This window comes from Lonchura striata, chromosome Z (assembly GCF_050655825.1).
Source record: "Lonchura striata isolate lonStrDom1 chromosome Z, ASM5065582v1, whole genome shotgun sequence".
In the NCBI taxonomy this organism is placed as follows: Eukaryota; Metazoa; Chordata; class Aves; order Passeriformes; family Estrildidae; genus Lonchura; species Lonchura striata.
The window spans coordinates 75,710,844-75,772,557 of record NC_140740.1 but is presented as its reverse complement, the minus strand read 5'-3'; the positions used below and the strand labels follow the sequence as shown (position 1 = coordinate 75,772,557).

The 61,714-nt window shown below is 40.5% G+C and overlaps 4 protein-coding genes across 5 annotated transcripts in view; all 4 read left to right on the top strand.

The window, feature by feature from the left end:
• SLC30A5 (solute carrier family 30 member 5) overlaps window positions 1–8,770 on the top strand; it is a 19,388-nt gene extending 10,618 nt beyond the window's left edge. For both annotated transcript variants that reach the window (XM_021531132.4, XM_085567331.1), the window contains exons 10-16: window positions 214–422; window positions 1,402–1,559; window positions 2,174–2,303; window positions 2,694–2,913; window positions 4,248–4,474; window positions 6,779–6,907; window positions 7,499–8,770. In XM_021531132.4, coding sequence (XP_021386807.1) covers window positions 214–422; window positions 1,402–1,559; window positions 2,174–2,303; window positions 2,694–2,913; window positions 4,248–4,474; window positions 6,779–6,907; window positions 7,499–7,669 — 1,244 coding nt within the window. In that variant the 3' untranslated portion in view covers window positions 7,670–8,770. The remainder of the gene's footprint in view (window positions 1–213; window positions 423–1,401; window positions 1,560–2,173; window positions 2,304–2,693; window positions 2,914–4,247; window positions 4,475–6,778; window positions 6,908–7,498) is intronic.
• An 11,485-nt stretch (window positions 8,771–20,255) lies between these two features.
• Window positions 20,256–27,752, top strand: CENPH (centromere protein H). The gene is made up of 9 exons (XM_021531154.3): window positions 20,256–20,616; window positions 20,704–20,759; window positions 21,975–22,023; window positions 22,394–22,468; window positions 23,146–23,202; window positions 24,078–24,141; window positions 24,423–24,474; window positions 25,579–25,739; window positions 26,922–27,752. The coding sequence occupies exons 1-9, from the start codon at window positions 20,279–20,281 to the stop codon at window positions 27,009–27,011; spliced, it is 942 nt and encodes a 313-aa protein (XP_021386829.2). The 5' UTR covers window positions 20,256–20,278; the 3' UTR covers window positions 27,012–27,752.
• A 112-nt stretch (window positions 27,753–27,864) lies between these two features.
• KGD4 (alpha-ketoglutarate dehydrogenase subunit 4) lies at window positions 27,865–34,188 on the top strand. The gene is made up of 4 exons (XM_021531153.3): window positions 27,865–27,913; window positions 28,986–29,049; window positions 32,487–32,689; window positions 33,910–34,188. The coding sequence occupies exons 1-4, from the start codon at window positions 27,875–27,877 to the stop codon at window positions 33,925–33,927; spliced, it is 324 nt and encodes a 107-aa protein (XP_021386828.3). The 5' UTR covers window positions 27,865–27,874; the 3' UTR covers window positions 33,928–34,188.
• Window positions 34,189–35,839: 1,651 nt separating this feature from the next.
• CDK7 (cyclin dependent kinase 7) lies at window positions 35,840–55,802 on the top strand. The gene is made up of 12 exons (XM_077790237.2): window positions 35,840–35,957; window positions 36,461–36,520; window positions 39,861–39,894; window positions 41,654–41,721; window positions 43,321–43,389; window positions 44,703–44,813; window positions 45,993–46,111; window positions 47,124–47,223; window positions 48,968–49,054; window positions 50,753–50,902; window positions 52,525–52,672; window positions 55,588–55,802. Exons 1-12 carry the CDS (start codon window positions 35,898–35,900, stop codon window positions 55,611–55,613), a joined length of 1,032 nt encoding a protein of 343 aa, XP_077646363.1. The 5' UTR covers window positions 35,840–35,897; the 3' UTR covers window positions 55,614–55,802.
• The last annotated feature ends 5,912 nt before the right edge of the window (window positions 55,803–61,714 follow it).

Genomic DNA, 61,714 nt, shown 5'->3' with positions numbered 1-61,714 from the left:
TTCCATTGTCTGTCTACAGAAAAAAAATGAATGCGATATGTTGTGAAAGTGATTATCTAATTTCATATAGTAATGAAATCCAATAATAAACCTCAAGACAAAGTTGTCAATTTGCTGCCTGAAAATTTCATGTAAACTTTGCTGATTAAACACATTATAAAATAGCTGTGAAGCTTAGAAACAGCAACAAAAACTTCAATACTTTCCTTGCAGCTGCCAATATCCTGTCCTCCCCCTCCAGGAAAGGGCAGAAGGGTACCCTTATAGGCTATTCCCCTGAAGGCACTCCTCTCTATAACTTCATGGGTGATGCATTACAGCAAAGCTCCCAGTCATTGCCCCGGTTTATTAAGGAGTCACTGAAACAAATCCTTGAGGAGTATGATTCTCGGCAGATCTTCTACTTCTTGTGCCTAAATCTGGTAAGTGCATGGTTTTTTTCTTCAAACCCAATCACAATTGTGCATATATAATAAAGAGAGTTACTCTTTAGAAGATTCCTATAACTGATTTGTTTGAAGGTGACCTTTGACAGGGCAATTTAAGTAGTGGTCACTGATTTGTTGTTACAGTGCAGCACTGGTTCTATGTGTAAGGGTTACACTAGTAACTGAATACTTCTATGGTAGTATGTTTATGGTTGAGATGCCTCCATGTTGCCAGCAGATAAGGTGAAACTGATAAGGCCTCAGTGAAACTGATAAGGATGGGGACAAGAAGGTGTGGGATTGATTAGTGTTATACTGGAGCAGGCTAGTTTTATTTTAGCTTCTCTCTTTCTTGAATAGGAAAAGATGATGCAGTAAGCAAAACTGATATAACCTCCTTTGCAAAGATCTTCAGGAAGATAAGGGGAGAAACTTGAAGTATCTGTGTTAACTGTAAGGAATTCCACTGTGGAATATGAAAGATTGGAAAAAACGTTTTAAGCAGATGGATTAATAATAGTAAAATGTACAGGGTAAATGTATGTATTAAAAATGTTTCCTTGTGCACCTTTCTCAGAAACAATTCTTGAGATTTAAACAGTCAACTTACTAGTGAAGAAAATGTTGGCATTAACAGATTTATAGACAGCATTACTTTTTACACTAATAATGTATCAGATCAGAGCTCTTGCATTTTTCAAGATAAAATGCTTAGAATTTTGTCTGCAGAATGTCAGTTTAAAATTGTTTTTTATGTGTGAGTCTGAAAGGAGAGTAGATTCAAAAAAGTCTCTTTATAGACTTGTGGTGCATTATGTATTTCATTGGAGGGGAGATAAAATGGTCTAGAAATACTTAGAACAATATATTATAAAAATATTGAGTGTTCTAGGAAAGAATATCCTTCTGTCTACCAAAACATTAATACACAAGTTAATATTTAAGGAAAAATCCAAACTCTGCTTTGTTTTAGGCTTTCACTTTCGTGGAGCTTTTTTATGGAGTATGGACCAATAGCCTTGGTCTTATTTCTGATGGATTTCACATGCTTTTTGATTGCTCCGCGTTAGTGATGGGGCTTTTTGCAGCTCTGATGACAAGGTGGAAAGCAACTCGCATATTTTCATATGGGTATGTATCTTGGGTTCTTTAAGATCTATTTGAAACTTAACTCTCCTTGCTCATTTTCAAAATGTCCTGGTATGTATGGGATATTTTAATAATGCTTGCTTCTCTGTGTTTTTTGCTGTGTCTCTTCTCTTCCATTTATGCTCATGTTATTCTCTTCTTATCTGTGCAAAAAATGCAACTTTCATTTATGTCTATGAGTAAAACTTTTTATCACTGTGAATATTTTTTAGAAATTGCCTCATGCTAGGCATTTATGGCATACAGAAATCTGTGTTAAAAATCAGTATTCATAGGAAGATTTAGATGTGGCTGATATAATTAAACTTCATGTGTTTGCATAGAAATTTAGCAGTTTGAAGCCCTGAATGGGTAGTATATATAAGAGAATACTTCTACATTGTTTTATTATAATGGAGTTTGGACAGTTGGAAACTCGACTCCTCTTGATCAGAAGAAAACAACTTAGAAACTGAGGCATGATTATGTAACATTGAGAAAAAAACACAGCAATCTTAATGTTGTATTGAAAGAATTACAACTTTATTTATTATAACTTTGACATTGGTTCAGAGTACCCATTCTTCACTGTCAAATGTATATATGTTTACTTTCAGGTATGGACGTGTAGAAATTCTCTCTGGATTTATTAATGGCCTCTTTCTGATGGTGATTGCTTTCTTTGTCTTCATGGAATCAGTGGCGAGACTGGTAGATCCTCCAGATATAGATACAAACATGCTAACTGTAAGTTTTGTCCTTCTGTTTCCGTGTAGTTTTGCAGTTAATGGTTAATTTATGTTTATCTCCAGGGTAGTAGTCCTTCCAGTACCTGAAGGGAGTCTTCAGGAGAGCTGGAGAGGAATTTTTTGCCAGGGCATTTAGTGGACAAGGGGAAATGGCTTCAAACTGAAGCAGGGCAGGTATAGATCAGATATTAGGAATGAATTCGATATTAGGAAGGAATTCTTTACTGTGAAGGTGGTAAAGCACTGGAACAGGTTGCCCAGAGAAGTTGTAAGCTTCCATGCTTTTCCTTAATTAAATGCATGGTGGTTTTGGTTACCACGTTCTAGAAAACAAGTTTGAATAACTGTGAGGATGCAGTGAAGTTAAAGACTTTTCTCCCTCTCACAGCCGGTCTCTGTTGGAGGGCTGATTGTAAACCTTGTTGGTATCTGTGCCTTCAGCCACGCGCACTCCCACGGGGCTTCTCGGGGAGGCTGTCCCACACATGATCACAGCCATTCTCACCATGGCCACAGCCACGGCCACGGCCATTCCCACAGTGACCATGGCCACAGCCATGGACATTCCCATGGATCTTCTGGAGGAGGCATGAACACCAACATGAGAGGCAAGTACAGATTGTTGAATCATAAGTGATGTACGCGATTTCTAGGAGACTGAAGATTTTCAGGACCAGACATACAGTATTATGCCTCAATCTAAAAATGCTCTTGAGGAGTGATCTGACAGGCATTAAATGCACTATACAGGAATTGCTCAAACCGTTTATGAATTTAATTTGAAGAAATGTGAGATATTTCTGTGCCTATGTATGTAATACATAAGGAACAATAAAAAGCAGTAATCTATAGTACTCTCTAATATTAAAAAAGGTCACTGTAAACAATCCTCAAAATGCTTTAAGTCCATGTTTCTAAGTTAAAACTGGAAGTGAAGGTACAAGGTCTCTGCCTATAAAGACATTACCATGCTTCTAGGAATCATGTTAGCGGGTTATAAAAACACTGGGAAGGGGATAAGAAGCAAGAGAACAAATACAGAGCAGCATAGAATATGCTTTTATTTCTGATTCAGAAGATAAAGTGATAAAGAAAAGCTTTCAAATATGAAATCATGAAGCTATCTGAGAAGGACATTGTATATGAAAGTTCAGCCTAGAATTTTTTCCCTAGTAGTTAGGGAATTTTTTCTAGTAGTTAGAAAGTAGTTACCAACTGGTGTACAAAAAACCCTTTTAACATGGTGTTTTCTGTGTAAACTTGTCAGAATATGGTGAACAGTCTCATGTTTCATATGTTATGTCTTAACTCAGGTGGTTATCCTGGTTATTCATATTCATCATGTCTGTAATTTATTAAAGTCTGCCTAAGTCATGTTTCGATATTCTTTAAAATCCTGACTCCCAGCTAGCACTAATGTTACCAATGGTTGGAGAGTATTTTTCTATGCCCATTGACTATGCATTGAGAATGAACTCAGAATTAAAGCAATAGAATGTATAAGATTCATAGCAGTAGCACAAAGACAATTCTTCTGTAAAACGAGTAGAATTGGCATACAAAAAAAAAAAACAGTACATTCATGTGTGTCCACATTAGCAAGCAATGTACACTGATCATCTAACTCTCTGTTATATACAGTCCTTATATACAGAGTCAAATTATTATGTTGTACAAATCTCACTAACAACTGTAAGACTATTCACGTATACTTTAGTCTGTGGATGCCTACCGAGATCATTGGCCCATAGATTAAAAATTGTTTCTACAATAATTTGCAATTAAACATTAGAAGAGCTAAATATTTTCTGTATTTTGTCCCAGGTTAGGTAAAGACTGTTTAGCTTGAGGATACTTAGTAAGCCTTACTAAGTTTCTGCTATTGAATATATACATACATTTTAGACAGAACTGTTAATCACTTTGTTTGTTTTGGTTTTAGGTGTGTTTCTGCATGTGTTAGCAGACACTCTTGGCAGTGTTGGTGTTATCGTATCTACAATATTTATTCAGCAATTTGGATGGCTCATAGCTGATCCGCTCTGCTCTCTCTTTATTGCTACATTGATTTTTCTTAGTGTTATCCCACTATTGAAAGATGCCTGTCAAGTGCTTTTGTTGAGGATACCTCCAGAACAGGAGAAAGATCTGCATGCTGCTTTAGAAAAGGTACAATTATAAATGGTTTTGTATACAAACATAAAAAGCTGTAACTGTTTTTAATGATTATTAAACTCAAGCTGATCAGTCGGACAGCTTCTGTTTTCTTAGACACCTTCACGTCTCAAGTTGTTTAAAATCGATTTTGCAGGGAAGTGACAAGATGACTAGTTCTAACTATAAAAGTTGGTTTGCAGCTAAAAAGACTTCCACTGTTTTTTGGTTTTATGGGTAGCCCATAATTTCAGACAAGTATGGTAACAGTTTGGTAAATGTACCACATTGTAGTACTGAGAAAGTAATACCCAGTTCCCCAGACCTGCAGCATTTTAAACTTGTTACAAACATTCAGGGTACAGGATTGTATCACGAGCTTGTAATTTCAAGTTTTCTGATTTACCCATATCATGAAGGGTATACTGGTTCACAGTAGGTGGGATGACAAAACTTTAGCTGTTATTTCTAATTATTTTCTCATTCTAGACTGTTCTCTTCCTGTCTGGTGCAGTACGGCATCTGCCTTGAGGCTAGTCTTTGCTGTTGCCTCATTTTAAGTTCCTGCCCAGAATCTAATGTGGACCTCAGTGTGGAGAATTCCTCTTTGTAAAAGAATGAACTAAAAATTCTTTGAGGATGCCATTACTAGAGGTTTCAAGGTGTCCTGTCCTTATGGTGTCCTGTCAGTTACTAGATGGGAAAACGTGTTCTTGTCTGCATGAGAAAGAGATGAACAAATGGAAATTGTCTGGGAGATAGTCACATAGTAAAAGGAAAGTGACATGCAAAGTGTGGTTTCACTTTTTGATGAGGGAAGACAGTAATTCTGAGAGACTGGAGAAAAAGGAAGTACTTTTTGAGAACAATTGATTAAAATATCATAGGAAAAGCATTTTAAAAATTACATCACAATAAAACAGTGTGTTTGCTCTAGGTTGACCCTGTCCAGCAGCCAGACAGACATCCATACAGCCACTTGCTCACTCCCCTCCTTTTATCACCACCACCGCCAGTGGGATGGGAGCATAAGCAGAAAAACCCTGGGAGCAATATGAGAGGTGAAGGAAGACCAGTTTTAAAAAGAAAAAAAAGCAGTCCCCAAACAGCAGTCACCTTGGAAGCCAAAATCCCGCCTTCATCCTCTACCCCAGTTTTTACTGCTGAGCAAGGTGCTACATGGTGTGCAGTGTCCCTCTGGACAGCTTGGGTCAGCTGCCCTGGCTGTGTCACCTCCCTGCTTCTTGCCCATCCCCAGCCCATCCCCACCAGGGCAAGGGCAAAGGGGGTGATAGTAAAAGGGTTTTATAATCTTGGTGATTTGGGGGTTAGAAGGAAAATTAAGGTTAGTAGGCCCTGGGAAAATACCCTGGGAAACTGTAGGCCTTGTACTTGCTAGAACTGCATCTGTGTAGCTAGTATATGATAAATTATATAATTGTTAGATGTGATGATTGTTTAGTAATTAAATATAATTACAGTTTAATCATAAGAATAATCATGAGAAACTCTGGTCAGGGACTTGAGAAAGATTATAAGAAATTCATGCTTGAATAAAGTCAATGTATACAATAGAACAATATCAGCTTAATGATTAATATGTAAGTTATATAACAATAAAATATATAATACGTTCAGCTCGAAAGGCATGTCGGAGTCAGATTTGGGTCGGTACCCCTGATTCACAGAGCTCTTCAATAAAAGCACCTGCATATAATCATATCCCGTGATTATGTGTGTTGCTGAACGCTAACAGGGGAAAAATAGAAAGCCTTGAAACTGCCTGATGGAAAAGAAATAGCCTGAACAGTTCAGTAATAGCCAAATCATTGGTGTGTTACCAAAACGGTTTTAAGCAGAAATCCAAAATACAGTGCCTTATCAGCTGCTTTGAAAAACCATGACAGCCAATCCAGAACAAAGGTCAATTTGAAAAAATTATGTATTATGGAAAATAAATTATGTCTCTTAATAGTTCAACAGTAGTAACTAAATATAGCTGCTAAACAGTGCCCTGGTAGATGCTGGACCAGTATTCTGATTAGTTTATCCATTTATGTTCCTGTGATCTGTTCATTAAATCAGGGATTTTTCCCTCATCCTATTTAGCATTGCTCTTCTGGGGTTTTTATTTGGTTTGACTTTTACCTTCTAGAATTCTACAGTAGTAGCAAGGTAATCTTTCAGTTCAAGATATTTCTGAACATAGCTTTGTTGGAAAGCTGTACTATAGTTTTGTTTCCTTGTGAAATATTACCCACCAATAGCCATGTACAAGTTTAAAATTACTTAACTTTTGTTAATGAAATTTCTTTACAGATTCAAAAAATAGAGGGAGTTATATCCTACAGAGATCCTCATTTTTGGTGTCACTCTGCAACTGTTGTGGCAGGCACAATACATGTGCAAGTGGTATCAGATGTGATGGAACAGAGAATTGTACAGCAGGTACAGTGCAAGGTTTTTACACTCTTAATTCCTTCATTTCCTACTCGGCATCTCCCTTTTGGTCACAGACTGAAGTTTCAAGCTGACGTGTATGATGTTTTTTGTAGCTCTCCATTATTGTTTCAGAGCTGGTCTCTAATGCTGTACTGCCCCTTGCCTGCTAGCTTGAAATTAGTCGTTTAAAGAGTTATTTGCTAGAACATCTGCCAAAACATTGACTCACAGTGGCACTACATCTGTCTGAGGAAAGAAAGGGAAGTGTAAAAACTGGTCTGCAAAACAGGGAATAAACAGTAGGGATATCTAGTTGCTAATCACGTGTCTAAAACCAGATTACCACTACCTATGTGCCATGGGTTTTTCTTTTCCTTAAAAAGATGTATATTTCCTTATGCAAGACCCTGACAGTCACCAAGTTTGTAGAAGTTGCAAAGGTATACCCTCTAAACCAATTCCTTGCTTTCCAGAGAATTGAATTCTTCACAATGATACATGGGGGTTTTTTACAGCATTGCAGAGCCAGCATACTGCAAGTTGCTGTGAGATACATGTGAAGTGCAGTACTAATGTTGACTGTACCATTCTGTTCAGGTCACAGCAATTCTGAAAGATGCTGGTGTAAACAACTTAACTGTCCAAGTGGAGAAAGAAGCTTATTTTCAACACATGTCTGGACTCAGTACAGGATTTCAGGATGTCCTTGCAATGACTCAGCAGCTAGAATCCATGAAATACTACAAAGATGGTACTTACATCATGTGATACAAATTAGTATTAGCCAAAGGAGATGTAAATGGTCAAGCTGATGGATTCCATATTTGTATTTTTGCTGGGTGATCTTGCACATACATGTACAGAAACAAATGTACTATATATTTGAATTTTTGTAAGTGTACTATCTTTATTAATTGGATTGAGATGCTTTTATAAAGGAAATGAGAAGGACTTGAGTACTTGCTGTAAATGTGAAAATAATTGAAATCTTATATACTATACTTGGTGTTTATTAAACAGAAGTCTTGAAGCTTGCAGATGAGCACAGATATATTCCATACTTTCTCTAAAGTGTGGAAGATCGGTATTTTAATTTCTTATTAGCAGTGGGAAATAGAAGTAGTTTATACTGGAATGCAATCAACTAGGCACTGCTTTTCTTTCTTTCAAGGCTAGCTTGAAGACTCTTGGAATGAAAAAAACACTTTATTATGGGGATTAAAAAACATCAAGTCGTGTGTTTTGCATACTTTGTTAGAGAACAGAAATACACAGTTTTTATATTATGTCTCAGCATACAAATCTGATTTCTACACTTAATGCACCAGAGCAAATATGTGTTACCACTTTACATTTGTATTGAACTATTTTTTTTTTAAAGCAAAATCTACAGATTTAACAGTGAGAAATAGGGAAGGAAAGAAAAATTAAAACACCTTTTCCTGGGAAGACTCAGAATCATAACTCAAACCACTTAAAAATTTTTTTTGTACTTTTTATATTAATAAATGCAAATGCAATATTTGAAGTCTAGAAGTAATAAATCAGTGAGCATCCTAGCACTCAGCTAAACTTCATCTCTTCAAGATACTGTACGTTACACAATTTTTTTTATTAATACTATGACAGCTGCAGGTGTACTGTAGCCAACTGTATTACCATGTATTACCTAGGGAAGAAGTTCAGGTTTAGAATGTTAAACTACGAAAGTAGTCTTGGTCTTGACAAGTTGCTAAAATGAACAGTAAATTGAGACTTCTTGACTGGAAAGTGAAAGAATTATGGATGTTGAGGACTTAATACTGCAAAAAAACAAATCCATGTGTTTAGTGAAAACCTGTCAGTGGGGTAATAAAATACATCTTCAGAGGTGGTTGTGCTTACATCTGTTCACAGGCTTCTTGTGCCCCCTCTTCTTGTCTGTAGTACATTAATATTTTCCTTAACATTTAAGAAATTAATTCAGTGGTTTACAAGAACGAATACATCTTTCACTATCCCATGTATCATGGTAGCATTGTTTTGTTGTACTGTTTCCTTGTTTCTGGTATTCAATGGTTCTTAAATACCATAATAATAAGAATAGACTTGATGCTAGTGAAATTGAAGGACAGAACAAAGTGAAAAAGGAATGATGTAATTAGAGATTTACCAGGAATGCAGTTAGGGATGTCCTTGAGCCATTCTACTTGTCTTGTCAGATTGTTTATACAACTTCTTCTTTTCTTACTCTTGAAGGAGTTCCTCCCGAGGTATGTTAAAACATTCTCTGCAGTACAAGACTGACTAAGAAAACTGTGGTCAGAAAACTTCTAGAAGTTTCATTGCATTTGTGTAGTGATGAAGACAAAGTACATATATTGCAGTCCCTCATGTCTTGGGACAGTGCTGGAAAGTCAGACACCTCCTCAAAGCTGAATCCTGTTTTCTGCCCATTTACACATTTAGCAGTGGTTTTCTTATCTTGCCTCCTCCAGAAGGTTCATCACTTGACAAGCTACAATTATGCTCAGTCTAAAACTAGGGTGGTATTTTGGTTTTGAAGCCAATCTCAAACAAAAAGCTTCACTTAATGTTTACATATACCACTCCTGTTTTGAGGTGATTGTACTAGACTTGATGGTATTTCAGCAAACCCCATTGTGACATGAAATGATGATGAAAGGGGGGGTGATTATGTGTTTTAAATCCTTACCTTAACATAATTTTAAAGCTTTGTGCTTGCCATAGCTTCTTCTGAGCAAATGGCCATTTCCTACTTCAGCTGCAGCAGCAGAACCCAAAACAAATCAAGGTGGCTGGTGATAGGGTCAGGCTTACAACAAAACTTTAAAGTAACAAAAAAGGAGGACAGTTAATTAAAAACAATTAAGCCTCTTTAATAAAAACTGAACAACTGGAATCAAAAGCCTCCGGCTAGTCCACAGTCTGTTTCAACAACTCAGTAATTGTAACCTAAGGATGTTTCTAAGGAAACCGGCTCAGAGGAAAGACCCGGGTGTCAGACACCCCAGGCCTTTTAAAGTCTCTCATGTCTCCTGATTGGGGTGCTCAGGATCTGTGCTGTGATCTATTTCTCTATTGCTAATTGGCCAATAAGTTGATTGCTAATAATTTTGGAATTCTCATCTCGTATTGGTTGGTCTCTCTTCGAAGCTTGAGTCAAGCTGTGGCTGTGCTCCAAGGTGCAATACTTCTGGAAGCTTCCCTGCCCTTCCACTAAGATTGGCATCTCCTCCCAGGTTCCACTCCCCTTTTATACATGCACAACAGTACTGAGGTTTAATAAAACTAATCACCATTTGTTACTCGTACCCACAACACCTAACCCTGTACATACATTGTTACCTACATCCCAATCACAACTTGTTACTTGTACCAAAAACATTTAACCTTGTATATACATTGCAAACCACATCTCCACAAAAGTTTAAATCTTATTGTTCATAACAGCTGGTACCGTGATCATGGCAGTGAAGATGAGCCCATACCTGTATACTTGACAGGCAAGTGCAAACCTACCTCTTAGCTTGCATTTGGCAGGTTTTTGTATGTTACCTAGCACATGCACCGTGTTCTTCCTGGCTCTCCTGGCAGGAAGATTATGGCAATAAGCATTGTCTATCATTCAACATCCATCTTAAACTTGTTGAGTCTGGCAATAATCTACCAAAGATTATTGGATTCCCCACAAGATGTATTGGAACTGTGCTGTGTGGGCAGGTTTTCAAACCACAGGTGGAGGCCAGCTGATTAATGTCTTAGTACTGGGACGGCATGGGGAGGTTCTATCGAGTCACCTGATCTGTATGCAGAGTTGTAACAAAACACTTCAAACATACTTAGAATGAACGCCAAGCAAGCAGTACGTGTGTATATAAAGAAGAAAATTCGTGTTTTCCGGTAACGTTTTATTCCTTGGTGCAGAAGCCATGGAGTCGTAGCAGGGCCGAGCTGCGGGGCGCGGCGGGCGATGTGCGGGCGATGTGCGGCCAACCAGCGGCGGCGCCCGGCGGCTCGGAGGGCGCGGCGGCCGCTGCGCCCCGCGCCGCTGCGCCAGGGGCAGCCCGGTCTCCTCTTGGAGCGGAGGGCGATGGGTGTTTGCGCGTTTCTGGGACAGCCCGCTGGTTCCGTCACTCTGCTCCCCTTCAGCCCTCTAGTGCGAAGGGGAGAAGCCGTGAAGCCCCTCAGCTTCGCATCTACGGCCCTTTGGCTGCGAAGCCGTGCGGAGCTCTCGCCCGGCTCCGTTCAGCCCGCCGGCGCTGCCTGCAGCGCTGCCCCGATTGCCCCGTTCCGCGGCTCGGGGCGCGGCGGTGCAGCGCACACCCACACGCGCCGTCCCGCTGACCGCCCTCCTCTCGCCCTCCCCTGCAGCCCCGCTCCGCAGCCCATCCCCCGAAAGAGAAGAGCGCACAGCTCGTCCCCAAGAATGGGACTGCGACCGCCCCCACGATGGGGAGACATCAGCACTGCATGGCTGAGCCGAAGGTGCGCCCAGCCGCCAAGTCGCCAAGCTGAAGGGAAACCACGGGCAGCCGTGTCAAGTGCGCCGCTGCCCCAGGGAGGATAGTTACCAGGAGGCTCTCGCCACGGAAAACTTGCACCGCCAACCCGGAGTCCCAGCCTACATCCCAGCCCCACCGCCAGTCCCAGTCCCGGTCTCTTTGTACTGTGTGCCCCTCCCCCGGTCCTGTGCTTGGCTGCCGCTGCAGCAGAGCCGTGCCTTCCCCTGGTGCCCTGAAATAGGGGTCATGAGCGCCTGCAGTGCTCCATGCTGCAGGATTGCAGCTTGGCCCACACTGGGCTGTGGAGGGAGGTGCTGACAGCAATGATTTTCTGAATTTCCTTGCAGTCAGAGCATGAGTCTCCACACCCCATGGAAATACATGAATGTCATTCAGCAGAAGATACATACTATGTCAGGCTTTTTCTAATATCTTCCTTGAGTCTGAAGACCCAGACGTGGACAATAGTAATGACCTAAACTCGTGTAGCAACTAGGTGAAGAACATCTACAACTACCTGAGACACCTGGAAGTTGGTAGGCATCTAATGACATCTGCAGTAAACTGTCCTTGTAGGTGTGGCTTGCCTTGGAATTGGGATTCACTTTCACCAATGATTTCTCCAGAGGCATTAGTAAGCCTCCTTCAACTTTAAAATACAGGATTGAACTGAACTGATAATACGAAGAGATGTTGATTGTTAGACCAATCAACTACTAATACTATACTGTTCTGTTTCTAACCCATTTCTACTGAGAAAAGAAACATTGTGTGCTGTGGTCTATGCCCATGGGTTATGTCTGTACCAAGCTTCTGGATAAGGACAGGAGAAGAGGAAATGGCCACAAGCTGTGCCACGGGAGGTTCAGGTTGGACATGAAAAATTTCTTTACTGAAAGAGTAGTCAGATACTGGAATGGGCTGCCCAGGGAAGTGGGAAAGTCACTCTCAGGAAGTGATCAAGAAGTGACTGGATGTGTCAGTTGACAAAGGGATTTTACCCTAGGCTAAAACACGAGTGCTGGTCAATAACACCCTACATGGCTGGACATACCATTAACAATACAGATGACCAACAAAAGACATTGAATTCTCAATTGTATGTACTACAAAAAACTCTTGGCTATGAACAGTGAGTTGATGCATCAAAACTGCTTATGCCTCTCCCTGATTTGAACTCAAGGCCTTCTAACACGCCTGCAGGTGTCAATAGAGGTAACAGAGGATGCATAGTTATTCTGTGTAAGTGGGTATGAGTATCCTTTCATATAACAAATCTTGAAAACCTGTGTTTTGAACCAAGTCATGTAGATAAATCTCTACTGCTTATTTCTACAGGACAATGCTGTTTCCAAGGTGAAGTTGCAGCTGGTTGGTGTCATAGCTATCTACATTGCCACCAAATATTAAGAGATTTTTCACCCATATATTGGAGACTTCAGCTATGCAGCTGACCATACTTGCTCAAAGATTCATATCCACCAGAGGGAGAGGAAAGCTCTGGACTTCTCTCTCAGTTGCTCTCTCAGTACTGCCTAAGAGCTTCAAAGATTGCAGAAGTGTTGAGAATGGATGTTACTGTAAATTGAATCTGGAAAAGGCAATACTTAACTGTGGCAATTTGTTAATATGGCTCAAAATTTTTGAGTACTGCAGTTGAGCCTGGCTGAGACCTGTCTTCATTTTAGAAAGGAATTTTATTTATCTGCTCCTGTGACATGAGCCTACCTTACCACAATTCAGTGTGAAAACACATGCCTGATTGTGAGGAGCCAATTTAGTTTTCATTTCCCTCAACCATGGTTGTCGGAGGCATGTGGAGGAGGGGTGCACATGGGCCATGTGTAGGAGGCAATTAGAAGAAGCCTTGTGTCCGGGAGGACTTCTCCTCACAATGGGACAGGTAGTAAGAGACGCTGAACTCCGCAGAGGGGCTTCTCCAACCAGATGGCGAAAGGTTGGATTGGCCCAATAGTCTTCTGCCAGCAGATGGGCTTTGGGAGGAGCCAGGGGCATAAAAAGTAACTGTGTCACAAGTGCCCAAGGCTTTTTGAGATTTGCTCTCTGAGTCTGGGTTTTTGGCTTGTGGCTTTTTTGAGACTGTGTTTTTGCATTTGAGGCTTGGTGATTAGAGGGGCTTTTGGAATCTTATATTTTTGCTTTGGCTCCAGCCTGCTGAGGTCTGCTTCTTGCCCTGGTCCTAGCTTGTTTTAGCCTTTTTTTACAGTGTGAATTAGGTTGGAAATAACCTTTGAGATCAACTAGTCTTACCTATGACCTAACCTAACACCTCCTCATCAACTAAACCATGGCACTGTGTGCCACATCCAGTCCTTTTTTAAAACACATCAAGAGACATGTCGACTGCCTCCCTGGACAGCCATTTCCAGTGCCCAGCCACTCTTCCAGTGAAGAATTTTTTTCTGACATCTAATCTAAACTTTCCCTAGCACAGCTTAAGGCAGTGTTCTCTAGTTCTGTCAATGCTTGCCTGGAGAAGAGACTGACTCCCACCTGACTACAACCAGGCAGTTGTAGAGAGTGATAAGGTCTCCCCTAAGCTTCCATTTCTCAAAGGAAACAACCAGCTTCCTCAGCTCTCAAACACCCCAGCTCCCTTAGCTGTTCTTCACAGGGCTTGTGTTCCAAGCCCTTCACCAGCCTTGTTGCCCTACTCTGGACATGTTCAAGTGTCCCAAAATCCTTCCTAAATTGAGGGGCCCAGAACTGGACACAGTTCTCAAGGTGCAGATGTTCAGTTGGCTGTCAATCAGCACCCCCACGTCCCTTTCTGCCTGGCCACTGTCCAGCCACTCTGTCCCCAGCCTGTAGCACTGCAGGCGATTGCTGGGCCCAAAGTGTAAGACTCAGAACTAGGTCTTGTTAAGCTTCATGTTGTTGGACTTGGCCCATTGATCCAGCACATCCAGGTCCCTTTGCAGAGCCTTCCTACCAGCTCGGTGTCACCTCCAGATTTACTGCTGGTGGGCTCAATCCCCTCATCCATGTCATCGATAAAGATATTAAACAGAACTTGCTCCAGCACTGAGTCCTGAAGGACACCACTGGTGCCTGGCCCCAGCTGGATGCAGCACCACTCACCAGCACTCTCTGGCCCGGCCATGCAGCCAGTTCTGAACCCAGCACTGAGTGCTCCTGTCCCAGCCGTGGGCTGCAGCTTTTCCAGCAGTGTGCTGTGGGAGACAGTGCCAAAGGGCCTGCTGAAGTCCAAATAGACATATCCATATCCTTTCCTGCATCCACCAGGCAGGTCACCTGGTCATAGACGGAGACCAGGTTGGTCAAGCACTACCTGCCCTTCCTAAACCCATGCTGGCTGTGTCTGATACCCTGGCCAATGCTGTGTGATGGCACTCAAGATGATCTGTTCCATAATCTTGCCAGGCACCAAGGTCAGGCTGATCGGCCTGAAGTTACCTGGATCCTTCTCCCCACCCCTTTCTGTGAATGGGTGTCACATTGGCCAGCTTCCAGTCCTCTGGACCTCACCAGTGAGCCAGGACTGTTGGTAAATGATGGAGAGCTGCTTCACAAGCTCATCTGCCAGCTCCCTCATCACCCTGGGATAGATCCCATCTGGTCCCATAGATTTGTGAGTACCTAAGTGGCTCAGCAGGTCTGCTTCCTCCTGGGTTACACAGGGGCTGTTCTGCTCCCTGACACCATCTACCAGCCCAGGACAGTTGTCCTGAGGACAACCTGTCTTTCTGTTGAAAACTTGTGGCAAGGGCTGGTCCTGGATGTTTGGGACAGATGGAGATGAAAGATCTCTGAGTCAGGGCTCAGGGTATACAGTTTATTGTGGGGCCCTGCTCAGAGCTGCCAGCCGCAGCTTGAAGCAGGCCCCAAGGAGTGGGGGTAGGGCGAGATAGCAAGAGAGTTCTAAGAGAGGGTCCAGGAGAGTAGGAGAAGGGGCTGGAGCGAGGGGTAGGAGAGAGAGAAGAGAAAAAAGAGCTTGGTCTCCCGGGAACACCTTATCATGGGGGTTTCAGAAGAGGGTACGGAAAAGGACTTCGGACCAATGGGATTACAGATACATCATACTTCAGGAGAGGGTTACAGGTGCAAGATAGACTCTACATTTTTGAGGAATGAGACAGAACACTTTATCTGACCCTTTGATTTGTCTGTGGTCAAAAAAGGGAGATATCTTCTATTAGCTACACCACTGTAGTGCTTAGCAACCAAGGTCTGCCATCTCAAAGCTTGCTTTCATCTCAATCTGGCTCACATTCTCTGCACTTTCCGAATTCCCTGAAAGGCAATCATACTTATAAGGCCTTCTTATTTCATCTTCCCCAATAAAAACTGAGGCAAAGAAGGTGCTAAGCACTGCTGTCTTCTCCTCATCCTTAGTTACTAAATTCACTCCCTCATCTAATAGTGAATGGAAGTTGTCTTTGCTCTCCTTTTGCCATTAATGTATTTATAAAAATATTTTTATTGTCCTTTACAGAAGTGGCCAGATTGAATTCTAACTGGGCTTTTGCCTCTCTAAATTTTTTTTCTTACATGACCTAGCAACTCCCTTAAGCATTTCCAGAGATATCTGGCCCTTCTTCCAAGGGTGATACACCCTCTTTTTTTTCAGAAAAGGAGAAGTTCCTTCAAAAGCTCCTTGTCCATCCAGGCCAGTTGTTTTCCTCATTGGCTCATGTTTTGGCACATAGGGACAGCCTGCTCCTGTGCCTTCAAGATTTCTGTTTTGAAGCATGCCCATCCTTCCTGGACTCCTTTGTTTTTAAGGGCTGCTTCCAAGGTACTCTCTGAATAAGTCTCTTGAATAGGCCAAAATCTGCCCTCCAGAAGTCCAGCATGGAAGTTTTATTGATGCCCCTCCTTGTTTCACCAAGTACTGAAAACTCTATAATTTCATTATCACTCTGCTCCAGATGGCCTCCATATCTCACCAGCTCTTCTCTGTTTGCAAACAGCAGGTCTAGCACTGTCCCTCCCCTGGTGGGCCCACTCACCAGCTGCAACAAGAAGTTGTCCTCCATACACTCTAAGCACCTCCTAGACTATCTCTTCTCCTCTGTGTTGAGTTCCCAGCAGGTATCTGGCAGGTTAAAATCACCTACAAGAACAAGGGCTGCTGATGCTGAAACATCCTTCAGCTGCTTGTAGAATAACTTCATCTTGGTTGGGTGATCTATAACAGAGTCCCACCAGGATGTCAGCCTTGTTGACCATCCCTCAATTCTGTGTCCTGGCCCCAGCTTGCCTTCTGGCTTTCATTTGCTTGCTGGCTCTCGCTCACCCCTCATGTCTGTTCTGCCTCCCTGTGTCCCTACCTAAGCCACCTGCATCCAACCCTGCTGGCCTCTGAGCTGTTGATTTCTCTTAAGGTTCTTAGGTCAGGATGACCCCATGAGAGATCATAGAGTCTTTGCTTCCCTAGCCCAAACGCAGCCAAAAAAGGAGCCTGGAATACTTCAGATTGTGCTTTCAAGGTTGTTTATTTTTTCTTATCTAAACATACTTTCTCTGACCTGCCTCTGAGCTTTGGCTAACAAGGAGGCCATAACATTTCTCTCTCCAGCCTCGGACAGCTCCCACATTATATACTCAAAACTATGTGTCTATGTTTACAATTTCTTCACTAATTCCTATAATCTATGTTAGACAGTGAATCTCTACCTTAAACCAACAGAAAAGTGCCACCATCACACCAAGACATGGAGGACAAGACAAAGAAGAAGAAGGCTAGGACACACCCAAATTCCTCCATCTTGTACCCCCTTGAACCCCATTCTAGAAATCCCAAAATTCTACTTTTCCACCCTGTGTTAGTTCAAATATCACACTACTAAAACCCTTGTGACTTGTAATTCCTCATACAGAGCTGGCAGTTTTCCACGGGCTAAAATCAAAGTTGCAGCTGTTTTTGACTTCATGCCAGGGTTTCTGAGACCTCTGCCAGGGTCTCGAGACAGCCAGAGCAGCCAGAGGGATGTTCTGGACTCTGACACTGAGCCACTGCTGTGATCATCACTATGACACTATCCAGGCTTCTGGGCCTCCTGCCCGAGTGCCCCCCTCACCTCAGTTGTCCATCAAGCAGTGTGCGCATCCACCACCTTGTGGACACACTCCCAACCTCCAGTGGCATCTTTCTCTCTCTCTCTCTCACTCTGTCTCTTACCTCCCAGTCCCACCCCATTCCTTTCCCATTTTTCTTCCTCTTGCTCTATCTTCTCTAGCCCTCTTTAGTAGAGTAACTTTTTGTTTTTCATTAGGAATAAATGGTTCTTAGATACAGTGTTTGTCTCCTTTGACTTAATTTTGTTCCTAACTAATTTAAAAATAACTCCTTCCAGTTAGGCACAGTGGAACATGACACTGATATTGCAGGTAACTGCTAGACTGCCATTGAAAGGGGCAGTCCTGGACTATGAGCAGCCTAATATAACAGAAGTGTCCTGTGATTAAGGCGTTTGAATTTCAACCCTGTACTTTGAAAGTGTTCTCTAAGTATTTCTTCCTGTTTAATTAAACCAAGGCTTGACAGGATGCTCTTCCCCTGGAGATAGCCAATATTCAATTCTGACTTACTGCAGGTAAACTGAACAAAACATTCTGGCCAAGTACCTGATGGAGCTGTTCATTGTGAATTATGACATGGTTCACATGCTTCCATCCATGAGTGCAGCAGCTGCCTTCTGTTTGTCTCCAAAATTCTTCAATGGATGCATGTTCATAAGTTGTGCTTGTCAGGCCACCTCCTGTTTGTGACACAGTGTGCCTGTGCAGCAGCTTAAAAGGCCACTCTTACAAGGTGCACACTTCCTCCATTCCTCATGGTATTTCACCATGTTCTTGTCTCCCTTTGGACCAATAAAAGCCAGCAGCAATAGAGTAGTACTTTTAAAACCTCCCACTGTGAGACAAGAGACCATAATTGTCCAAGCAAAACTGAAGACAAAGACCCCAGCGTAACTGGATTATTCTAATAGGCTTATATAATGGATTCCCTTCTTTTCAGTTGCCACTTCTGCAATCCTACACATCTTACACTGAGAGTGACATTCTCTCAGCTATATGGCATATGTCAAAGAATGTAATAAATGTGAATAAGTGTGCTGCCAAGCAAAAGGTAAGAATCTTAGGGTGCAGTGGTGTAGGGGGAATATGCATGGTTATATGTTAATACATGGCACATAGAGATTGGTTCAATTGAGTCACTGCAGACAGACTTAAATAAGATCTGCTCACTTCTGAGATGAAGATCTTTATCTTTCTTAGATGATATGGACCACTCATGAACAGGGTTTGAGTATTCGGATGGGCCTGGCTTGATCACCAAGCATTAAGTGAGCTGAAATAGTGTTAGTGAACAGAGTAAACATAATCAGCCTTATTTCTCTGCAGGCAGTTATGAAGAAATGTGCCACTGATTGATTTTTGCTGTTAACACTTCCTTCACATATATTCATAGCTCTGTAGATTATTGTTGTACATAGTTCCTCACGAGTACTTCCCCTCACCTTTTCCATACCCTGACAGGAAGAAATATAAAATACATTTCAGAGTCTCTAAACGCTGAGGGTCCAAGGCCCCTGTCCTATTGTAGTTCTTCCTGGGAGCCAAGGTTGAAACTAGCTCTTTGAGACACATTTTCAGAAACAAAGTTTAGCCCCTATCTAAGAGCAGAGGCTGGGAGAGGATTAAAGATGGTTAAACAGGCAGGAATTACTTCATCACTTGTGCATCTAATTGAGAATTCTTGTCAGTTATGTTAATTTGCTGAACTTATAAAACTGTATTCATCCCGTGGCGGGAGAAGGGGGGGCATTTTTCCATATCTTCCCCTGGAGGCCTGCAATAAAGACCAGCCTTTATATTATCTCCTATACTAATATTGGCTCAAAAGTGTGTTGTTTCACTTCTAGGTCTTTAAGACCTACCGCCAACACCGAGGTAAGCACCACTGAACAGTTGTACTCTCCCATTTTATGGGTTCTGGCTAAAACTTTTAAACTTCTATATCAATTTAAGCAGCATGCTGCTCACTGTTTATACAAAGTACCTTATTTGTATTAAACTTAAAGCTTTCACAATTTTTTGTTTGGTTGGGGTTTGTTGGTGGGGAGAGTAGTATAGTTAACTTCCTCCTACAGCTGAGGCATCTCCCTGGAGGCTGTGAGCAGTGCTGGGAGCTTGGGTGAGCTCTGGGGACAGCTCAGGTGCCTGTGCGGACGCAGGTGGTGTGTGCACAGCAGCCTTGGCATGAGCTCTGCGAGTTTGGTGCTGGTGTCTGCCAGGTCAGACTTGGGGGCAGCAGAGAAAACAGCTGTGTGAGGTGGATGATCTGCTCAGCCTGGTGGCAGAGCTCACAGAGAAAGGAGAAATTGTTGAGGAGGAGCCGTACTGTACCCTCCCTTAGACAATTACAGAGGCTGTCCAAGGCAGTCAGACATTGGAACAAACTGCCCAGAGTTGTGCAGGACTCAGCATCCCTGGGCACGTTCAGAAGAATGCGTGACTATAACACCTGAGGTCACACCTGGTTTAATGGTGAACAGGATCGTTGGTTTGACAGCTGCCCTTGCTCTTAAACCCAAGTAAGCCTCTGCTTCTACAAAGCGGCTCTCTTCACTTAGTGTTTATTTCTTGCAGTCTATTTTTTACTTCCGTTAGTAGCTTGCACCTATTGCTTCTATCTCCGTGCGAACACTAGGTCAGAGGGAAGGATTACTGAGCTTTACCTAGCGCTCTGCCAGTGTTATTTTCATTTTTCCCCTTGCACGCACGGGACCACAGCCGCTGAGGGCTGCGCCGCCCGCCCGCCGCTGCAGTGCGCAGGCGCGGGCGCGGGCCGGCGGGAGCCGCGCGGTTTGAAGGTGCGGCCATGGCGGCGCGGGCCGGGAGCTCGGCCCGGGCCCCGGCTCCGGCCTCGGCCCCGGCTCCGGCCTCGGCCCGGGCCCCGGCTCCGGCCTCGGCCCCGGCTCCGGCCTCGGCCCGGGCCCCGGCTCCGGCCTCGGCCCCGGCTCCGGCCTCGGCTCCGGCTCCGACCCCGGCTCCGACCTCGGCTCCGGCTCCGACCCCGGCTCCGACCTCGGCCCCGGCTCCGGCCTCGGCTCCGACCCCGGCCTCGGCTCCGACCCCGGCTCCGACCTCGACCTCGGCCCCGGCCCCGGGATGGTCCCAGGGCGGCAGCGGCGACGTGGATGTCTGCTGTCTACTGCGGTTAGTGCCGGCGGGACGGGGAGCAGCCCCGGGGTGGGATGAAGGGATGCGCAGCTTCTGACCTTTGTCGCTTTACTCCCGCCGCAGCCTAAGGGACCAAATGAAGGAGCAGCTAATAGAGTACAACTCGGCAATTCTCATCAGTAAGTGTTTATCTCCTCGCATTGGGATGTTTCACTAACAATGAATGGGATGTAGAATATATATATATATAATTTTTAAAAATATAATTTTCCAATATTTTATTTAATTATTTATCAAAAGTGTTCCTTACAATAATGGGGTTATCCCCCTGGCTGTTCGTTTTAACATGTTTTCTAGGCATCTTTTGAGACATATTTAAATATTTACAAAGATGCCATATAGCTGTTGCCCTTAACTTCCTTTTCTGGATTTGAACTTTAGGCTCCTCTGACATGTAGTGATGGTTTTCAGAAACCTGGTCACTGAGGCTGTAGTCTTGCCAAAAGTTTGCCAAAGTGTTTGGCAGCAATACTGATTTAAGATGTTTCCATTACCTGTGGAGTCACAAGATGATTTGGATTGGAAGGGACATTAAACACATCTGTTTCCAAACCCCCCACCATGCACAACGACCCCTTCCACTAGACAGTCTTGCCCAGAGCCCTGTCTGACCTGACAACCTGATCTTGAGCACTCCCAGGGATGAGGCATCCGCAGCTTATCTGGGCAATCTCTCTACCAGTGCCTCATCACCCCACTGTATATCTAATGTAAACCTACCCTCTTTCAAGTACAAACTGTCCCCCATTGTCCTGTCAGTACATACCGTAGTAAAAGTTCTCCAGCTCTCTTGTAAGGTCCATTCAGGGACTGGAAGGACTCAGCAAGCAACCTTCTCCAAGCTGAACAACCACTCTCACAACCTTTTCCTCATAGGAGAGGTGCTCCAGCCCTCTGATCACCTTCATTGCCCTCCTCTGGACCTTCTCTAACAGATCCATGTCCTTATGTTGGGAGTCCCAGGCCTGGATGCAGCACACCAGGTGGAGTCTGCCAAGAGCCAGTTAGAGGGGCAGAATCACCTCCCTTGACCAGCTGGCCACATTTCTTATACAGCCAGGATGAAGTCTGGTACATGCTCTTCCACTGAACTATCCAGTAGTATATATAGAGCAATATCATGAACCCAGCTCTACTCATCTGAAAAATGCTAAATTAGTTATTTCTCTGATACAGCTGATTGATAGCATAGTCTCATTTACTGTAAAAGATAATAAAGTTTGGAGATAGAAGTAAGAAATAACTTGTTCACACAAAAAATGCTAATCCATTATGTTCTATAGGTTGTATTTAAAAGTCTGTGGTGCTTGTTTTAACAACGTTCTCTTTTGCAGGTCAAGAAAATTTCCTTGATCAAGGGATTGAAGAAAGCGTTATCCAGAGGTATGTCACTGGAAAACTGCAAAATTCTTTTCTAGTTATTCCTTCTTAGTGAATTGCTGGATTAACAATCAGTACTTCAGAGAAGATTGGTGAAAATAATGGAAATTAAGAGGAAATGTGGGGAAGAAATGCTTTATTCATTCTCCCAATGTACTTCTGTATGTGATGTGGCTTTTAAATTTGCAGTCCTTTATGTGATGGCTAGAATTCACTAATATAGTTCCAGATGCTAAATTACTCCTGGCCCTAATGATTTGTGGCTCACATGAAAAATTCTTACATAAGATAAATGGAAAGCGATTTAAAATGTCACACTGCTTTTAAACTCTGTTATCTTCACACTCAGGCTGTCTGTCTTTTTGTCTTTCAGTGCCACACAACATTTGGAAAACGATATAGAAGAAGTAAAAGTCTCTTTCCAGAACAAGATGTTGGCCTTGCAAAGGTTTTCTTCATCCTTTATTTGGAGCTTTCTTTTCTGTGTGTGCATACATAGATGCATATATACATAGGTCTGATTAAAACAGGATTTTAAAGTGATATGGGAGATTGGGGAGGTTTTAAGTACTATTGAACAATAGGAATGCAGATTGATATGCTATAGAAAACAAAACAAAAAAAAGCCCACCAAAACTAAAAGCTTACAGGCTGAAATGTGTACATCCAAAAGTTCCTTTACAGTAGGGAAAGAGTGACTGTACAGACCAGTAAGCATATTTCTTAGCAATATTTTCCAAATGATGGAAGTGGATGTTAGACATCCCATGTGTTTCATGGCTTTTGATTTGAATTCACACCTTTGCCCAACTTCCTTTCTGCAGACTCTAGGATTAATGGTGTCCAAATATGTTGGTCAAGAGAAAAAGGAGTTGTCATTCTAAGTATCAATAATCATTGATACTTCTTTCCTGTCCTGAGAGTTAAGCCCCATTATTTAAGAAGTGTGGTATTTAAAAGGTACAGAGTATTTTGTTTATATAATTCCAATGTGAAAGTGGACAAAAGTGGAATCCTGGAAATTATGTTCTTATATTACTTATTTAAATCTGCTTCTCTCAGTTTCCTGCTTCTCTGTTTCTTATGAGTTCTCATCAGTCATATGCTATTTCTTGCAATATGCAGGATACAAATTATGGATGCCCTGAGAAACAAATTGCAACAAGGTGATGAGGACTCACGGTAAGGTGTTCTCGGACCTCAGATGGCTAGAAAGCAATGGACTTTGCACAGTTTATTGTGACACATTTCTAGATTATTTTATTTTACCTCTTATGAAAGAAAGCTTCCTTTTTCTAGATTTGACAGAATTATACACTGTCTACCTTCTGGCTATAATCAGCATGATCAGATTTCGTACACTCATGGTAGATTTGCATTTGGGCTCTGAATTTACCCACATTTGATTACAGAGATCATAGCTCTTGATTCACTAGTGAGAACTGCTTGTAGCCAAGAGAGCTTTTTGTCTTTAGTGCCTGAATTACCAGCATTTATAATAGCTGAGCACACTACAGGCTTGTAACAGGGCCTTGCCTCTGCTTTCCTGTCTTTATTAATGTAGGAGCAAAATGTCTTTGAAATAGAACTGAAATCTTAAACATATTTAAAAGTAGCTTTTCACTGCCTGCCCATTATTAACAGGTGGATGCATATGAAGTGTAATATGAGAAATTTAATTTCTGTCAGAAATACAGCTAAGAGATTGCATCTCCTTGATTTAGGAACTTTAATTCATAGCCATTTCCAGATGTCTAGGCTTTCTTGATGCCTTCCAAACTCTGTGATGTAAAATGTTGAACGGACTTAAATGAAATCTTAGGGAAATCGAGAGGGAAGTGACAGAACTCTTTAGCCTCTACAATGATACTGAGTATATTAACTGTAAAAAGAAGTGATGTTGTAAGTGTAAGCGCAAAAAGAAGTGACATGTAGTATTAATTTGCTATTAGTAAAAATTAGAAATTCTTTATTTAAACTAAATAAAGTTGATTAAAACATTTATGATATTGACTTATATTCATGGTCTTAAGGTATGCAACTGTTTCCTTCCTTAGTCTGATCCTGGAAACAATGAAACACCTAGTATTGCTCAGCCAGACAATAATTGAGTATCAGCAGGTAAGTAGCAGTTTTAGCTTCTGTTACTGTTGTGCAGGTCAACCAACCCCACATGGGCAGGAGTGCGCTTTGAAAGCAACAGGACTGCACAAGTCATTCAAAACTAAACATGTGGGAACACGGGTGCAGTTCCTATTGCTGTCAAAATTAAGGATTATTTAAAGTGATTATGTAAGTAAGTCTGTTTTTGAGTTGCCCTTAGCTGTGGTGTGGATTGAATTAGCATATTTCAATATTTTTGAAGACAAGAGTCTGGAAAATACTTTTTCTTTTTCTTTCAGAAAATACAAGAGAAGGAACAGCAGCTGGTTAACATTAAAAGGGAAAGACTCTGTAAGTGTGTTATCTGTATTGACTTTAGTTTATATTTTAATGAAGAGTTCATATAGTTCATATTTTAAAGTTGTTCTTGTAGCAATATTAATTTACATGGGAAGTAACAAAACTCAACACAGTTATTAAACTTGTTAGAAGAGTAGAAAGTACTGTAGAGATGAGCTGGTATGTTCCCTACTTGAACTTGAGACTGACATGTTAGAATGAGAGATGCAAGAGAACACTCAAAAACATTGTGGCAGCATTTTATTATTTCACGTAAGGTCCTCAGAAAGTTACACATTGTTTGTCATTTAAATCACCCCTATAGCAACTAAAAGATACTTTTTTTGTCATACTGCGCATTTATGAGGTGCTTGCAGAATAGAGAGGGAATTTACTTAAGAAGAAGTGTGTATATATTGGTGTTCAGTAGCCTTGTTGGAATGGTTCAAATTTAGATATGACATCATATTCAGAACTTTAACAATTTTAACAGCTATTGTTTGAGTCGTGTGGGGAGTTGTGTAAATATTGATGGTAACGAAATAACTGTTCACATGGGAAAAATTAACATACTGATATCTTTGCAAATAAAGGAAGGAATCCTCTGCCAGCATTCTTTCAGTGTATGAACTGCCCCTAAGCACTTAATCAGTCTAGTTTTTAACCTGGTTTCCTGTAAAAATAGTAATATTATCTGGTCATGTCTGCATGCTCCTTGTATGACTTTGGAATTTGGTTTCAGTGAAATCTGAAAAAGGAGTAAGGGTCTTTAAAAGGTATAAAAAAGACCTCCAAAAGTTGTGGCACTCAAAAACAGGGTATGCAGATATGCAAATTAGCCCCTGTGAGGAAAATGCAGGCAGCATACAATGTACTTTCTGTTTTGCTGTTGGCCAGGGAGGCAATTGATGTAGTTTGATCTGTGTACCAAGTAGTCACAGCATGTGTTGCTTCTTTCATAGAAGAAATATATTGAGTTATATTGGAGGGAAGGAGTGGAGCATGAAATAAGGGTTATGCAGTGGAAGTGCTTTAGGTGGCTGTGAGGGAATGAGTATCTTCAGTTCTGCTGTACACCTAACTACTTAATGCTTAATTTTCCTAATAATGTAACAGCACTAAAAGCATATGGAGGACAGAAACTACAGCAAATTCAGATCATGATGAAAAAGCAAAAGGAAAAACAAGCAAGTATGGATTCCAGGAAAACAGAGAAGATGTTTGCTACCTTAGAAAAAGAAAGACAGATGACTACAATAATTCAAAATGTGTTCCAGGTAATGTTGTGTGGCTTTTAGAATCAATTTTACAATTTTTCATTATACTCAAGATAATATACTGTATGGCAAATATAGCTTAACAACACAAAATTGTTTTCTAAAACCTTTAACAGTGCTAATGGAAGGACCGTGCATAGAAGGAAGATTTCTATTGCTTTAAAGGCTAAGAGAATGAAATTGTCACAAGCATCTTTGCATTAATTTTTGCAGAGTTTAGAGACAGGCTATCAATCTCTCTTTGTTTCCTTAAAGGTACAAAAATAATGTATCTTTCTTGAAGAATGTCTGTCACAGTAATGGGTGTATTTCCTTCTGCTCTGAGTAACCTCTACACCCTACCAAATCAGTTTCCCCCACCTCATGGTTAGAAAAAATAAATAGGTGTTAGTCCTACCTTACCAGGGAACCTTCATCTTCCCCTTCTGGCTTTCTCTGTTTGTGTTACCCCCTAGAGACCTGTGAAAGCCTTGGCCTGCAACCACAGCCAGTCTCCAAATTCTTTCAGCAGTGTAGACTTTGCTCTTCTGGTTATCCATGTGTCCAGGGCTGCTAATTAGTCTGTATACAGGCAGCGATTGACAGGTCACCTGCAATGTGAAATCATGCAAAATCATGGTTTGGGTTAGGGTGGAAGGGTCTCAGGCTGCATAGGAATGTCAAAGACAAAAATATGGCTGCTACTATTTTGCATTGCTAATGTCATTACATCTCAAATTGAGAACAAGAAATTTAGATGATTTCTAAATTTAGAGTCCTGGTTTTGTATTCCTGAAATTTTCTGAGCCCTATGTAGAGTAAATCTTCTTTGGTTAAATTTAAATTTCCCTTTTCAATCCAGAGTGGCAGGGTGAGAATGTTAACTGTGTTGTTTTGTGTTTGTGGCAAACTGTACTTCATATTGTTAAAAACGTTCTCTACATTTCTGTGTTTAGCATATATGTAGTATGAAGGCCCTCTAGGAAATAAAAAAGCATGGATTTGGGATTTTTTTGCCTTTGTATCAACAACAGGATTAATTCCCTTTCTCCTTTTTCCCTTCATCCTGTCTACTTCAAACACTTATGAATTTCAAGGGCTTTCAAATAAAAAAATTATAAAGGTGATTTATTTTGAGATATTTTACTAAGAATTGTCCTTTACAAGTGCTTGTTTTAACCTATAAATCTTTCTCATTTATAGAACATCATAGTTGGAAGCAAAGTTAACTGGGCAGAAGATCCATCTTTAAAGGCAATTGTTCTACAGCTTGAAAAAAACGTCTATGTTTAGTGAGTCAGGATACATGGTGTCTATTGTTATACAGTGTGTGCATTTTGACTAAATTTGATAGATTATGTGTATCTCAAAAATACACTTCAAGACTTAAAATTTGACCTTTCTGAAAGATGTTGTTCCCTCCAGAGAGTTAGAATGTGTCAAAGTGGGTAGTAGAGCTGATTAAATATAACTACCTGCAGACTCAGTTCTCAAGCAGACCTGTCTTTGAGCACTTACATTCCTGTGAAAGGCAGCCAGAACACAAGAAAAGTTTCAAGGTTTCATGTGGAAGTGGACTTAAACTGAGGATTTGCTGTACCCCTTTCCTGGGGACCAGCAGGCTGTAGAGCTTAAGCAGGATGCACGACCCTGCTGTGTCCCAGTCAGGAAAATTTATGAGCAAGTCTAAAGTTGGGATTATCTTTATTATTAAGACATTATGTATAATTTTAAACACCAGAAATTCTGTGCTCTTTTTAGCAGTGACTCTTGTCTGTAGAGGTAACTTTATACTGTCAACTGTGCAGCTAAACAGTGTTGTAATTGCAAGTCTTCATTAGCATTTGCGCTTTTTTCAGTGTTGCTTGATGCTTGAAGGAAATAACTCTTGAGGCATAACACACTTAGGGAGTGTGTAATGTCTCTTCTTGTCTTGGCGTGCGACGCCATTTTTAACTTGATGAGTGCTCACTAGCTATTTTTTTTAAGATGAGTGCCTTGATCTAATAAAGAGAATGCTGATTCTCCTGAGAACGCTTCACTGGCTCGGGTTTCTCTGAGGCGCGGCGGAGCGGGGCGCGGCAGGCCGGGCGCCGCGGAGGCCCCGCCCAGGCCGGGGCTGTGGGCGGGGCCGGGGCTGCCCGCAGCTCCGCGCCATGGGCAGCAAGATGGCGGCCGCTGCCCGGGCGGTGCAGGTAAGGGCGGCCCGGGCGGCAGCGTCTTGGGCAGCCGGAGCCTTGGCTGGAGCGGCGGGGCTCGCTGCTGCTGCCGCCGCCGAGCAGCAGGTGTGAGGCGGCCGCGGGCTGAGGGCACGCCGGCGGGGTGGCCGATGTCCTTGGGGAGAGCTGCGCGGAGGCGCGCAGGCGGTGTCGCGGGCGCCGGGCGCTGTGAGAGCGGCGGGTGCGGAGCTGGCTGGCAGCTCCTTCCTGAGATGTGCTCTGCAAGGTGAAAGTGCTTTGTACAGGCAGAGCACAGCTCGCGATTCCGTGCGCTAGAGAGCTGTGGAACCACGGCATGGGTTGGATCGGAAGGGACCTTAAAGGTCACCTAGTTACAGCACCCCCGCCGTGGGCAGGGACACCTTCATTACACCAGGTTGCTCAAAGCCCCGTCCAGCCTGGTGTTGGACACTTCTAGGGATGGGACAGCTCCAGATGCTCTAGGCAACTTGTGCCAGTGCTTCCCAACCTCAAAATAAAGAACTTCTTAAGCTTTCCAATCTAAACCTGCCCTTTTTGGGTTGTAAGGTCTCCCCAGAGCATTTTTCAGGCTGAGCACCCCCAGCTCTCTCAGCATGTACTCACAGGAGAGGTTCTTCAGCCCTCTGATCATCTTAACGGCCCTGCTCTGGACTCACTCCAGCGCATCAGCTTGTTTGGGTTCTTTTTGTTTGTTTGTTTGTTTGTTTGTTTTTTTGCTCTGGAGACCCCAGACCTGGACACAGCACTCTGGGTGGGTTCTCACGAGAGCAGATTTCATTGTGATTGCATTTATGCAGTGGTAGTGGCTGCTTCTGCACACATACACGCACACTGATGAGAAAAGGAAGACAAAGCCTGTACCTGCTCTGGACCGCAGGGTGCAGGACTACTTTTTAAAGTAACCTTCTTTACCTGGGGTAAACATAGGACTTCAAGAAGCAGTAAGTGTGTCAGAGAAGTAGTGCAAAGAGCAGCTGTTTAAGAGTGGTTGTTTCATACATGGTGCATGCCATTTTATTATTCACGGTAACCTGTGTCTTTCTCCCACTACCTGGTCTCCTTCTAGGTAGTCAAGCCACATACTCCATTAATAAAGTTCCCAGACAGAAAAAGTGGTCCCAGGCCTAAAAGTAAGTATTTTGGGTATGGATAGAGCTTGTGCCACATTTCTTTACTGTTTTGTTGAAGAACCAGGACCCAATTTCTCTCTTCCAACTATACAGCTGAACTGAGTTGGAGTGAGGTTTTTGAAACATGCTTGGTTTAGTTTGAAGGAAGCTCTTGAATGTTCTTCACAACGTCTTTTGTGTGCAACTGTGTGCAGACAAATAATGCATGCACATCTTTATTTTTTTCTCAAGAAAAGATTCACAAGGATTTCCAGTGTTTGTTTTCTACTTTATATAAAGTCACATTTTCCCAAATATTAATTACTAAAATTACCACGCCCAAGTCAGTTTGAAGCAGCTTTAGCTATTCAGTTATATTTGCATAAATTATGCTGCATTTTCCTCATTTTTTCTTAGTTGAAACATGTGATATATTTTCTGCTGTATTTTCAAAACACGATTATAGCTGGGAGATTTAGCCCTCTACATTTTAAGAAGTATTTTCTTCTGTTACTAACTAAAGGTGAGAATTATTTCATTGCAATCTTTGACATTAACTTTTATACTTATGTTGATATTCATGGTACTCCCAATACTATTGTATTAAAACAATTCAAGCAATATGTTGATTTAGAAGTCCTTTGGGGTCAAAAAGGACTGAAAGAAAAGTAGCAGTTGTCTTCAAAAGCTCTGTTACGTTATTCTCACTTCTTTTGGTATTACACTGTGCCTAGCTATTTGTCACAGCATTATCAAGCCCACAGTTTAGCTTTAACTTTAGTTTAACATTTGAAAGCCTCCACAGCTTATATAAATGCCTCTTCTGACTTGCCTGTGAACTCTTCAGGAACTATTTTCTGCAATAACTTTCTGTTACAATTATGTACATTTTTTATGTCATGCCAGTGAATTACTTTCTCAAAAGCTTGAAAATGTGTTTCTGACCTCTTGTTTATCTCTGTGTCAGAAGATTCTTGTGACTGTGTCTTTTAGTTATGTTAGACTTTTCTACCTTCATCAGAATCTGTCATCTTGTTAGTAAACTGCAACTACTTTGACTTGCTTGAATGCTGTAGCAAAATCTGCATTTAATTGTACCAGATTGTTGCTCCTACATAGCTAAATGGCTCCTCAGAGCAACTAGGGATGTGAAAGGCCAGCCAGATTCTAGTGGGCCTATTACTACTGCAACATTATGGTCTCAAATAGGGAAGGAAGAGATGTAATACAGACTGTAATAGAACTAAAGCAGCAACAGTAAAATTTCTGATTACTGCACTTCTGATGTTTTTAATTTGCTAATGAGTCTACTCCAACTGCACTTCAGACTGAAAGTTACAGTAGAGGAAAATCCTTGACAAATCTCTTTTGTGGTAGGTGAAACAAACTTGGAGAAACTGATTTTTTTTTTTTTTTTAATATAAGGTGTATTATTTCTTGAAACAAAAATACCTTGCCCCCTGTTCACAATAAATATGCTGCTTCTAATGGGCTCACTTCTGCCTTGCTCTGTTTTGGATCTTCCATTATTTCTGAGCCACTTTGGGACTTTCAGACCCAGTCTTATGACCGACAGCTTCTTAATATGCCTCTCAATGGTAGCTTTGTCACAGAGCTGCAGGTGTTTGATTGTTGGTCCCAACCCTGCAACTGCATCAGACTCATGAAGGCTAAAACTGGCTCCCTCTCCTTTATGGTCATTGGTCTTGCTGGAGCCAGGAAGGACAAAGGCAGGCAAAATTGTGGTGGTGTGGCTGCTCACACGCTTTTGTACATGCAGTTTTTATGTTGCTTATTTTATAGTTATATAGAGCTTCTGTCTAATTGTTAGATGTTGCACTTGTCTTGCTCATTTTTCTGGAGCACTGGGAAGGACTTCGGTGGAAGCATTCTGCTTTGTCAGGTGTTTTACCCTTACATATCACAGAATCACTAGGTTGGAAGAGACCTTCAAGATCCTTGAGTCCAGCTCATGCCCTAACACTTCAGCTAAACCATGGCACCGAGTGCCACATCCAATCTTTTTTTAAGCACATCCACATTTTCTCCAGGCTAAACAACCCCAGCTCCCTCAGCCATTCCTCACAGGGTTTGTGATCCAAGTCCCTCACCAGCCTCGTTGCCTCCTCTGGACGTACTCAAACGTCTCAACGTCCTTCCCAAACTGAGGGACCCAGAACTGGACACAGCACTCAAGGTGTGCTCTCACCAGTGCCAAATACAGGGGAAAGGTGACCTCCCTGCTCCTGCTGGCCACACTATTCCTGACACTGGTTGGCCTTCTTGGCCACCAGTGCGCACTGCTGGCTTATGCTCAGTTGTATGTCAACCAGTACAACCAGTACCCCCATGTCTCTTTCTGCCTGGGGACTGTCCAGCCACACTGTCCCAGCCTATAGCAGTGCAGGGAGTTATTGTGGCCAAAACACAGGGCTTGGCACTTGGATTTATTAAACTTCATCCTGTTAGTCTCTGCTCCTCCATTCAACCATTCCAGGTCTCTCTGCAGAGCTCTCCTACATTCCAATGGATTGACACCCCCCACCTTAGTCATCTGCAAATTTACGAGTGAATACCTTCATCCATATCATCAATAAAGATATTAAACAGAACTGGTCCCAGTACAGAGCCCTGAGGGACACCACTGGTGCCTGGCCCCAGCTGGATGCAGCACTGCTCACCAGCACTCTCTGGCCCGGCCATGCAGCCAGTTCTGAACCCAGCACTGAGTGCTCCTGTCCCAGCCGTGGGCTGCAGCTTTTCCAGCAGTGTGCTGTGGGAGACAGTGCCAAAGGCCTTGCTGAAGTCCAGGTACACAACATCCACAGCCCTTCCTGCACCCACCAGGCCTGTCACCTGGTCATAAAAGGAGACCAGGTTGGTCAAACACGACCTACCCCTCCTAAACCCCTGCTGGCTGGGTCTGATACCCTGGCCAACCTGTAAGTTCTGGGTGATATGACACAATAGAAACTGTTCCATAACCTTACCTGCTAGACTCTGGCTAATTACCAGGATCCTCCTTCCCACCTGGTTTGTGAATGGGTGTCATATTGGCCACCTTCCAGTCCTCTAGAACCTCACCAGTGAGTATAGTCTGTTATCTTTTTACATAATTGCCCACACACAAACATTTACATGACTTTATGCTTTTTCTCCAAGTACAGCTTGCCAGTGAAAAAGCCATTGTTGGGTTGTGTGCTGATACATTATTTGTTTCCACATTAGTGTTTCTGCCATTCGAACTTCTGTCAGAATTTTTAGATTCTGCTCTTGATATTTGACACTTGATAATTTGACAACAATAAAAGCAGGTTGTAAGAAGTAGAGTGATTTAATTCTTTTAGGTATTTGTTATAATGAATAAAATTTTCAAGCAATGGTAGATTTTATTGGCTGCTTATTAATTTTACAGTCTAGTAATATTTCTGTAAATGGTTTTGAAATCTGGGTTTCAGTGCAGGAGTCTCTACAAGCAAGTATGCCATCTCTCCATGCTTCAAAAGCACAGGAATCTGTAGGAGGCATATCACCGGCGTTTCAAAATATTTCACGTGTTAGTAGAGTACAAGGCACACCAGACACTTCTGAATTAACAAGAACTTTACCTCAGAAATACAGAAGGAGACAAATGTCAGATGAAGAGATTGAATATATTCAAGTAAGTTTTTTTCTTTAGCTTATTTCTACATCTTCTGGTATGATATTACATAGTAATTCTTTCTAAGAGCGTGCCCTGGGCTTTCATGGTTTTCATACGCAATACCCTATGTACCAATTCTTAATACAGAAGTTACCCAACTCTCACTGTATAGTAGCTCGTGGTACCACTGAGTAGAGAGATTTGGACTTAGAACAGATGTGCTGATAGTCATAGCCTGCATTAATTGCCACCACTGCCTGTTTTATAACAGCTGTTTAATGTGTAATTTGACTCTGCCAGGCGGGATCACAGAAGTTTGTTCTTAGACCTGGAAAGGCTATAACCAGGTGAATCAAGTCCAAAATATTTCTCAAATTGGTTTTATAAGTTATTTATTAGTAAATTAACTCTTGTATTTCAAGTAGTGGAAACATTTTATTAAACTTATTTTCTGCGATACTTATGACATCGTACATGAAAGGCAAAAAAAAACTGCTTCTGTTCTGTAACAACTCTCAGTTGTAAAAATTGATGGTTCAAAAGGGAGAATGCACAAAATGTGAGGAATTTGTGAGATGATGCTGAGTTTGAAATGAAAAGATGCTTGCAAAACTTTGTTAAATGGTAAGGACATGTATGGCGTAACAACATTAGTTGAGGAAATAAATTTTCCTTCATATATGCAAGGAGGCTGCATCTATATAGTAGAAATAAAATCAGTTATTTCCAACTGTAATACACTTCTCGACTTTTTGCATAAGTTTGTTTAACAGTGAGGTAAATTGTAAAATAATTTTGTTGGGAAAATAATGAACTGAATACCTTTCTGATTTCTCATTAAGATTGTAATGACTGCTTGGCTTTGGTTTTACTTAGCACTTTGGAATGTACCCAGTGAAAGTTCCATTAAAACTTGTGTCTGTTAGTATTGTGTTTCTCGGACATTTTAAAGGTTAAGACTCAGGTTTCTTCACAGAAAAAGACATGGAAGCAGCTGTAACTGTAGGTAGCATGTGTTGATTTCTTTGTACTTTCCCTTGAAAAAAATGTGGCCATGATTGGTGGATGCTGGTATTTGGCATGCTGTCTGTTCTTATATAGGTAGAAAAGTAAGTATTTAAATCAGAAATTAAAACTAGAACTATGTCTCTTAGTCTGTCACAGTTTAAAAGAGAATTTGATCTCAGTTTTAAGTTCTGTTAGCAGAATATATTTAACTGAATGCTTTTCTTTCACAGCGTGGAGGTCCAGAATAAACGTAGAAGATAGTTTCTTGGCCACTGTTGAAGACTGAGGTATTATATTCACAGTAAAGGCATTTCCTTAATATTAAAAATTATTGTATACTAATAGCTTTAATAAAATCCCATATGATGGGTGAGAAGATTGACACAACACACAAGATACTGATTTGTTTGTAACTGAGAAGGATTTTATGTTGATGGCTAATAGCAGTTGAATATATATTACATCTGCACCATTAAAATATTTTTCTAATTAGCCATTTGAAAAGTCAACAGGGTCATGTCGTTTTTACGCTGGTTGAGGTCACAGAGTCACAGAATGAATCAGGTTGGAAGGAACCACAATGGGTCATCTTTTCTGACATTTCTGCTCAAGTAGGGTCATCCCAGAGCACATGGCACAGGATTGTGTCCAGATGGTGTTTGACTATTTTCAGTGAGGGAGACTCCAAACCTTCTGTGGGCAATCTGTTCCACAGCATGGTCGCCAGCACAGTAAAGAAGTTCTTTCTCATGTCAGGTGGAACTTCCTGGGTATCAATATCTGTCCATTGCCTTTGTTCTACTGCTTGGTGCCACTAGGAAAAGCCTGGTCCATCTTGGCAATTCCCCTTCAAGTACTGATAGATGTTGATGAAGGAGGTCCCCTCTCAGTTCTGTTTCCTCGAGGCTGAACAGCCCCAGCTCTCCCTGCCCTTCCTCTTAAGAGGGATGCTCCAGATCCTTAATAAAATTTGTTGCCCTTTGCTGGACCTGCTCCAGGTGCTCCATGTCTCTGTTGTCCTGAGGAGCCCAGAACTGGACACAGCACTCCAGGTGAGGCCTCACCAGGGCTGAGAAGAGGGGCAGGATCACCTCCCTCCACCTGCTGGCAATGCTCCCCAGGATAGCACTGGCCTTCTTGGCCACCAGGACACACTGCTGGCCCACGGACAGCTTGTTGTCCACCAGGACCCCCAGGTCCTTCTCCACAGCGCTGCTCCCCAGCAGGTCAGCCCCAGGCTGTGCTGGTGCCTGGGGTTGTTCCTCCCCAGTTGCAGGACCCTGCATTTGCTTTTGCTGAATTTTCAAATGGTTCTTTGTCCATCTCTCCAGCCTCTCAAGGTCTTCTGAAGGGCGCAGTACTCCAGGTTATCAGCCACTCTGCCCAGCTTTGTGTCCTCTGAATTTGCTGAGGAGGCATATGCCCCTCCCTCTAAACCAGGGATGAATAAGTTAAACCCTAGAGGGACACGACTAGGGAGAGGCCTCCAGCTAGACCCTGTGCCACTGATTGTAACCCTCTGGGATCTGTTGTTCAGCCAGTTCTTGATCCACCACACTGTCCGATCATCCAGCCCACATCCCTGAGTTTGTCTGTGAGGACATTGTTAAAAGACAGTGTTGAAATCCCTACTAACATCAAGTAGACAATATCCACTGCTCTTCCCTTACCCATCCACGTAGTTGATTCTTGTAGAAGGCAATCAGGTTGGTCAAATAAGATTTGCCTTTAATGAAGCCATGTGAAATTATATTCTTGATCAACATCTTGTCATCCACATAGATATAGATGGCCTCCAGCATGAGGCATACGACCACTTTTCCAGGGATTGAGGTAAGACTGATTCACCTGGATACGTCACTGAGAATGATTTTACAAGCAGGAAAGAGACACTGACGTGCTCTCAGAGATGACAACTATTCATAGTTACACGGGTTTTTTAGTGTTACAGACTAATTTATTAAAAAACAGCAAAGCTTGGGCATGTAGGGAAATTAATTTTCAAGTGACAACTTCTCTCATACGAGAAATCTCTCTGAGGGCTATTATGGTAGTTTTAAATACTATATTGTAGGTAATTGTACGTAATGAAGGAACCCCGGGGGCGACTCGGCCCGGGGCCGGTGTGCGGGGCTCGGCGCATGCGCCGCTGCGCGCGCCGGGCGGGGCGGGGCTGGGCTAAAGCGCCGAGCCGGTGCCGCCGCCTGCTCCCGCCGCGATGGATGCGCGGGCCCCCGCCAGGCGCTACGAGAAGCTCGACTTCCTCGGGGAAGGGCAGGTGAGCGACCGCGGGGCTGCCCGCGGCACGGGGCTGCCCGCGCCACCGGGGCTGCCCGCGGCACGGGGCTGCCCGCGGCACCCGGGCTGCCCGCGCCACCGGGGCTGCCCGCGCCACCCGGGCTGCCCGCGCCACCGGGGCTGCCCGCGGCACGGGGCTGCCCGCGCCACCCGGGCTGCCCGCGCCACCGGGGCTGCCCGCGGCACCCGGGCTGCCCGCGCCACCGGGGCTGCCCGCGCCACCCGGGCTGCCCGCGCCACCGGGGCTGCCCGCGGCACGGGGCTGCCCGCGCCACCCGGGCTGCCCGCGCCACCGGGGCTGCCCGCGCCACCGGGGCTGCCCGCGGCACCGGGGCTGCGACAGCCCAGCTGGGCCCGGCCTGTGTCAGCGACGGGCCGGGCCGTGAGGGGCGCCGGGCGGTGCCCGCCCCGGGAGGGCGCGGGGGCCTCTTCTCGTTCGGTCCGCCAGGCCCTTCTCACGGCGGCGTCTCTCTCTGTCCCTAGTTCGCCACTGTTTTTAAAGCCAAGGACAAGACGAACGACCGAATCGTTGCTATCAAGAAGGTAAGTGTCAGAATGGCTTCTCAGCGTGTCCCAAAGCGTCTGGTTGCTCCTGACCTACCTAACAACTCCTTTTTTTTTTTCCTTTTAAACCAACTTGATGGGAAATGGCATAATACACATTTTTATTTCTAGAGAAGTGTGTTTAAATGCTCTACTTAACCTGTCTGTAATGCTCACCCACCCCAGAAGAGGGAATGGCTTTGCTGTGTTTCCGAGTTTGTGAAGGGTTGCACTTGACTTGAATTCAAGTCTGTGACTTGAATTTCTGGTTATTTGCTAGGTTTATGCAATACACACACGTTTCCAAACTGCAAACTTTACTGTACCTTGATAATTGCTTTTTTTTTCCTTTTATTTTAAATCCTTCCTGCTGCTGCGCCCAAATTCCTTCAGTCCAGAATGTCACCCTTTATTAAGTTCCTTAAAATTTATAGAATATGCTGAGTTGGAAGGGACCCATCAACATCAAGTCTAGCTCTCATCCCTGTGCAGGACAATGTAAGAATCACCCCATGTGCCTGAGGCAATTGTCCAAACACCCCTTGGTGCCATGGCCACTTCCCTGGGAAGCCTGTTCCAGTGCCCAGCCCCTCTGGATGAAGAATAATTACCTAATATCCAGTCTAAACCTCCCCTGAACCGGTTTTATGCTGTTACTGCACGTCCTGTCATTTTTAGACAAATGTTTCCTGAATAACTGAATTAGCAAAGCCTTGTTCCCTGCAGCTTTGTCCATTGAGGTTGGCATCTCATATTGATTCCCTTCTAATAAGAAATGGCAGGCAGCATCTCTGTATTCTTTCCATGTCACCTGACTCTGCTTCCATTAGGCATACACCTGTCTTCTTTACGTTATGTTCAAGAGGACATCCCTGTTCAGCCAGGTTGTCCTTCTGCCTCATCTGCTTGACTTGTGACATTTGGGAAATGCCTGCTCTTGTGCCCTTAGGAGGTGATGCTTAAAAAGTAGCCGGCACTGATGGACCCCAGCACCTGCAAAAATGTTTTCCCAGGGGACTTTACTTACTAATTCCCTGAGCAGCCTGACATCTGCTTTCCTCATGTCCAGGGTTGAAGTTTTGCTGGCACTTTCCTACTGTCAACAGAATTTTTTACTCAATGGCTTTGTGATTGCTATGGCCAAGATGGCCTCAATTTCCACCTCAGTTGTGAGGTTCTCTGTTGACAAGCAGCAGATCAAAGAAGGCATCTTTTTGAGTCAGCTCCCTTATGGCCTTTTCCACAAAGTTGTCCAGGTTTTCAGGAATTTTCTGTCCCAGGCGGTACCTGTTTTGTGATGCTTCCAGTTGCTTTCTGGCAAGTTGAAGACCTCCCTTAGTGCCTCAAAGAAGAATTCATTGGCATCATTGTCCTGACTGGGAGATCTATAGCAAACTCCCACAATGACATCCACATTATTTATATATTATATATTATATATTATATATTATATATTATATATTATATATTATATATTATATATTATATATTATATATTATATATTATATATTATATATTATATATTATATATTATATATATTGTTATATATAATATATATATTATATTTATATTATATATATTATAATAATATATATATTATATATATATTATATTATATATATTATATTATATTATTTATATATTATATAGAAGCATCCCTTAGTGCCTCAAAGAAGAATTCATTGGCATCATTGTCCTGACTGGGAGATCTATAGCAAACTCCCACAAAGACATCCACATTATTTGTCCCTTGTTTCCTACCCAGAGGCTCTCAACTGCACCATTGCCAGCTGTAAGCTTTGTACATTCCAGCCCCTCCATTAGATATGATGTCACCCCCCTTCTCTTTTGTCCTGTGTACATCTCCTGAAGAGCCTGTAGCTGCCCAACAGGGCACTCCAGTCACAGGAGTTATCCCACTAGCTTTTATTCAAGTCAGTGATACCAAATCTCTGGGACTCAACCAAAGCTTTGAGCTCCTCTTGTTTATTCCTCATGCTGAGTGTATTGGTAGAGAAACATTCTAGGTGTTGTGCTTTGTAGCCAACACCTCATGAAGCAGATTGAGGTAGCCCATTAGTGTTCATTTATTCAAGTTTTGACGCACCATCCCGCTGATTATCACTGGTGAGCTGGGTATTTTCCTTTTCTCCCTTCTTAAAGCCCATTTAAAGCTCTGCCAATGAGCCATGCTAGCTGCTGTGCCAGCAGCTTTTTCCACTCTGAGAAAGGTGCAGCCCATCAGGTGTTGGTAGAACAGGTGCTGAATAGATCATCCCATGGCCATAAACCTCAAAGTTTTTCTTTTGACACCAGCTTCAGAGCCGCATTTCAATCAGACAGATCTGCCTATTTCTATCAGTATTAGTTCTTGATACCAGAAGGAGGAAAGAAATCACAGCCTATGCTCCATGTACTTGAATCAATTTTCCTGGGGCCCTCAAATCTCTTTTGAGTGCCCTCAGTCTTTTGTTACTGTGTTGCTGCCAGCTTGGCCAAACAATCATAAATAGTACTCAGAGGGCCTTACTACACTTATTTTATCATTTTTTGATAAAACATGACAAAAGTGATATTGGATCTTCAATGTGCTTGCATACAAATTATGAAAATGCTTATATTGTCATAGAGCATTTCACTTGTTACTATCTGAAGGGATTGGAGGAAGTTTTTGTATTAAAAATGGATTTTCAGCTGTTCTTTGTAAGGGGTGAAAGATGCATGTTACAGTGGTTTACTTACTATTGACATGATTCAACTTGGTGAGTCTTCAAATAAAGAATCTTGTTTTATGCACTAATAAATTTTAGCATTACAATACTTGTATGGTTGCTACAGGTAGAGCCTGTGGTGAAGAGTGTTCTTTGTTTTATCAGAATATTTTTTTAACTTTTATCATCTGAAAATATCAATGGAAGCATTCTGGACTTGAAATTTCAGGGCATTTGATGATTAAGACAAAAAGACCTAGAGTCTGCCCAAGTTTACAGCCTATGCTAATTTTACTATAATCATTCTAAGATAACTGTCAATTATTTAGCTCTCATTTCTCGTTGAGGAGAAGCTCATTAATGATGTAGTAAAGCTTTGTGGCAATAAAGCAGTTTAAACGGTCAATTTGTATTATGTCTGTTTTTAGTGCTGTCAGGGCTATTTTTTGTAAATTCTAATGCTGTAGAGACAGTTACTTTTTTAAGGGGGAAATAAACCCTAACTGAAACCAACCCAGCTGGTAAAGTGCTTCATTATTCTAAAACTCATTTTGTTTTAGAGGAGCAATACTAAAAAATATATTCCCCATCATCTTAATTTATTTAATATAAAATATTTATTTTCAGATTAAACTGGGGCATAGATCAGAAGCTAAAGATGGTGAGTTTTAAAACAAATTCATACTGTAGAAGCTGAGTTTTGTTTGCTTTGTTTTTGTAAATTAATACATTAATTTCCCATACCATTAGCTGAGAAAATCGAGCTCAATGCCTGCTGTAAGCCTTAGTAGAGGTTTGCTTCACAAACTTCAGGGACAACCAGAAGCGGCATAGATACCTGCATGCAATAGTATATGTCTAAATATGAGTATATAACTTCTCAATTTTAATGGAATTCAAACATAAATAATAATAGTAATAATAATAACAACAACAACATTGAGTTTAGAATACCTTTTTGTATCAGTACATCTCTATGCCTTAAGTACTTAAGATGACTGAGAGTATTTGCATGTTTACAACTGTTTCCTTTGTTCTATTTTTGTGATGTGTGCAGAGGCAAAAGTGAATAACAGCAAGATCAAAACTCTTATCTCTGTGTCTTTTTTTTTCATGTTCATCACTATAGAACTTGTGCTCTGATCAGGCCTGTATCTAGGTATGGATATGGCAAATTGAAACCAAGTAATCTTGGTCTTATCACCTGTGTGGTGCAGGAGAATTTTATTTGTGTGCAGGCTGCTGTCCTTCAGGACTCCTTCATCAGGTTACCAGCTTTCCAGTGAAGAGTTTTTGCTATCAACTCTCTAGTTCTTTTCTTTTAAAGAGGAACTGATCACTCATGCCAGAGTCTCACAATTGAGCTGGCTGCCTGAGAGTCATGATCTACTTGGCCTTCAGTGGCTTAATGGCCCTTAGGGACAGTTATTACTTTTGGCCTCTACAGTGTCTAGCTGTAGATGAAAGATATTATTAAAAATAATTATCAGATCTGCTTTCCCTGTGTTACATGATAATATGGCACACTTTTGTTTTCATTTAAGACTGTGCCTACCCAAAAGCAGCCGTTGTTAATTTGATTCCAAAATGGGTAATTAAAACAGGCAAAGCAGGAATGTAAAGTAATCCATGTAGCTTTGCCCAAAACTTTGCTAGTCTTAGCATTGAATCATATGTCACTGTTTTTCAGCTCATGTGCAGTTGCAGCTTCCTGCATGATACATCACAGGAGCATTTGCTTGCCAGTTTGCATATAAACCACACATACTAGCATTTTTGAAGGGCGAATTAGTACCCTGCAGGAATCATGGTTTGATACAGTGCCATCAGTGTGAATGCTGATGGGCACCATTTGCTCCCTGTTGGCCCCTGATTTTTCCTCTATAAAATCTGCTTATGAGAAGATTCAAGCAAGAGTAAGGAGGTTTTGGTTACTCTGTTTTAATGTTACAGCATGAATGTAGAAAAACATGTGCCTTGCATTATTAGATAGCAATATATCAGAAAGAAGAGAGATTTATTAATGAAGTTTGAAGTGAGACTTGTTGAGGGACTGATGTTTGCAAAATGAAATTTTTCTTTAAAATGAACCAAGCCTTCCAATACCCTGGAAAAGGTTGTGGTTTTTTTTCCCTATGACTTTCCCTTTTTGCCAAAATGTAGATGTGTTGCTTCATAATCTAAGCCTGATTAGTATGGTGTGAAATGGACTTGCTGTGGAAGAAAGTATATGCCCACTTTTATTTTGCAGCCATTTAGTTAATTATGGCAAAGTCCTTGTTATTTAGCAAATTTACAAGTGTTAAGAATGTAATTTTAGTAAATTGTCTGTGAGTAGCAGAATAACAGGTTTATTTGGAGCCTAATCCAAAGTTTTTCTTTTGTTCTTTCATCTTCTTTTCTTCTTTCCATCAATGTAGGAATCAACCGGACTGCCCTCAGGGAAATAAAACTGTTACAGGAGCTAAGCCATCCAAATATTATTGGTGTAAGTAAAATAGATGCTACTTCTAGAATCAATCTTCAAATACTTTCCGTAAGTCAACAATTATTATGGCAGTGTGTCTATTTCAATAACAAAGGCAAAGGTTTTTTTCTTTAAATCCTTCTAGTTTTTTGCCTGGGCCTACATAGATGCTAATGGTGAAAGAATTGAGAAAATGTGGATTGCTTGATTTTGCATCTCTGATAGAATTGCTAATGAACACAGTGCTGAATTTACCTGATTGATTGCTCCACCTAGAACTGGTGACAGTCAAAAAGCAATCTTTTTAAAGCAGTGGTAAAGGGGAAGTCATGTGCCTTATTAGCCAAGTATAAAATAGCAGACTTATTTTAGCACACATATAGGATGTTTAAAATCTCTTTTGGAAGGAGTAAGACTGGAATCTTTTTTGTTTCAGTTGCGTTTTGGTACTTACACCTACAGATACCCAGCTGAAACTAAAGACATTTTAAAGTCAAATCATAATGATAATTAGAAAGTGTCAATATTCTTCATGAAAAAATCACTTTGGAGAGGGAAAGGCTGGTAATAGGGAAGTCTACAAAACCAAGGTGATAGGTGGTGTCCATGCAGAAATTATATTTGCAAACACCGTTGTCCTAGAAATAAGAGATGTATTTAAAACGTATTGGCAGCAGGAGTGGAATTGTACTGCTTCATTCAATGCGTAATGAATTCATAGGATGTGTTGCCATGAGCCATATAGAAGCAAACTGCATCAACAGTTCAAAGAAGAATTAGACAAATTTTTTATGATCAGGAGTTCCAAAAGCAGTTTTCAAAAATAAAGATACAGTGTTGTGCCCCTCTTAGTAGTCCTTACAAAACTTTTGTGGGTTTTGTGAATGTAAAGGGCACAGTCACTGCTGTTATGAATTATTCTAGCAATTTCCTTGCAATTTGCCAATTTGTGTAGTCATCACACTGAGACTGAGGGGTGAGCTGCACCAGCTGCACACATACCTTCCTCATCTTGAAGGAAGAATACCAGGCTAGATGATTCAATATCATTCTTGTGTTACCTCAAATTAGAAATTGTCATTACACAGCTTTATCCAAAGAAAGGGCTGTTTGGATATCCTCAAAAAAGTTCTATTTATCTTGGAAAGCTAGCTACAAAAATGAATGCGCATGTAAAAATGTCTGAAACTAATAAGCCTAACACTTAAAATGTCTACATACTGTATGCTTGAAGGAAGCAGATACACAGAGCTGAATTTATGGGTAAACTTAGTCTTGTCTAAATAAAGAGTAGTTAGAACAGGAAAGTTTTGATGACAAGATGTGCATTACACTATTTGTTGTAGTTAACATGATAAAGTTAATTGTTCCTCTTTTTTCCTATCTCTAGGAAGGAAAGGCAGTCATGTGAAATGTTATTTCCATTTTAATGGGGATTTTTTTCTGGTTTGGAAACTGAATTAAGAAGCTAAACTGAGTAAGAATTTTTGTGTTACAAGTCAAAGAACTTAAACCAATTCTCAATAAGCTGAAAATCCACGTGTAGACTACAGTGGTGTCGAATTTCAGAAAACTGGAAGAATCAGAGCATGATTAATCATAATGTATTTTGTTTTGCAGCTTATTGATGCATTTGGACACAAGTCAAATATTAGTCTGGTGTTTGATTTTATGGAAACAGATTTAGAGGTAAGATTTTTAAATACTTTTTTTATTTCATACTGAATGTGCTGTTTTTAACAGGCTTATATTTGCCCATATTAGAAAGGTGACTTTTATTATGACAGTTGATGAAGATTGTGTCTTAAAAGTAGCTTGAGTAATTTCAGTTTTTTATGAGTTCTCATTTGATTAATTTCTTTACTTCTAAATACTTGTCAGCATGATCTTAACAAAACAAATTGTGTTTACTATGTTAGTTTTCTGGAACTCCAGTCAGAGTGTAGAACCTCTGGCACAGATCATTGTTTCTGGAATGCAGTTGATAAGCATAATACCAAACATGTTCACGTAAGTGTGACACTAAAATATGGTAAGAGATGAGCTGTTAGAAAAATCATGTACTCTTTAAACATGTTTTCAAATGTAGCAATGCTAGGTAATTGCAAATCAGTACCTTCCAGACAGTCTTGCTGAAGTTTAGGTGAATAAAAGACATGAAAAGGTTAGGTCTGATTTTTGCTAATATAGGTTAGTAATTAGTAGACTTTTAGAGGATTAATTCTGTTTACATAGTAGTTATGCAAAGTTTAGAGATGAAGAAGATTGGTGTACAAAGAAAAATAAATACTCTCATACTACATGTTACTGTGGTGTGCAGTCTTTAAATTGTATTGTGGTATCATCAGGCTGCCACTGAGACTGCTGCCTGTTGTGATTAAGCATATGCTGCATACACAAAATTTGTGCAGTCTTAGCTCTTCTGTAACATAGCTCATGGAAGGCTATTACTGAGCAGGACAGTAATATTAGCAAACAAGCTTTGGGGTCTTTGCATAGAATTTTAACGTTAAAAATCAAATAATGTAGAAAACTTAAGTAGATTTTTAAAATACTATCAAGTGGCCATACCCTCTGGTATTTTTTGAAATAGAAGGCGAAACCATTGTATTTATAAAAATTAGTTAATTAGGTTGTAAAGAGAAAGAATAAGTGGAAACATAATTTCTAGTTTACTGTCACATTTATCATTTGTATGTGTGCATCTTTGTCCTGGAAGTTTGGGTATCAATGTGGAACTGAGATTGAATGCTAAACTTCTGTTTCCCACACATTTTTTCATTGTCGGGTTATGCAAAGTTCATGTAAGGTATCTGGACTCCCCATTTCAATTTCTGATCTACAGAATTGACCTATTTTTCTGGAAAAAGGATGAAATGGTAGAGAATATATGACTGTCAATCTGAAGCCTGTCTTAAAGATGGAAATAACTTTTGAACTTAAAAAATAAGGATAAGGTTGTCTTGTGTGCTGAGCTTTACCACAACTTCAACACTTTGCAGGTTATTATAAAGGATACAAGTATTGTGTTGACGCAGTCTCACATCAAGGCATATATGCTGATGACACTTCAAGGATTAGAATATTTACATCAGCATTGGATTCTACACAGGGTAAGCATTGTACTAAATTGACAGGCTTCATCCTGCTATAAAAATCACATTGGGTAGATTTAGAGTTTAAAGCCTAATGAAGGTATTCAGATATTTGAAGGTATGAATGAAGGTATTTGGTATAATGAAGGTATTTGGAATTCAGACAGTCTCATTCCGTAAGCATTCATATTTGCTGTTTTGGAGAGATAATAGCAGTACCAGAAATGTTAAGATTTAGTGATGTGGCTATGACTTTGACACTTACATAAAAGTCTTTCCAGTTAGATGTGACTTTAATTATCACTGTGAATTGGGTCTACCTGGGATGGATTGGACTTTTTTTCACAGCAGCTGAACTCTTGAAGCTTTCTCCTTTCTATCAGTGTCAAGGCTTTCTCTTTTTCTCACTCTGCCCTTGCCCTGATAAGTAGGCTTGGGGCAAGAAGTAAGGAAGAGGCACAGCTGGGGCAGCTGACCCAAGTTGTCCATAAGGATACTGTATGGCATGTAATGCCTTGGTCAGTGGTAAAAACTGGGGTAGAGGAAAAAGGGGGGATTTTGTTTTCCAAGCTGGCAGCTGTTTGGAAACTGTTTATCACTCTCCTTTTGGGGAGTGGTGAAGGATTTCCATGGCCTTGCTTGTTGGCTTTGATTTTTGCTACTTTCCTGTTAAAGTGCCTTATACTGCTCCTAGAGTTTTCCTTCTTCTGATCTTCTCTCCCCTCTACTGCTGAAGGTGGTGAGTTGGATGAGAATAGAAAGAACAAATGGCTGTGTGGATACTTTTGGGTTGGGTACTGTTGGGTATTTGTACTGCTGTATACTGCTGCTGTATTGAACTGTGTGACTTCCACGATTTCTAACGTTATTTGAAGCATTGGCCAGGTCTTTTTATTATTCAGTTAGCAGCTATGCAGATAACATAACTGCTGTACCTGCAGAAAATGTAAAACTTATCAAGAGGCTCTTTTAAACTCTGCAAGTTAAATATATTAATGTTCAAATGGGTCTGCCTCACTATGGTTTTCATATATGATAAAATATTTATTTCCTGGGGGGTTTAAATTTTTTCACTCACAGTGTAGGTTTTAGGATAGAACAAGTCTTTCATTTTACAACACTGTTATTGCAGGGATATTTATGTCTATTTTTATCTGATTTATGGCAGATTTCATTATTTGTTTTCTATACTGACAGGATCTTAAACCAAATAACTTGTTGCTAGATGGAAATGGAGTTTTAAAATTGGCTGACTTTGGCTTGGCAAAATCTTTTGGAAGCCCAAACAGAGTTTATACACACCAGGTAGTAACAAGGTAAGACACTCTTAGTTTGTTTCTTACACAGAGATTGTTTAATTGCTTTATCGGTCTTTTTGAAATATGTCATGTCAAATCAACATATTCAGAGTGGCATCTGCTCATGTGATGCAGCAAGAGTTGCATAAAAAAACCAGAAGGAATCATTGTTTAACAAAGTCTCCATAAGAACTGCTTGAGTATGCATCTGTGGGAGTGGTTCTCATATCTGTCAAAATTATACTTTATTAGAATGTCTGGAAATAGTATGTATCTGCTTAGAAACCTGGATTTTGGAGCAAGACAGCTGCTACTTTCTGCTAATAACAAGAACCTAGAACCATTTTTGGAGCTATTCATATTACCTATTTTGAGATGAACACTTGAACCAACTGAAATATTTATAAATGGTTTTTATGGCTTCTTCTTTAAGTATGCTATAAAAAGTGGGGCTGCAAAGTATGCAACGTTTTGCTTTCTGACTCCTGGGATGCTAAAACTATTCAGGCAAAGTTGGTTTAACACCTTTATTCAAAAGGCAGAAATTCTAAAATGTCAAATGCAGTGTCATTCCATTAAACTTGATTGTTCTTAGGCAGTGTAGAGTCTTGTTTTGAAAAAACTACTCATTTTGCATAAAAGTAGTCTCTATACTTAGGTCTTTTGATACAGAGATTCTTGGGAGATGGGAGGAATTCTGTCTTGCTGTGATTCCTTCAACATAAAATTGTTAAGAAAATTTCAGTTTACCTGCATGTTAATAACTGTCTTCCTTGCATATCTGCAGTTCAATGCTTGTAATCAGGTCAGTTGAAACTGCAGTTAATCTGGGGTTGTACATGACCCTATAGTGAGGTGTGCACAAATTTGTTCATTCTTTCTTAAAACACTTTGCAGAATACAGCTCTTCAATGTCTGAAAAGTATATAGGTAGAAATAATATCCTTTTTTTAGCTTTTGCATTGCTACAACATGTAGCATTTGACATGAGCAAATCAGGTAATTCTTCCAAAATGTCTTTTCTTTTCAGGTGGTACCGAGCCCCAGAACTACTGTTTGGGGCTAGAATGTATGGTGTTGGTGTTGATATGTGGGCTGTTGGTTGTATTTTAGCCGAATTGCTCCTCAGAGTAAGTATTCAAATGTAAGCATTTTGTATTTGCCCTTCCTTTCACTACAGCTTTTCATATGTTTTTTCTTTCCTGCTAAAAGCAAAGTGAATGCAGGCCAGAAGAAACTTTCCAAAAATCTTGTTAACTGTAATGAAAGTGTTTTTTTCGAATAGACTAAGGCTTCATAAACATTGCAAACACTGGAAGTCTGTAAGCATCTGTGTTAAAAAGTTGCAACAAACTGTCACAGTCTTGTCTTGGGAGAGGTCAAGTAGGTAACTCCTGCAATCCACAGACACCTATTTTAGTTCACTACTGTTCTAGAAATGTAACATCACATATATGTGCATGGGCTGTCCCTTATATACTGTTCCTCAATTATAATCACCAGTACCTTAATTGTGTTTTTATTCAAAATTTATTAAAGACTAATATTTTTGTAAACTCTGGTTAATTGACAATACTGGAATGAAGCTGAAAGCTAACATCAGGATAATCCTATGGCACTTCTCAGTGTGGTATACAAATGTAATGGTCCTTGAGTATCTTCCACTGAAGCAGAATGTTTATCATATCTGCTTTTTGGAGAAGAGATTAAAGTGTGAGGGGAGCAGTGGAGGGCTGGGGTACAGACACAGCTGAATGCATGAAGTAGTCTGCAGTACAATTTATCTCCCATGACTAAGTGTCTTCTGCTTGGTTTCTGCACCTTTGAATGTTTCTGTGGACATATCATAACCAGACTTCTGTGTGAAAACCCTTGAAAGAAACTTTTTGCTTTGATTGGTCACACCAAATAGGTGTGCTGGTTCAATTTGATTGGCAGGTCAGATACAAAAATGTATGGTGGCTCTTTAAGCAGCAGTGGTGATGGATATATAAATATGCATTGCACCTGCTGAAGCTGACTACATTTAACCAAAGTTAGTAAGCAAATAATTCTTGAATTCAGTTGATTTTTTGGTTTGTCGCAAAACAAAGTGTATTATGGTTCAGCTTTTATCACTGTGATATTTTGAAATGTATGTGTCCTTTTTCAGGACAATGCAAATTCTGGGAGCTTTTTATGAAAACAGTATTCAAGGGGCTTTCATGACGCCACAATTTAGTATGCTGTCTACTAGGGATGATGTTTTTTCTGTCCTAATTAATTAAACACTGCCTCTAATTCTTCATAAATTTGCTTTGGTCTCCAAGTTTCTTTTTCCTTACCTTGTGTGCCTGATATGTGAGTTAGAAGTTGGACTGGGCAGATAACCCCTTTTCAGTCTTTTGCTTTATTTAAATGAAATGTGACACCAGTCAGACAGTTTTCTATTCTAGAGGGTCTCTACTCTCCCTCATGCTTTCATTTAATTTCATAAGGCTAACTTGTGTAATCCAGGTATGATTCACTTTAAATATATATAAAAGCTACCTCCAAAGAACATGTAAAGATTACCATGACCAGCTGACTAGGCTAACAACTGAGAAATAAAATACTTTCTGTGTTTAATAAATTTTACATTAATGTGGTTGCGATTAAACATAAGTTTATGTTTAAGCTGTCTGCTATCAAGTCAGGGATACCAGGCCCGGGTTTAGGAAACTTTCAGAATCTATTTAAGCATAAACAGAATGCCTCAAATAACCAGTGTACCTCTTTATGGGAAGATGGTATACAGAGGCTTTTGCCTTGCAATTTATGCAATGTCACTCAAAGCTTCTTTCTAAAATTGAAGTTCAGAAGTTAATTCAGTCAAATGCCATGTCCTTCTTCCAGGTTCCTTTTTTGCCTGGAGACTCTGATCTTGACCAGCTGACAAGGATTTTTGAAACACTGGGCACTCCAACAGAAGAACAATGGCCTGTGAGTCATTTTTTTAACAGACTGATAAACTGGTTTTACTTGATACTCTCTATTTTAGCTCTTGTAACTAAATTATTATACCAGAATATTTGAGTAGATTTTTGAGAAGTCAGTTGCTTCATCTCATGAAGCAGCTGAGATTTGTTTTTCCTCTTGCTAAACCTCTGGTCAATAGTAATAGTATCAACACTTCTTGATTTCCTTTCTATGTGCACAGTTTCACATGGCTATTGATGTAAGAGTATTGTTGCTGCTTAACGTTTTTGGGGTGCTTGTTCAATTAGCATGCTTTAACCTGGAAGGCTTTAATCACTTTCAGAAGTAGGAACCATTTGTAGGGATCTGAGTTGGTAAATTATAGTTTGGGGATAGTAAAAAACACAGACCAACAGCTTTAGGGATAAACAATTTGCCTCAACAATGATTCTGAAACAAATACAATTAGTAGTACAATTTTCTCTGAGATGACAGCAAATTAAGTAACACCAGTCCAAACTTACTGTCAAGTCACACAATGACTTACCTAACCATGGTTATTAAACAGAGTGACAGGAAGCAGGATATAATGTCTGATGAGCTACTTGTACCAGACACAGGGAGTCCAGAATTCCCTGATCAGGATGTTGTCTTTTGTTGTTGAGTTGTGGAAGCACTCACTGGACTTGTTCACCTCTGCTCCCTCTCCGTGCAGCTTTTCTTTATTGTAAATGGTGGTGGAATGCCATAGTATGTGATCATGAGACGGAGCTGTGCCCAACAGAGAACTGCTGTGTGAGGCACTGCTAGACCCCCACAGTTCTGATATTTCTCCAGGGCTCTAAATGGAATGCATGAGGGTTTTTGCAGTGACATTTCTGCTTCCTTTGAAGAGGAAAATTTAAGATACAAGTGGCAAAAAGAGAGAATAGGAGATTGGTTAACACAAAAAAGACTATGCATTCCTAAGTTCGTCTCCAAAGACATAGATTTTAATAACTGAAACCTTTACTATCAAGATTATAGCTGATTGAACACATTTTTGATTTTGTGTTAAGATTTTATTTTACTTGGATAAACTTGAAGTGTGACAGCTAAGGCTTTAAATACTTAAAACACTACAAAAGCATTATGTTTATGTAATTGTCTGTTACAATTGTCTGTAATTTTTATGCAAGAATGTGAACACAATGGGATTGATTTCATACCTAGAGGACAAAAAAGTTTGCAGTTAATTTTTTGTTTAACTACTTGGTGCATATTTTCCTTCCCTCCTCCCATTGCCCATATAAAGGTTCAGTTGCGCATTTAAAATCAAAATGCACATGATGTTCAGCTAACTTCTATTAATGTAGAGAAAGTGAAGACTGAGTCTTTTGTAAATATTTTCCCTCTCGCCATGTCAGTTCACTAAAGGAAGTTTTATTTAATTTGTCTGATCCAGTCTAAAATTCTTTCATACTTTCTTTAGCAGTGTTTCCTTTTGGACTGGTCATAACTAAAGCAAGGGAAGGACAAATTGTTTGGAAAGTTGTTTCACACTGCAACAGTTATTAAAAAAAAGCTTCTATGGCCTTCTATATTTACTTTCAGTGACCAAGTCTTAGCAATGTGTTTTGGAAGATGAGCTGCTTCTAGTGAAAGAGCCGCATGAAGTTCTTTTCCTGTGAAAAGCTGAACTCTTACTAGGGGAAAAACATGTTCCATTTTTGGCCTTTGTAGGGGATGACAAGTCTTCCAGATTATGTCACATTTAAGACATTCCCTGGAATGCCACTTCAACATATCTTCAGTGCAGCTGGTGATGATCTGCTCGGTCTTCTTCAAGGCTTATTCACGTTTAATCCTTCCACTAGAGTAACAGCTACTCAGGTATAGTACACTTGGGTTATCTCCTCATGTTCATGATACCACTGTTAATATCAGATAAATGGGGTTTGAAGCCAGTTAGCCAGGTTTGAAATGAAACATCACATGAATTGCTAGAAATATAATCCCAGTGTTTTATAGAGAGAACTGTGAAAGGTATGGATAATACTAAGTGATCATCTCCATTTCCAGTGTAGAGTCAAGATAGAGAGCTAAAATGTGTAAGAGCCATGACCTTCCAACAGTCATATTTGACATGCTGAATTCAGTCACTTAAAACTTGAAGGTTAAGTCTTAACACAGCTTATCTTATTGCATGGATTTGGAAGGTTTTTCTCCTTACTTCATCCCTTCTCGTCTTCAATGTCTTTTGAACTTTTACAGTACTTCTTAAACATAAAATTCTGTGGTGATTAAACCATCATTCTTATCTAATTATCCTTTTCCATGATACTTTCAATTTTACTACTCCCTGATGGGGAGAAATGGAGGACTTGGAAGAAAAATCTCGCAGAATGTTCCAGTTTGCAGTACTGATTTCTGTGACAAGGAGGATACACCAGTTGGCAGTTAGAAGTGTATTTCTGTCACTTTACACTGATAAGGAAGCATGCAAAAACTGCTGTCCCCTTTGGGCCAGGACTCCCTCACTACTGGTTAGGTTTGAATCTGTGTATCTTTTTACTAGAAGACTTTTTCAGAGCACATTCAGGCTGTTTTAGCCACTATATTTAAGGACATTCACTGTAAGTTTCCAGATAATTAGTTCTGCTATGCTTGAGCTATCTCTGTGGTAGTTCATACGTATGAAGTAATTTTTCAGATCATATTATAGGATAGTGACTTGAATATATATTAGTTTTCTATCTAAACTTTTTATTGACAATGCCACAGTTTAAGACAGGAAACAACTTGTGCTTACTGTATTGATTTGATTGGTTTGATTTATAGCTGACATTGAATATCATGTAACTCGCACAAGAAATTATTACCTTAGAGACAGCCACTTTTTGTTAACCACACTTCATGGTTCCGAAAATTTAAAATAAGGTGTATAATTCCACTACATGAAACCAATCTTGCTGACTAGTGTTTGTCTTCTGCTCTAATAGGAGTGCTCTAATGCTTTCTTACAGTTTACAGGGTAGAAACAGCACAGTTAAAGAAATATGGGGGAAGGACCCAGCTTAAAAACTAACAAAACATCTGGTGTCCAGATTGTGAATCTGATCAAGACTTCAAAAATATTCCTTTAATTTTTCTTTATTCCTACTTTCTGTTTTATCCTCATCTCATCTGATCTGTCTATTCAGAATGTAAGCTCTTCAGAGCTAGAAGCCACTTATACAAGACTTTTTGCAAAATAATCTAGTTTCTACTCAGGATATCTGAACACTGGTTAAAAATAGGAGTATATAATTATCCCTTGCTTTACCCTATCCCCTTTGCATGTGGGGTGGATAGTAATTGTGAAGACAATCTTTATTTGCCCTGAGGCCACTCTGTAATATAAGTGTTCAGGTAGTTTTTAAGTCCCAATTAAAAGCACTTAGTTTCACTATGACTTCTTTATAAATTACACTTCATACTAATTACTTGTTTCTTTTTCTTTGATTATTGTTAAGGCATTGAAACAGAAGTATTTCAGTAACCGACCAGGACCCACTCCAGGAGATCAGCTGCCAAGACCCAACTGTCCTGCTGAAGCTGCAAAGGAGCCACAAAATGCACTTTTAAATTTAAAAAGAAAAAACACAGAAGGAATAGGTCAAGGTAACTAACTTCATGATACATCACTAGTTTTAAAGAGGAGTTACATGATCAGAGAGAATGGGATGCTTCTAGTGTTTTAGGAGAAAATCTCTCTAAGTGACCGAATTCCCTGAGCACTGGTTGAAGCCCTTTAATGATGTATAGTTTGGGGTCAGACTTACTTAGCCCTGTGTTCTAACAGAATTAGCACAAAAAAGGGTTTTCAGTGATGCTTAGGAGTCTATTAGAAGAAATAACCCTATTCCATTAATTCTGTAATGGAGAGTGGTACTCCCCAGTAAATTATAGGCTATTACAATTAACCTCTTTTTTTTTTTTCCTGGGGTATCTTACTCAGGTGGAAGTAAGTTAACTTCACACCAGTTAAAAAAAGAGAGTCTAAAACATAGCATGATATTCTGTGAAATGACAGGCTGGAGAGGGAGGATCAGATTCCGAGGAGGTAGTTTTGCTCACTCTGTCTTATGGTAAGGAAGTCACCTTTTGAGACCACTCTGGGTCAGGAACATTAAGCACACTTCTGTGACTCACCCCCAGTCTCCCCTGACAGTAGCATGTATTTCATATCTTTGTGGCAACACAAGTGCTCAGGACTCAAGACCTGTATCTGACACTAAATTACTCAGGCCTTCCATTAGAGAGGTAAATACTATTTTTAAACTTGTAGTTAGTCTTCTTAACATCTGGAATATGCTAGATAGCAGCTGTCAGGTTAGCATCAGCTCTTTGTTATTGCCAGTATGAGATTCAGTTTTAATGAGTGATTTTGTTTTTTTTAATGGAGCTACTTCCATAGAAGTGTATTTCCTCTTTGAGTTGCTCTCTTTTTGAGACCTTCGAATATTGGTATAAAAAGCAATGTAATTTTTACCAGCTGGAAATGGAGGCATGATGTGTTTTCTTATGTGGATTTTACGTAATATTCTGTTACTGCCTTAGCTGGGCTGACAGATCCAGAAGGTTTCAAAGGTAGTTCCTCTAGCACCCACAAATGTTAAAGGAGAGAACCAGTGATAAAACTAGCAAATCTGCTGCGTTGGATTTCATTTGCTCTTCTTACATGGCATTACCATCTAAATTTAAAATCTGAATAGTGATTTGGAAGAATAATCCTCTAGTCTTGGTTTAAATAAAAATTTGAAGACCAACATTGCTGTAGGGGGTAGAAATGTGCAAATGTAATTTCTAAGAAAAGTAAGTTGCATTCCCTGAAATTCTTAGAATGATCTTACATCCTGCAGAGCATATTTCTTTTCCCCCAGTCCTGTTGAGGTAGCACTCTGGAACCTAGCAGAATAAACTGAGTGCTTCAAAAATATTGGCACCAGGAGCTGACTGCTGGAATAAAGATGCATGCCATTGCTGTATGTGCTGCTTTTCCACAAGAACAAACCCCTGTAGCCTGTGGGGTGTGTTCACCAAATCTTAATACTTCTCAGAAAACAGCCTCTATTCTCAGGGGAAAACTACCACTAGAAGGGATGACTGCCTGTGAAAAGTATGAGACATGCATGCTTTGTGTCTACTGCTACCACTTACTTCTGATCGGTGAGGGTTTTGGAGACACTGATTCTGTGATGACATAAATGCCCATCTCCTCTCTGTCACTTAACAAGTGACACTGCTTCCCCAGAACACCTTTTTATAGTCCTATTAATATGCATTCCTACAGAGCTGTAGCTACACACAACAGGGATTATAATGCCTGGTGCACTAAAGTTTTTCCTATGTTAATTAAGCATAAGGAATCTGATATCAAAACTATTGGTTTTGAAAAAAAACAAAGACATTCTATTAAGGTTAAGAATTTGTCCTAGATTTGACAGCACATAAGAAAAATCCTTAAGAGCGTGTGTGTGAGTGGGAAAGGTTTAAGCTATAGAACAGCTTGCTTTTCTTGGGTTTCAAAGTAGAATTAAGTGGTTAGCTTTTCATATCAACAGTTAGGCTTTTATATGAACAAAGAAATATTTACATGTATGGTAAATGCAATTAAAACTTAATTACGGAATTTATGACTTTTGCAATATACGTACTGATTCTGATTTGGATATTGATATCAATATGGATATTGATATCAATATGGATATTGATCTAGTATGAATATCCAACTGTGATGGACAAAAACTCTCAAACAGTTTAAAGTTAGAAAGTGTATGTTTATTTGATGCCAGGCAGCATGTGGGACAGCTCCCAAATACACACCACGCCTTCCAAGTGATTACAGAGCCCTTTTATCCATACAAGTAATGAATACCCAAAATAAAAATACATATTCATAATTTTGGTACATCCCATTCCTTGCTTTGTATTCTAATCACTACAAAAGCTATTAAGCATGCGTAGTTTGTTCCTTTAAATGGGTCGGTGGTCCCTTTCACGGGGAGGGGTCCCAAAATGAGGAAGTAAATGAAGTCTTCCTTGTTCTGACCTTTCTACCTTTTCAGTGCAAATATGACAAATGAACTCTTGGTAGAACTCCCATTCCTTGTCTTCAATTGGTTTCAGAACAGAGGAGACCCACAATTGTTTTATGACCTAAAAGCTATTTGTCAGTTTCTATATTCTTCATTATAAACCCAGCTAACTAAACCTTGTGTTGACAAGCAATCAATTATTAGTTAATTACTAACTCTTAACTTCATCAAGGCCTACTCATTTATTTTAATTAACTCTAGTAATGCTTATCTCTAACTAAAATCTTAGCTCTTCTAAAATATCTAAATTCCTTAAAATTTATGTTTCAATTCAAATGAACTTTGATTGTAGCACTTTCTTACAGATTTGTTAGAAAATGTCATCATGTACTGCCACTGTTCCAAATAGCATTCAGCAGTTAAGAGTAGGAGGGGACTTTGAGGAGGGGAGGGACTGGACCTCTATACTTAGCTAACAGTGTGATTTACATTTTTCAGGATTGCCAAAAAAACTGATTTTTTGATCGCTGTGGATGATGAATGAAAATGAAAATGCCCTGAATCCCAGCCATTGATAAAACTCTGTAATCATTGCTGGATGGTTATTTTTTCAATATTTTCATATGTAAAATAGAAACTTATTATTTCCTTATGGACACAGAAGTTTTATTAACCCTTCTTTTTATAATAAAATAATTTTTGAGAAAAAAAGATTATCTGATTTGGTGTCTTGTCCTTTGAGTCATGCTCTGAGACAATTACTGTCAAAACTGCTTGCAGGCTACAGGTGTACACAGAACTTCTGTGCTGAGTCACATGCTATCCTGATATAGATAGATAGATATAGATCCTAAGGGGGAAAACTTTTTTTTGCTTAGATGAACATATGACTGTCTTCTAGACCTATAATAAAAATGTGTCCCTGTAAGGAAAGGGTAGTATATGTTTTTATTTCCAGTTAGTAGGCTCAAGTATTAACAAACAAGTTTGCATGTGCTCTCTCAGCATTCATGCATTAAGACTTCTGCAAAGTTCATCCACTACCTTGAAAACAGTGTGAAGTGCAGATTTAATGTGTATTGTTTCCAGTCTTGCAGGAGAAGTTATCTGAGAAAATACAAATACTGTTTCCTTCAAAGCCTTGAAGATTGCAGTGAAAGACAGAGGAGGAAGATCCAGCTGGGGAAACTATACTACACTAGTCCTCCTATCAGCCTGTGTCTGTAGGGCAACCCATAGTGTAGACACTGGACTCAGCTTTGCCTGAATTCCAGCATGGAGAGGTAGCAAAGATTCTGCTGGTTGACTAAACTTCTGCAGTTGACAGAACCAAGCTTGCATATGCTGTTGCTGCATCATCTTTCTTTGGTGTTGTACATTGGATCTCGGGGATACCTGCTGAGCCATTGTCCTCTTTCTACCTTTGAACCACATTCAGCATTCTCTTTTCTAATTTTGTGGCAAGTATAGTGGTGCAAGACTTTGAGGCTTGGAGAGGAACAGCAACCATCATCTTGCTCATGTGTTCCTTCATTTTGCTGCTATATATTAGGCCTTGTAAAGAAGAGTTGGTATTTTCCCAGTAGCCTACTGTGTTCTCTAATGGTTTTTGGCAGTTGATAAGTAAGCAGGTTTCCTAGGATCTAATTGAGAGTGTAGAGAAAAGTTTATCCATCAACATTAGTTGTACAAGTTTTTATTTTCTGTTTAATTAAACATCATCCTCTTCATTGCAGGCTAGAGGATTAAGGTAACTACAGTCCTGCTTCTTACTGGCACAGGTTTAAAGATGTTAATCAGAACAGGGAAGAAGGATTTAGGAGTATTGTAAACTTATTTGCATTTACTTATCTAGCACCTCTTTCTAACTGGTTCTAAAAGCCTGGAAACCTTTAGCCTCTAAAACAGGTAAGTCACTGAAAAATGCAGTATCCCTACAGACAGATAAGGTTTGCATAACAGTGACAAGCTTAAGTATTCTGTCAGTTCTGCTTTGGGAAAGAAACATCACTTCCTTGCTGTAAAACAGTTGTATCTGTCTAGACAATACCCTTCCCTGAAGGAAGCTTTTCCACTAGAACAAGTAGCAAGCCTCCAAGCTCCTACTGGCAAAAGTTGTAGAGTATGTACCAAATTAGATGGTTACTGTACTCTGTAAGAGTGGGCTTGAAGTGTGAGATGCTGAGGCCTGTGCAGCAGGCCTCAGCCAGAGCTGACTTATGAGATGAATCCTATGACTAACTGGTATTGTTTAGCTAAAAACAAAACACTGAGATGCTTATGCTAGCTGTTTATCACCAAACTGGCTGCTTTAGAAATTTTCACATCTTTCCAGTTCTCTGCAATATATGTATCATTTTAAGGAACTTTCCCACCAGGCATTAATAGAGGCTTGTTTGTAGGGTATTTTAGGAAAAACCCTCCCAGTCAAGACCTGGCCTCAGGCCATGCTCTGCCCCCAGTTGGGAGGGAAGTAGACCATCAGTATGTAGTTTCTTCTGCACTAAAAATCAAGTTACTTTAACTTGTTGATTTGGGCCTATTTAGGCTGATTTGGCTGGATCCTCTTTCAGGGTGAATTTGGAGACCTCATTTAGGAGTGGATGCACAAAGTAGAATTTTACCAATTGCTAGGAAGGGTTCTTCAGGTCCTCACTGCAAAATGGGGCTCCCCAGCAATTTCTTACTCTGGATGATGGTAAAGTATTTAGACAATTGGTGTTTTATCTTTCTAAATCACTGTCCTTTCTCTTGTGTAGGAATGATGAGGTGCATTGTCTTGCTTATTTTTCTATGTTGCTAAAGCTGAGCAAATAGTACGCTTATTGTTTTATTGAATGCATCATTTTACTTTTGTGCTGCCTTAATACTCATAGTAAAATAAGACCATTCTTTCCATTGGTATTGGTATTCTTTAAATTGCCTCATCAATTGGCAAAACTAAGTGAGAGGATATTTTGTGACCAAGACTATTGTCTTTTATGCATATATGCCACAACAGATGCTCACAAAGTGCTATTTTTTATATAATACAAGTTCAGGAGCTGTTTCCCTCCACATCCCGTGCAGCAATTTCAACTGTGCTCTGTATGTACATTTGGGTCCTGTTCTATACCATGGAACAGGTATAGAACTTACTATGAGTAAGTCTTGTTTTCAGTTGAGTTCAGCTGAATTGTTTCCATTGAATGGAGCTGAATGAAGCTACCTGTGTCAGGGACTAAAACTGCCTTGCTCTTAGTGATGGTGTGCACAGATAAAATGTACGTGCATCACAGAGTAAGGTAACATTAGAGAAAGGATCAGCACAACATTTTTTTTTTCTTAATTTCAGGCTTTTAGTTGGTTTGATTTGACTTTTGTGACTGGTCAGAACTCTGGAAGAAATATTTGGGACTTATGGTGAATATAATATGCAGTCAGAGAATTAGTCATCTAAATACTGTTTAATTTGTGACTTGATTAGTTTGTAAGCTTTATATCATGTTAATCATGCTTCAGCATTGACAGTTTGTCTCTAATCACACTAACTCACTGGATGTGCAGCTGCTGCAATCTGTTTAGCTTGTGTTCAGAACCACAACAATCAAGCATGGTTTGTCTGGAGCATGCAACATGCATGCTTACATAAAACTCAGTTGTACCCCTGAGCAAACAGGAACATAATGTAAATGCCTTGAGACATTTCTTCTGTCTTTTTATTATGAGTTACTGCTGTTTCTTCCTCTCTGCAAAGGTGATGGCTTTTACCTCGAGACTTGATGGAATTTGAGTGATTTCTATGCATTGTACTGATATTGTTTAAATTGAACAAGAATGTTGTTTTCTTCTTCCACTTTATTGCCACGATAAATGTAGCAAAATACACTGTATGAGCACACCATACAGAAAGGTGCTCTCTGTTCTAAACACAACAGATTTCCTTTTCTTGTAGATGCCAGGATTACTTGTGGTGCTATGGAGAACAAGGACTGCTAACTATCCCATCCTTCTCTGTCTCCGTAATTCTTGAATTGTTACATACAGTTACTGTTTTGCATTTTTGGTATTTTTCTATACATGGTGTGGCCTTGATGTGCTCCAGGCAGCACTGCCAATTCTTTCTTTTTACCAGTCATTCTTGGCTCTTGTTATTGTTCTTGTTCTCTTGTCTTACTGCCTGTGCACTGCTCATTGAGCCATTTCTTCTGGTGCACAAGTGTTTATGCTCCAGTGTAATGGTTCTTTTACAGAGCAGTTTCACCTGCAGCCTTTTAATACTGCAAGAGAAGGAAGGGGTCATTACAAAAGAGGCTATCGTTGGGCCTGTTTTTCTTTTAATCCCTTTTCTCCCCCTTGCATTTTCTACTTGGATACATCAGTTTTGTCTCTGAGTTAAGATACTCTCTCCACAAGCCTGTAATAAAATTACAGGATAAACCACTGGTCTGCATATGGTTTATCAAGTTGAGACAGAAAAACTTCTCAGGTAACTAAATGGAGTGATTTGAACACTTTTGGCAGGCTGTATTTTGACATAAACCTTGCTGGTACCGTGTAGTCTTGAGTGGCTCTGCAAAAGACATCACAGCTGCAGTCTCTTTTGGCTCCAAAACAGCACTGCCTAGGAAAACCTTCTGTTGATTGTAATCTTGCAGAAGACCTTCTGGGAATTAGACTGACTTCTCCTGTAGCCCACCACTACCGGGAAGATTCCTGAAGCAGCTCTGGTCTTGCTAGTGAGAGAAATCTATTTGGCAAAACTTTTTTCATCACATAACGTGAATTTCTCATTTTCAGATATTCCTAAGTAGGGCTTTGATGCTACGTGAACTAGACTCATCATTTTTGTGTTCCATTCTAGTGTTTCCAATATTTTTTTTTCTTTGCTAGCACTTATTCAGAAAATTTCTACTTATTTCTTTTAAAACTAATTTCAAATAAATGGACAGGCTGCAGGGAAGGGTTCTGTCCTTCCAAAGTATCAAATCTAAGGGCTGCAGGTCATGCACAAGGATTTTTTGAGGGTATTGCTGTGTGGACAGGACAGAGGCCATTAGCATTTTAACTATTTATTCTTGTTCTGCCAGCTCAAATTGTGTCCAGAAAGCTTCATAGTAAATGAATACTGTGATATGAGCAGAATGATCTGCAGAGATGAAGAAGGAGATCAGGCACTTTACTCTTAATCAGAATGCATTTCTGCTGTGTAGTTTATTGCCTACCACGTAAGATCTGTTCTTTGGCAGTGATAGTTACACTAAGCCCATTTACACAACAGGTATGTGTCAAAGCTATGTGCTTTGATTTGGGGAAATCTCCACTTTGGGCCAAGGTGGTAGGCAGGTACTCTCAAAGAATACTTACGCTGTCCTGCATGGACTTGTCATCTGTGATTTTTTTTTTTTTTTAAGAAAGATTCACTGTCAAAATTAACAGATAATTAATAGTTATTGCAGTATGCCAGTCCTGAAGAAGTCTGCTACTGAGTTGACAAATGTAAAACTGTCCTTTTCTTGCTACTCAAAATTTACCTGTAGGTTCAGGAAGTTCCTTTGGTGTTCCCACATCAGCATCCCGAAGTAGTCAACAATCCAGGAAGTGCAACCATGTTTTCATCTTTATATATGATAGCAGAAAGTGATTTTAGTCTGTTAGACTTAATTGCAGGAGCTGAATTTCTGATTTATGATCAGCTCAGTTTTTCCTGCTGCTTTAATAAGACCCTTTATATTAACCTTATCTGGCAATTCAAATCAGTCTTCCCTTCTTCGTCTATCACTCATCAAGTCCAGTAAGAGTTAGTGCCTCCCAGTCATCACCAGACTCCCTGCTGCTGCCTGGTTACCTAAGTGTCTGAAATGTGAAATATGCTGGGGTACACTGCAGTCTCCTGCAGCACACTGTTTCCTCAGCATCACCTAAGTTAAACAGCCATGTCACTAGTTTCTAAGGTAAAGATATTAGTTATGATTGAAAACCTGAGATGTCATGTAATGAAATTCTGAATAGCAAGTGATGTACTGCATCCAGTGGCAGGGGGCTTAGAAAGATTAACATTTGTAAGTGGCATTTCATGGCATTGTGCTAAAAAGGGGCAATGAAGAGCATGCAAATGCAGCACTGGAGAGTTCACTGCGAACCTCTGTAATGCCACACTTCTGTGTTTCCCTTACAAAAATTATCTTCCTCAAAAAGTTGTAATTGATGCATTTCCTTAATAGACAATGCAGACCTTAATCCATTCTAAATTAACACTGGAGTGGAAAAACAACTAAGCAACCAGTTTATTAAGCTATCATTCTCAAAAAACCAAGGTTTTAAAATAAATTTTGCCTGGAAATACAAGCCTTGTTGTTTTTTAAAAACTAAACTCTTCAAATGCTATGCAGTACTTTCTTTCAAGTCCAGCAAGTTTCATTTGATCAGAATCTAACAAATTTGAATACTTAAATGCGTGGATAATTTTTTAGAAATCAATAACTGCTACCAGCCAGAAAATACTTTGTGTGAATCACAAAACACTAATAAAGACACAGAGGAAGATACCACCATTTAGCATTATGACCAACCCATTGTTCTGAAAGGGGCAGTTACATTTGTGTGTCAGGCCCCACATGCACTGATTGTCTGTTCTGGTTTGAAA

Coding starts and splice junctions, on each gene's coding strand:
- CENPH (XM_021531154.3), top strand. CDS start 20,279: ATGGCGGCGCGGGCCGGGAGCTCGGCCCGGGCCCCGGCTCCGGCCTCG. Junction 20,617..20,703: donor GATGTCTGCTGTCTACTGCG/GTTAGTGCCGGC, acceptor CTCCCGCCGCAG/CCTAAGGGACCAAATGAAGG. Junction 24,475..25,578: donor CATTAAAAGGGAAAGACTCT/GTAAGTGTGTTA, acceptor ATAATGTAACAG/CACTAAAAGCATATGGAGGA.
- KGD4 (XM_021531153.3), top strand. CDS start 27,875: ATGGGCAGCAAGATGGCGGCCGCTGCCCGGGCGGTGCAG. Junction 27,914..28,985: donor CCGCTGCCCGGGCGGTGCAG/GTAAGGGCGGCC, acceptor GTCTCCTTCTAG/GTAGTCAAGCCACATACTCC. Junction 29,050..32,486: donor AAGTGGTCCCAGGCCTAAAA/GTAAGTATTTTG, acceptor TCTGGGTTTCAG/TGCAGGAGTCTCTACAAGCA.
- CDK7 (XM_077790237.2), top strand. CDS start 35,898: ATGGATGCGCGGGCCCCCGCCAGGCGCTACGAGAAGCTCGACTTCCTC. Junction 36,521..39,860: donor GAATCGTTGCTATCAAGAAG/GTAAGTGTCAGA, acceptor ATTTATTTTCAG/ATTAAACTGGGGCATAGATC. Junction 46,112..47,123: donor ACACACCAGGTAGTAACAAG/GTAAGACACTCT, acceptor TTTTCTTTTCAG/GTGGTACCGAGCCCCAGAAC.